The 71,646-nt window shown below is 51.2% G+C and overlaps 2 protein-coding genes across 2 annotated transcripts in view; one reads left to right on the top strand and one right to left on the bottom strand.

Annotated features, from left to right (window-relative positions):
- LOC144609613 (pyruvate carboxylase, mitochondrial-like) overlaps positions 1-14,884 on the bottom strand; it is a 328,348-nt gene extending 313,464 nt beyond the window's left edge. The window contains exon 1 of the mRNA XM_078428112.1: positions 14,755-14,884. The gene's annotated coding sequence lies outside the window, so the exon portion shown is untranslated. The remainder of the gene's footprint in view (positions 1-14,754) is intronic.
- Positions 14,885-49,538: 34,654 nt separating this feature from the next.
- tmed10 (transmembrane p24 trafficking protein 10) lies at positions 49,539-63,584 on the top strand. The gene is made up of 5 exons (XM_078427603.1): positions 49,539-49,831; positions 51,085-51,205; positions 56,326-56,399; positions 58,615-58,741; positions 60,803-63,584. Exons 1-5 carry the CDS (start codon positions 49,616-49,618, stop codon positions 60,922-60,924), a joined length of 660 nt encoding a protein of 219 aa, XP_078283729.1. The 5' UTR covers positions 49,539-49,615; the 3' UTR covers positions 60,925-63,584.
- The last annotated feature ends 8,062 nt before the right edge of the window (positions 63,585-71,646 follow it).

Raw genomic sequence — 71,646 nt, 5'->3', positions numbered from 1 at the left:
TCCATACTGATTCAACATCTCCTGATTCTATGTCACCCCTTGCAAGGGAATGAATATCATTCCTTACCATCAGAGCAACCCCACCCCCTCTGCCCACCTGTCTGTCTTTTCTATACGTTGTGTACCCCTGAATATTCAGTTCCCAGCCCTGGTCCTCTTGTAACCATGTCTCAGTGATCCCTACAACATCATACTTGCCCATGACTAACTGAGCCTCAAGCTCATCCACTTTATTTTTTATACTACGCGCATTTAAGTACAACACTTTAACTTCTGTATTTACCTCCTCTCTCACATCGTTCACAATTGGCCCTGCCCTTAATTTCTTTTCCGCTCTAGAACTTCTGTTCCCATTCTTCCGAGAGTCTTTTGCAATATCTCCTGTATTCCCTTTGACCTCATCTTCATATTCACAATTTGTTAACCCCTCCCCCCCACTACTTAGTTTAAAGCCACAGGTGTCACACTAGCAAACCTGCCTGCCAGAATGTTTGTCCCCCTGCTGTTAAGATGCAACCCGTCCCTTTTGTACAAGTCACCCCTAGCCCAGAAGAGATCCCAGTGGTCCAGAAATCTAAATCCCTGCTCTCTGCACCAGCCCCTCAGCCATAAATTCATACCCTCTATCTCTCTGTTCCTGGCCTCACCAGCACGAGGTACCGGTAGCAGTCCAGAGATAACCACCTTCGACGTCCTACTTCTCAGCGCTTTTCCCAACTCTCTAAACTCCCGCTGTAGCACCTCCTTCCTCTTCCGCCCAACGTCATTCGTGCCCACGTGCACAACGACTTCAGGTTGATCGCCTTCCCTCACTACAGACGGCGCCCGTAGTCGGGATGGAACCCGGGTCTCCGGCGCTGCATTCGCTGTACGGCACCAACTCTACCGCTGCGCCAACGTGCCGCGATTGGAGAGCATGCGAAACAAAACTTTTCACTGTACCTCGATACACCTGACAATAATAAACGTAAACCTCATCAGTAAAGCAAGTTCTCCTCCTCTTTTACATCACATCGATATACAAGGAACGGAGGGAAATGGATCACGCGCAGGCAGAGGAGATTTGTTTAACTTTGCATCAGGTTCGGCACGGACATTGTGGGCCGAAGGGTCTGTTCCCGTGCTGGACTCTTCTAAGCTACTCCACACTATCGTGACTCCTTCAGATCGTGATCTACAGGAGTCGCTGCCTCAAAAAGGCAGCCAGCATCTACGGAGACCCACACCACTCTGGCCACGCTCTCACTTCACCCCTGCCACCGGGAAGAAGGTACAGGAGCCTGAAAACTGTAATGTCCCGGTTCAAGAGCAGCTTCTTCCCTACAACCATCAGGCTACTAAACACTACAACTCCCAACTAAGCTCCGAACTACATGAGGGCATATTCTTGTCTGCTTACTTGCAGTAGCACAACAGATAATGTAAACCCAGTACTCTGTAAACAAGAATATTAAACAACAAAAAGGTTCAGTGTGTACATTGTATATATATATTGTTCTTTAGGCTTTAGGCTTTAGGGATGCAGTGTGGAAACAGGCCCTTTGGCCCACCGCATACGCACCGACCAGCGATCCCCGTACACTAGCACTATCCTGCACACGAGGGACAATTTACAATTTACAGAAGCCAATTAACCTACAAACCTGTACATCTTTGGAGCGTGGGTGAAAAGCGGAGCACCCGGTGAAAACCCATGTGGTCACAGGGAGAACGAACAAACTCCGTACAGACAACAGCTAATAAATGAAGAGCTTGTATTAAAACGATAGAATGATGAATAGTATAACACGGTGCTGAGGTACCAATTGTAATTTCTAGCGATATTAAAATAAAATTCATGCTAGCTTAACCTAAGTAATATTGACAATAACACTGTTGTGTAAGAGGGTCAGGTTTCTCAAGTATCACTTTATGAGGAACTAGTCACATCAATTTTTTAGTTGGTAATAATAATGTTATGGATTAGAATCTAACAAGCAAATTAATGCAAGAAAATTACTCATTACATTTTATTATCCCTTTTTAATAAAATTTGGAAATATGAAAAAAAAAAGAAGAAAAAAAAAAAAAAAAAGAGGTCAGGATGGAACCCGGGTCACTGGCGCTGTAAGGCAGCAAATCTACCGCTGTGCCACCGAGTCACCCCTGAAGTGTGAAACTCGGGGAAGGGATGTAGGTGGAGAAGGAGGCGAGAAATAGGTGTGAGTCAGGGGGATGGGGGGAGAGATTTGCCAGAAACTGGGAGTACAGGCTCCGGGTTTAGGATCGAACCCTGGACCCTGGAACAGTAAAGCAGCAACTCCACTGCCGTGTTCCTGGCCAGCCCCTGCTCCGGGACAGATGACTATAAAGCACTCTTCAACTTTGGCATAGGCAACCTCACACACTGAGCTGCCAGTTCTTTTTATGCTGTTAATATTGTCCTTCCGTTTACTGATCCAAGCTCAAAGCTCATGTGCCTAACCCGTTACACGCCTTATATTAAAATAAATATCTACTGTCATTAACCTGGTCTGACCTGTTCTTTCCATGAGAATGACTCGACTTAACCTTTGCCTTCCCCTTAATCATTCAACCTGCTAACCTACTGGTCTAGTTCCCTTCCTCCTGCCACACTAGTTTAAACCTTTGTCATAGTGTACACTCAATCTTGGAAAAAAGACTGAGAAACGTTCACTTTTTCCGAGCCGCTCATGATCTTGTACACTACAATAAGGTGAACACCTCGGCCTTCTGAGGTACTAGAGGAGTGCTGTATGTCGGAGATGTAATGTTTGCAGGTCTATGAGATGTAGTGTTTGCAGGTCTATGAGATGTAGTGTTTGCAGGTCTTTCGAATGCTAGATTTTGCCATCTCAGTGACCACAAATATCTTGCTGCAGTATTCGAATGTTCAAAAAGCATTTCCCCAGGTGTCCCAGTCGAAGATTATCCCTCAGTTTCCTCTCTCGCGAGTCTTTGTCCCGCCCCCCTGACATCAGTCTGAAGAAGGGTCTCGACCCAAAACGTCACCCATTCCTTCTCTCCTGAGATGCTGCCTGACCTGCTGAGTTACTCCAGCATTTTGTGAATAAATACCTTCGATTTGTACCAGCATCTGCAGTTATTTTCTTACACTACCTGTTGCTCCACTGCGATTTCTCCTCAAGGTGTGTCCACTTTGAAGAAGTTCTCCTCCTCTCTTTGACAAGAGTTCAGCAACATGCTCTCTCGCTGCTCCCCCTCTGTGATACTTCCTTTGTCCCGCCCCCCTGACATCAGTCTGAAGAAGGGTCTCGACCCGAAACTTCACCCATTCCTTCTCTCCTGAGATGCTGCCTGACCTGCTGAGTTACTCCAGCATTTTGTGAATAAATACTCTCACGAGGAGAGATCATTCATCCATTACCTCATTTGAGTGGGTAGAGCTGCTGCCTCACAGCGCCAGAGACCCAGTTCGATCCTGACCTCGGGTGGTATGTGCGTGTGTGTGCACATGTGCGCATGCGTATGTGTGTGTCGATGCACGTGTGCCTGTGCACGTGTGTTTGTGTGTATCTGTCTGTCTGGGTGCGTGTAGATAAAACACAAAATGCTGGAGCAACTCAGCGGGACAGGCAGTCTCTGGAGAGAAGGAATGGGTGACGTTTCGGGTCGAGACCCTTCTTCAGGGGAAAGGGTAACGAGAGATATAAATGGTGATGTGGACGTACACGCCACTGGAGTTAAATGGGGTTACTGTGGATAGGGTGAGCAGCTTTAAATACCTGGGAGTCCACATCACAGAGGATCTGACATGGACAACACACATTGCCGTACTGGTGAGTAAGGCAAGGCAGCGCCTTTACCACCTCAGACAGCTGAGGAAATTTAGAGCCTCTCTGAGGATCCTTCAATGCTTCTACTCTGGGGCTGTAGAAAGCATCTTGTCCGGGAACATCTCAATCTTGGGAACAGCTCTGCCCAGGACAGGAAGGTTCTGCAGAGAGTAGTGCATTCGGCTGAACACACCATGGGAACTACACTCGCCCCCCTGCAGGACCTATACATGAGGAGGTGCAGATCCAGAGCCAACAACATTATGGGGGACCCCTACCCCCCAGCAACGGACTGTTCCAGCTGCTACGGTCAGGCAAACGCCTCCGCTGTCACGCTGTGAAAACAGAGAGGATGAGATGGAGTTTCTTCCCACAGGCCATCAGGACTGTTAACTCTCATATCAACAGGGGCTAATTTAATTTACTGTATTAATTTATTTTTTGTGTTAAAAAAAAATTCTATTTTGTTTTTGTAGTTTAGCACAATCCGCAGGCATTGCCACTTTCATTTCACTGCACATCTTGTGTATGTATGTGACAAATAAACTTGACTTGACTTGAGAGATATGAATGAAAGATATGCAAAAAGGTAACGTTGATAAAGGAAACAGGCCATTGTTAGCTGTTTGCTGGGTGAAAACGAGAAGCTTGGGGGTGGGGAAGGATGCAGAGAAAGGGAATGCAGTGGTTACTTAAAGTTAGAGCAATCAATATTCATGCCACTGGGTGGGAAGCTGCCCAAGCAAAATATGAGATGTGTTGTTTGCACATTCTCCCTGGGACTGCATGGGTTTCTCCTACGTGCTCCAGTTTCCTCCCACGTCCTAAAGATGTGCCGGTCTGTAAGTTCATTGCCCCTCGGTAAAAAATGTCCCTAATGTGTAGGGAGTGGATGCAAAAGTGGGATAACGTAAAACTAGTGTGAACGAGTGGGTGATCAATGATCGGCCTGGACTCGGTGGGCCGAAGAGCCTGTTTCCGTGTCGAATCTCTAAACTAAAACTAATAGACTGGAGCGGGAGTTACTGGGTCTGGTTTCTTGCTGTGAGCAACTGGCTGCTGGATTTTCTTCAGTACAGCAGGGATTACAGTTCAGAAATACTTCACTGAGTGCAATCTGTGGTTTGTCTCCCCTTGTTCTACACTTGCAAAGCTTTTCACTGTACCTCGGTACAGGTGACAGTCATACACCTACACCTACAACAGGTTCACACTGACTGCACACTTCATTTTCTCTCTTCTTCAGTAATTGCCTTTGCACTTTGTAAGAACACCTTGTGACGCACACTGAGACTGCGACAGGTCGTTCTCGGAGCAATCAAGCATTGTACTGATCGAACATAGAGTCTGAAGAAGGTTCCTGAGCAGAAACGTCACCTATCCATGTTATAGTCATAGAGTCATCCAGCACGGAAACAGGCCCTTCGGCCCAACTTCCCACGGTGACCATGATGCCCCATCTACACTAGTCCCACCTGCCTGCATTTGGCCCACACCCCTTAAACCTTCCTATCCATGTATCTGTCTAATGGATATGGACCAAAGGTGGGCAGATGGGACAAGTGTAGCTGGGACATGTTGGCTGGTGTGGCAAGTTGGGCCGAAGGGCTTGTTTCCATGATGTATGATTGGCTTCACGGTTCACAACTCTTCAAAACTCTTGTCTCCTACCTTTGGTCTTTGGCCATCTGTTGATCAATATACCCCCACCCCACACCACCCCTTGCCTTTGTTCAATGATTACCTGCCTTGCCTCTCCTCTCGCTTTATTACCCCCACTCCCCACTGAGTTACTCCAGCACTTTCTGGTTTGTTTTAGTTTCCAAACCAGCATCTACAGTGCCTTGTTTCTTCTTCTTCCCTTTACAGATCAATGTGAGCTTGTGTACATGGATCGTTGGTCGGCACGGTCTCGGTGGGCCGAAGGGCCTGTTTTTGCGCTATATTTCTAAAAAACTATAAAGCGCTCATCTCAGTATTTCTTAAACATTGAGAGTTGTGAAGCTGTGGAACTCTCTGCCTCAGAAGGCAGTGGAGGCCAATTCTCTGGATGCTTTCAAGAGAGAGTTAGATAGAGTTCTTAATGATAGCAGAGTCAGGGGATATGGGGAGAAGGCAGGAACGGGGTACTGATTGTGGATGATCAGCCATGATCATGGTGAATGTCGGTGCTGGCTCGAAGGGCTGAATGGCCTCCTCCTGCACCTATTGTCTATGGTCTACTCCTGGAAGACATAGCTTTGAAGTGAGAGGTGCAAAGTTTATCGGGGCAAGTCTGAAGAAGGGTTCCGACCCGAAACGTCACCTATCCTCATTCTCCAGAGATTCTGCCTGACCCATTGAGTTACTCCGGTACTTTGTCTCTCTTTTTGTTTGCAAACCAGCATCTGCAGTTCCTTGTTTCTACGTCTTCCGTTTACGGATCGATAGAATGATGCAAGCCTAGGTGTCAGTGAATATCAGGTACACACAGCAGGTTAATCGATCCTCGGTAGTTCAGCACGCATCTCAGATTCAGACTACGGCTCTATGTCGTTCACTGCAGTCGTGCCACCCAGGGCAGAAACAGGCCCTTTGGCCCATCTTCACCAGGCCCACCATCAGGCTCCTATGCATACTGATTCCATTTCCCAGCACTTGGTTCACAACGTTCTCTGCCTTAGTGATTCAAGTGGGGGCGGCAGGGTGGCATGGCAGTAGAGTTGCTGCCTCACAGCGCCACAGTCCCGGGCTCGCTCCTGACTACAGGTGCTTGTCTGTACGGAGTCTGCATGTTTGTCTGGGTTTACTCCGGGTGCTCCGGGTTCCTCTCACGTTCCAAAGACGTACAGGTTTGAAAGTTGATTGGCTTCTGTAAATTGTCCCTTGTGTGTAGGATGGATCTAGTGTACACGCATCGCTGGTCAGCGCAGACTCGGTGGGCTGAAAGGCCTTTTTACGTGCTGTCTTTTCTTTAGTTTAGAAATACAGCACAGAACCAGGCCCTTTGGCCTAATGAGCCCATGCCAATCGGTGATCACTAGCACTATCCTACACACGAGGTTCAATTTACAGTCTTTACCGAAGCCAATGTTTACCGTACAAACCTGTACGTCTTTGGAGTTTGGGAGGAAACCAGAGCAACCGGAAAAAACCCACGCAGTCACAGGGAGAATATACAAAACTTAGTACAGACAGCACCCGTAGTCAGGATCAAACCCAGGTCTCTGCCGCTATTAGGCAGCAACTCTACCGCCTGGCCACCGTTGAGCTGTACCTTTAAAAAAACTAACAAAAAGTTCTTCCTCGAATTCTTTCTAAATTGCTTACTCCTAGACAACGTAGCTTTGAAGTGAGAGGGGCAAAGTCTATTGGGACAAGTGTGAAGAAGGGTCCCGACCCGAAACGTCACCCTATCCATGTTCTCCAGAGATGCTGCCTGTCCCGTTGAGTTACGTAAAGCTCCCAACCAGAAACGTTCCCCAGAGTTGCCTGACCCGCTGAGTTACTCCAGCACTTTGTGACCCATTTAAAGGGGCCAGTCATTTTTATACACAGACAGTGGTGGGTGCCTGGAACACGCTTCTACGGTGGTGGTGGAAACAGATTGGATCGTGCCATTTAAGAGACTTTTAGCTCAGCACGTGGATATGCAGGGACTGGAGGGATACTGATTACATGCATGCAGAGGAGATTAACTCGCCTGCATCTCTCATTCCCTTTTCCCCTGACCCGTCTGAAGAAGGGTCACGACCCGAAATGTCACCCATTCCTTCCCTCCAGAGATGCTGCCTGACCTGCTGAGTTACACCAGCATTTTGTGAATAAACTGAAAGAAAGCATGCAGGTACAGCAGGCAGTGAAGAAAGCCAATGGAATGTTGGCCTTCATAACAAGAGGAGTTGAGTATAGGAGCAAAGAGGTCCTTCTGCAGTTGTACAGGGCCCTAGTGAGACCGCACCTGGAGTACTGTGTGCAGTTTTGGTCTCCAAATTTGAGGAAGGATGTTCTTGCTATTGAGGGCGTGCAGCGTAGGTTTACTAGGTTAATTCCCGGAATGGCGGCACTGTCATATGTTGAAAGACTGGAGCGACTAGGCTTGTATACACTGGAATTTAGGATGAGAGGGGATCTTATCGAAACGTATACGATTATTAAGGGGTAGGACACGTTAGAGGCAGGAAACATGTTCCCAATGTTGGGGGAGTCCAGAACAAGGGGCCACAGTTTAAGAATAAGGGGTAGGCCATTTATAACAGAGATGAGGAAAAACTTTTTCAGTCAGAGAGTTGTGAATCTGTGCAATTCTCTGCCTCAGAAGGCAGTGGAGGCCAATTCTCTGAATGCATTCAAGAGAGAGCTGGATAGAGCTCTTAAGGATAGCGGAGTCAGGGGGTATGGGGAGAAGGCAGGAACGGGGTACTGATTGAGAATGATCAGCCATGATCACATTGAATGGTAGTGCTGGCTCGAAGGGCCGAATGGCCTCCTCCTGCACCTATTGTTTATTGTCTATTATCTTTGTGGTGGTACCAACAGGGGTCTCGGTCTTGGGGGGGGGGGGGGGGGGCGGCGGGGGGATACTGGCCTGCAAAGTTGGCCATGGGAACGAATCCACCAGCTCCAGCCGGGCCGATGTTCCAGAGCCCCAGCCACGGGGGGCAAATTCGACCCGCCAATCGGCGTGGAAGTCGCGATGAGGTCGAGATCAACCACCTCGACCAGCCCAGGCGACACATTTGAGGGGGACCTCCAATGGGGATTTCATAAGATCATAAGTGATGGGAGTTAAATTAGCCCATTCGGCCCATCCAGTCTACTCCGCCATTCTATCTCTCCCTCGTAACCTCATCTCTCCCTCGTAACCCCATTCTCCTGCCTTTTCCCCATAACCTCGGACACCCGAAGGTAGACACAAAATGCTGGAGTAACTCAGTGGGATAGGCAGCGTCTCTGGAGAGAAGGAATGGGTGACGTTTCGGTTTCAATGTGAAGGGTCTCGACCCGAAACATCACCCATTCCTCTCCAGAGATGCTGCCTGTCCCACAGTTACTCCAGCACTTTGTATCTCCCTTCGATTTAAACCAGCATCTGCAGTTCTTTCCTACATCTCTGATACCCGTACTAATCAGGAATCGATCTATCTATGCCTTAAAAATATCCATTGACTTGGCCGCCACAGCCTTCTGTGGCAATGAATTCCACAGATTCACCACCCCCTGACTAAAGAAATTTCTCCTCATCTCCTTCCTTAAAGAATGTCCTTTAATTCTGAGGCTATGACCTCTAGTCCTAGACTCTCCCATTTCAAGTACGCTCTCAGAATTTTATCCGGGGTGTGGGACCAACAGTTGCCGGAAAATCAGTGATGGACCTGTACTGCAACCAGTTCTGAGCACAGATCTAGATTTTTAGATTTAGATTTAGAGATACAGCGCGGAAACAGGCCCTTCGGCCCACCGAGTCCACGCCGCCCAGCGATCCCCGCACATTAACACTATCCTACACACACTAGGGACAATTTTTACATTTACCCAGTCAATTAACCTACATACCTGTACGTCTTTGGAGTGTGGCAGGAAACCAAAGATCTCGGAGAAAACCCACGCAGGTCACGGGGAGAACGTACAAACTCTGTTAATTCCCGGAATGGCGGGACTGTCATATGTTGAAAGACTGGAGCGACTAGATTTGTATACACTGGAATTTAGAAGGATGAGAGGGGATCTTATCGAAACGTATAAGATTATTAAGGGGTTGGACATGTTAGAGGCAGGAAACATGTTCCCAATGTTGGGGGAGTCCAGAACCAGGGACCACAGTTTAAGAATAAGGGGTAGGCCATTTAGAACAGAGATGAGGAAAAACTTTTTTAGTCAGAGAGTTGTGAATCTGTGGAATTCTCTGCTTCAGAGGGCAGTGGAGGCCAATTTTCTGAATACATTCAAGAGAGAGCTAGATAGAGCTCTTAAGGATAGCGGAGTCAGGGGGTATGGGGAGAAAGCAGGAACGGGGTACTGATTGAGAATGATCAGCCATGATCACATTGAATGGCGGTGCTGGCTCAAAGGGCCGAATGGCCTCCTCCTGCACCTATTGTCTATTGTCTATTGTCATGCTTTCCCTCTCAACTCCATTCTCTTGCCCTCTCCCGTAACCTTTACTAATCAAGAACCTATCAATCTCTGTTTTAAAAGACGGATGGCAGTGGAGGCCAAGACATAGGGTATTCTTAAAGCAGAGATTGATAGGTTTTTGATTATGAAGGGTGTCATACAGGGAGAAGGCAGGAGAATGGGGTTGAGAGGGAAAAAAATAGATCAGCCATGACTGATTGGCGGAGTAGACTCGATGAGCTGAATGGCCTAAATCTACTCCTATGACTTACGATCATGAAAAATACCCAAAGACTTGGCATCCCCAGCCGTCTGTGGCAATAAATTCCACAGATTCACCACACTCTGGCTCTAGAAATTCCTCTTTGTCTTATTTCTGAAGGTACGTCCTTTAATTTTTAGGCTGGGCCCTCTAGTCCTAGACTTTCCCTCTAGTGGAAACATCCTCTGCACAATCATTCTATTCAGGCCAATCAATTTAGTTAATCAAAACTATCTTATCTACCTATGCTGCCACCTTCAGGGATCTTTGGATTTGTACACAACGTCCTCAATACTTGGAAGGTCATGTTGTAGTTGAATAAGACGTTGGTAGGCCCCATTTAGAGTATTGTGTTCAGTTCTGGGCACCATGTTACAGGAAAAATGTTGCCAAGCTGGAAAGGATGCAGGGAAGATTTACGAGGATGTTGTGTATAAACATCCACTCCACATCCACTCTATCTGGGCCTTTCATTATCCAATATGGCTCAATGAGACCTCATTCTTCAAAACTAAACAGAGGACGGTGAGTGCACTGAAGGGGGTGGCGGTGGAGGCAAATATAATCATGGCATATTAGAGGCTTTGAGATTGGCACTTGGATGTGTAGGGAATGGAGGGATATGGTGTCACATGGATGCAGAGGAGATTAGCTTAACCTGACATCATGTGTGGTCCGAGCGTTGTGGGCTGAAGGGCCTGATCCTGTGCTGTACCCCTCTCAGCTGTACCTGGCCTGCTGAGTACTTGTAGTGCAATCTCCTTTACATAGGGTCATAGTCATACAGCCCATTTGCCCACACCGGCCAACATGCCCCAGCATAGTCCCACCTGCCTGCGTTTGGCCCATATCCGTCTAAACCTACTCTATCCTTGTACCTGTCTAAATGTTTCTTAAACATTGCAATAGTACCTGCCTCATCTACCTCCTGCAGCAGCTCAGTCCATACACCCACCACCCTTTGTGTAAAAAGGTTACCCCTCAGGTTCCTATTAAATCTTTCCCCCCTCACCTTAAATCTATGTCCTCTGGTTCTCGATTCCCCAACTCGCGGCAAGATCTTTTTATTCGATCTGTTCCTCACACAATTTTGTACCCCTCTATCAGATCACCTGCACTCCAAGGAATAGAGCCCTAGCCTGCTCGACCTCTCCCTATAGCTCAGGCCCTCGAGTCCTGGTAACATCCTCGTAAATCTTCTCTGCACCCTTTCCAGCTTGACAACATCTTCTCTGTAAAATAGTGCCCAAAACTGAACACAAACGTCTGAAATAACTGCAACAGACCCCCCCCCCCCCCCCCAATCCCCTCCACCCCCATCCCCCAACCCTGCTAACTTCTGTATTCGGATTAAACAGGAAAGCAGTCTCAGGCAGCAGACAGGGATCAATGTTGAAGCAAATGCAGTTGTGGCAGAGGCTTTGGTTACTCGGTGCTTGATGGGGTGGGGGTTTGAAGTTACAATCCGATCAGATCTAGCACAACCCAGAAGACAACGGGGAGAAAGGCGACACTTTCATGTAAAAGTTTCGCAACAACACTTTCCCAAATGATTCACTGAAGATTGATTTTTTTTTAAACAGCAGAATCAAGCCAGCCCACGTTGCAGAACCTAATCCAGGAATATAATTAAACCAATGTGTAATTATACGAGGCAGTTACTTAAACCAAACTAAAAACGAACTAAATAAGACCAGGGTTGACCGGAGTCTGCATAATGACATTTTATCATAAAAAAATAGGTGTAGGAGAAGGCCATTCGGCCCTTCGAGCCAGCACTGCCACATCATCGCCAGAACTGCAGCAAATTTCAAACCATTGCAGCAGCAGAACTAAAGATGAGATCAAAACTGCACTGGATTTGAATTAGGTCTGAGAAAGTGCCTGGACGAGTCCAGGTCGGTTCAGCACCAGACTGGTTGATCCAAACCTGGACTGCAGCCCAATCTGCACCGGGAGCAGATTATGGAGCAAGAGCACACCATGTGCCTGAAGGCAGCATAACCCGAGCCCGGGGAGGCGGATTCCAGCAGCAGTCCTGGACCGACCGCACAGAGACTGAGAGCCGGGGGGGACCAGCTCTGCACCGCACCGGGACCTGGATCAGGACCCAGGACCAGCTCACACCTGCACTGGGACCGGGAGCCAAGGAGCCAACTCCAGATGCACAGCCCGACTCCAGCACCACACAGAGGCCACAGACCGAGAGGCAGGAGGCAGTACCGGACCAGCCCCGCAATGGGACATGGACTGGGAGCCAAGACCACACCAGTCTTGCACAAGATTCCAGACCAGAGACCTGGAGCCGACTCCAACTGCACAGTCCCACTCCAGATGCACGGTCCAATTCCAGCGCCACACAGCCAGGGGCCACACACCTGGACCACCCCAGACGTGCACTGGGACCGGGACCCGGAGCCGACTCCAGATGCACAGTCCCACTCTAATTGCACAGTCCCATTCCAACTGCACAGTCCCACTCCAGATGCACAGTCCCACTCCAGATGCACAGTCCCACTCCAACTGCACAGTCCCACTCCAGATGCACAGTCCTACTCCAGATGCACAGTCCCAATCCAACTGCACAGTCCCACTCCAACTGCAGAGTCCCACCCCAGATGCACAGTCCTACTCCAGATGCACAGTCACAATCCAACTGCACAGTCCCACACCACAGTCACAATCCAACTGCACATTCCGATTCCAGCGCCACACAGCCAGGGGCCACACACCTGGACCACCCCAGACGTGCACTGGGACTGGGACCCGGAGTCGACTCCAGATGTGCAGTCCAACTCCAGATGCACTCCACTGTCCCACTGCAGATGCACAGTCCGATTCCAGTGCCACACAGCCAGGGGCCACACACCTGGACCACCCCAGACGTGCACTGGGACCGGGACCCGGAGCCGACTCCAGATGCACAGTCCCACTCCAGATGCTCAGTCGCACTCCAGATGCACAGTCCCACTCCAGATGCACAGTCCCACTCTAGATGCACAGTCCCACTCCAACTGCACAGTCCCACTCCAGATGCGCAGTCCCACTCCAGATGCACAGTCCACTTTCCCACTCCAGATGCACAGTCCGACTCCAGATGTACAGTCCCACTCTAATTGCACAGTCCCACTCCAGGCCCACAATCCCATTCAGATGCACTGTCCCACTCCAGGTGCACAGTCCCACTCCAGGTGCACAGTCCCACTCCAGGTGCACAGTCCCACTCCAGGTGCACAGTCCCACTCCAGGTGCACAGTCCCACTCCAGGTGCACAGTCCCACTCCAGGTGCACAGTCCCACTCCAGGTGCACAGTCCCACTCCAGGTGCACAGTCCCACTCCAGGTGCACAGTCCCACTCCAGGTGCACAGTCCCACTCCAGGTGCACAGTCCCACTTTAATTGCACAGTCCCACTCCAGGTGCACAGACCCACTCCAGATGCACAGTCCCACTCCAGATGCACAACCCCACTGCAGATGCACAGACCCACTCCAGATCCACAATCACATTCAGATGCACAGTCCCACACCAACTGCACAATTCCACACTAATTGCACAATCCAACTTCAGATGCACTGTCCCACTCCAGATGCATAGTCAGACTCCAAATGCACGATCCCATTCAGATGCACAGCCCCACTCCAGATGCACAGTCCACTGTCCCACTCCAGATGCACAGTCCACTGTCCCACTCCAGATGCACAGTCCACTGTCCCACTCCAGATGCACAGTCCGACTCCAGATGCACATTCCCACTCCAGATGCACAGTCCCACACCAACTGCACAATTCCACACTAATTGCACAATCCGACTCCAGATGCACTGTCCCACTCCAGATGCATAGTCAGACTCCAAATGCACAGTCCCACTCTAATTGCACAGTCCCATTCCAGATGCACAGTCCCACTCCAGATGCACAGTCCCACTCTAATTGCACAGTCCCACTCCAGATGCACAGTCCCCCTCCAGATGCACATTCCGATTCCAGCGCCACACACCAGGACCACCCCAACGTGCACTGGGACCGGGACCCGGAGCCGACTCCAGATGCTCAGTCCCACTCCAGGTCCACAATCCCATTCAGATGCACAGCCCCACTCCAGGTGCAGTCCCACTCCAGATGCTCAGTCCCACTCCAGGTCCACAATCCCATTCAGATGCACAGCCCCACTCCAGATGCACAGTCCCACTCCAGATGCACAGCCCCACTCCAGATGTACAGTCCCACTACAGGTCCACAATCCCATTCAGATGCACAGTCCCACTCCAGGTGCACAGTCCCACTCTAATTGCACAGTCCCACTGCAGATGCACAGTCCGATTCCATTCGCCACACAGCCAGCCAGGGGCCACACACCTGGACCACCCCAGACGTGCACTGGGACCGGGACCCGGAGCCCGGAGCCGACTCCAGATGCAGCACCTGAGTGACTGTGACCCCCCCACCACATCATCCCCAGCTGATGTCCTGTCCCCGGCCGTGCCGTGCCGTGCCGTGGGTTACGGAGTGCCGAGCCCTGTGTGTGTGTGCCGGCCGGAGCCGCCTGCCTGAGCCTGGGGTGACAGCCCGACGCCGGGCTGATGATGTCCGCACTTACCCTCAGCTCAACCTCGCCGCCGCCGCCGCCGCTCCCACCGTCCGCTCCGCGTGCAGCCTGGTCCCGCCCCGCCCCGCCCCATTGGTGCGTGCCGCCGTCAGTCAGCGCGGGGGCGGGGCGGCTCCAAGCGCACGTGACGCGAAGCCTTCAAACGGGCTGGCGGTTTAAAGAGCTCGCGCCCGCGTCCCCAGCGATCCCGCCCCCCCTTCCTCGTGCCCCTCTAGCTCCGCCCCCACCGCGCCACGCCGTCCCAGCTCACGCCCCCCATGCGACATCGGCCCCGCCCCAATAGCATCATGTAATCCCACCCCACCTCGTGCCTCTCTCGCACCCCGCCCCACCGCGCCACGCATCCCAGCCCACTGCGCCATCGGTCCCGCTCCCGCTGCGTCATATGATCCCGCCCCCTCCCCTCTCGAGCCCCCTGTAGCCCCCACCGAACACATGTCTTAGCCACGCCCCATTGCGCAATCGGTCCCGCTCTCTAGCGTCATGTGATCCCGCCCCCTCTCCGTGTGCCACTGTTCCCCGTCACACGCCATTGGTCCCGCCCACCTCCAGCGTCATATGATCCCGCCCCCTCTCCCCGTGTGCCACTGCTCCCCGTTAAACGTCACTGGTCCCGCCCACCTACAGCGTCATATGATCCCGCCCCCCCTCCCCGTGTGCCACTGTTTCCCCCGTCATACGTCACTGGTCCGGCCCCCCTGCGTCATTGATTTCAACCCCCCCCTCCAGCGTCATTGGCCCCGCTCCCACCTCATGCGTCACTGATCGCGCCCCTCCCCTCCCCGCGCACGCATCACTGGTCCAGCCCAAAGATACTAGAGGAGCAAGATGGACCACTCCGTCGAAATCGTCTCCACTGAAGTGCAGTACGCAAAGGAGCGGAACGGCCGCCATCTTAGTAGGCAAATCCCGCCGTTCGCTCTGTCTCTCGCAGTGTAATCAGTGTTGTGGGGGAACAGTATGTGTGATGATACTATAAAAATGCAGAATATATCTCATCTATCAACGCACAGATTTTTGTTATTTTTCTTTTTAAATGTTGCTGCAAGTTTCTGCCTACTAAAATGGCGCCGTGACGTACAACGGTTTTTATGGTCGAGTGGTCTATCTTGTTCCTCTAGTATCTTTGGTCCAGTCGACATCCCACCTCTAGTTCTGGTTCTGTTTGATTACTGCCCCAACAACTCATAAGTGGTTATCTTGCGCAGGTCTCGGAGTGGGTCGAGTCGTGATTACATTTTGAAGTGGGCCTTTTTGACCAAGTTGAGGAGATCTAGTTGCTCAATCCCCTTTTGAAATGATTTAACATCGGGAGCAGCACGTGTGTTGGGTGGTAACATATTCCATTATCGTCTTTGGGTAAGGGGAATATTGCCAGTAAGTTTATTGAAATTTAGCGAGTTGATGATGTATTTTGCCTTGTTTCATGGCAGTTGGTGCTCTGGGATGACGCAAGATTTGATGGCATGATTTTGTGAATAGACAATAGGTGCAGGAGGAGGCCATTCGGCCCCTCGAGCCAGCACCACCATTCAATGTGATCATGGCTGATCATTCTCAATCAGTACCCCGTTCCTGCCTTCTCCCCATATCCCCTGACTCCGCTATCCTTAATAATAATAATAATAAAAATGCATTACATATGTATAGCGCTTTTCTAAAAACTCAAAGACGCTTTACAGGGTTTACTAAAACATATAAAATAAATAAATAAGTAAACGAACAGAAAAGGAAAAATAAGGTGAGGTGACAGTCAGTGGTTGAAGGCAGTGTTGAACGTGGTGAGTGAGGAGGAGTCTGATGGTTTGAGGTAGAGAGTTCCAGAGGGTGGGAGCAGCGATGGAGAAAGCCCTGTCCCCCCAGGATCTGAGTTTGGTCCGGATGGGGGGGGGGGGGGGGGGGACGACAGGAGGTTAGCAGCAGCAGAGCAGAGGGTACGGGTGGGAGTGTGTCTGTGGAGGAGGTCATGAGGAGGATTTTGTACTGGATTCTCTGGGGGATGGGGAGCCAGTGGAGCTTGTAAAGGACAGGGGTGATATGGTCACAGGTCGGGGAGTGGGTGGGTAGACGGGCAGCGGAGTTCTGGATGTATTGGAGTTTATTGATGATTTTTGAGGGTGAACCATAGAGGAGACTGTTAAGAGCTCTATCTAGCTCTCTCTTGAATGTATTCAGAGAATTGGCCTCCACTGCCTTCTGAGGCAGAGAATTCCACAGATTCACAACTCTGACTGAAAAAGTTTTTCCTCCTCTCCGTTCAAAATGGCCTACCTCTTATTCTTAAACTGTGGCCCCTCGTTCTGGACTCCCCCAACATTGGGAACATGTTTCTTGCCTCTAACGTGTCCAACCCCTTAATAATCTTATATGTTACGATAAGATCCCCTCTCATCCTTCAAAATTCCAGTGTATACAAGCCTAGTCGCTCCAGTCTTTCAACATATGACAGTCCCGCCATTCCGGGAATTAACCTAGTAATCCTACGCTGCACGCCCTTGTAAATTGCAATAAGTCTTAGCCTGATTCTGCAGAGCTCAAGGATATCCCATCCGAGAGAAGTCAGCACATTATTCACACTCGATTTGCACTTGTAGTCTTTACATACAAAGCGAGTTGCTCGGTGTTGTACTTTCTCCAGGGTGATCTTGTTGTTGTTGTGGAAAGGATCCCACCCGGCTCCACAATACTCCAATTTGCGCCCGACCAAGGACTTGTAGGCGTTCTCTTTAACGGATGTACTACATGCGTGAACATTTCTTTTAAGAAGGCCGAGAGTTCTATTTGCTTTGTTTGACACTTGACTAATATGCGTCGCCGAACTTAAATCTTTGCTTAATTCGACTCCTAAATATGGGTGATGGTCGACAGCAAGCAATGTATGGCTGCCCATGTTGTATTCCAATAAAAGTGGTTTAGTCTTGTGTGAGCCATGCATGGCATGACATATAGTTGTACTGAATGACATCTGCCAGGATTGCACCCGCTCCGTGCTTCGCATCACTGGTCCAGCGTACATCCCACTTCTGACACCATGTAAGAAGCATTATAAGAAAATAACTGCAGATGCTGGTACAAATCGAAGATATTTATTCACAAAATGCTGGAGTAACTCAGCAAGTCATCATAAAAAGCACTTTATTATAATAGATACAGAGACCATGGCATAAACCTCTGCAAGGTTTTGCATCGTAGCCCCAAATAAAATCTAATCAGCAGCACACCGCCGATGGCATAGTGGAAGACCCGACATGGATCAGGGATCGGGTCGTCAAGAGGAAAACCAGATATCGATCAGATCAGCAATAGCCATTGATCCACACAGCCGCCTCGTCCCACGCGTCACTGACCCCGCCCAACACTTCACGCGTCATAGCCCCGCCCCCGGCTGCACGGACCCCGCCCCCTACTTTACGCATCATAGCCCCGTCCCCACATAACGCATATAAGCCCCGACCACCGGCTACTCTGAGCCCACCCCACAATCCACGCGTCATTGAACCCGCCCTCTGCTACTCTGACCCCGCCCCCAAATCCATGCGTCACTGACCACGCCCCTATGAAACCCATGACATCTTAGTCACACCCCCAAACGTCCCTAACGCCTACTATTACGTCACAACCCCCACCCTTAGTGCCACGCCCACCCATAACACCCACCAGGGCACACCCTCCCCCCCCACACGCCCCCCAACAACACCCTCCCCCCCACAACCCCCCCCCCACACCCTCCCCCCCACAACACCCTCCCCCCACATCACCCTCCCCCCCCACAACACCCTCCCCCCCAACGCTCCCCCCCACACAACACCCTCCCCCCCACGCTCCCCCCGCACAACACCCTCCCCCCCACACCCTCCCCCCCCACAACACCCTCCCTCCCCACACAACACCCTCCCCCCACACCCTCCCCCCCCCACAACACCCTCCCCCCACACGCTTCCCCCCACACGCTCCCCCACACACAACACCCTCCCCCCCCATACCCTCCCCCACACAACACCCTCCCCCCCACACGCTCCCCCCCCGCACAACACCCCCACGCACAACACCCTCCCCCCCACACCCTCCCCCCACAACACCCTCCCCCCACACAACACCCTCCCCCACACACTCCCCCCCACAACACCCTCCCTCCCCACGCGCTCCCCCCACACCTCCCCCCCCCACACAGTCCCCCCCACAACACCCTCCCCCCCACAACACCCTCCCCCCCACAACACCGTCCACCCCAACACCCTCCCCCACAACACCCTCCCCCACAACAACCTCTCCCCCACAACCTCCCCCCCACACGCTCCCCCACCACACCCTCTCCCCCCACAACATCCTCCCCCCACAACACCCTCTCCCCCCACAACATCCTCCCCCCCACAACACCCTCCCCCACACTCACCCCCACACCCTCCCCCCCACACAACACCCCCCCCACAACACCCTCCCCCCCACAACACCCTCCCACACCCTCCCCCCCCACACCCTCCCCCCCACATGCTCCCCCCCACACGCTCCCCCAAACACGCGCCCCCCCACACACTCCCCCCCCACCCCCCTCCAGCCCACAATACCCTCCCCCCCCACACACCCCCTCCCTCCCCACACGCTCCCCCCCCCACACCCTCCCACCCCCCACACCCTCCCCCCCACAACACCCTCCCTCCCCACAACACCCCCTCCCCGCACGCTTCCTCCCACAGCACCCTCCCCCCCACAACACCCTCCCCCCCACAACACCCTCCCCCACAACACCCTCCCCCCACACGCTCCCCCCGCACAACACTCTCCCCCCCACACCCTCCCCCCCCACAACACCCTCCCTCCCCACACAACACCCTCCCCCCCATACCCTCCCCCCACACAACATCCTCCCCCCACACTTCGGAGGCTGCGGGAGCGGCTGCGACGCGCCTTGGGCTTGGCCCGCTGTGGACCGTCCGGTGCGGCCTGCAACCACAACAACCTGACTGCGGGCGAGGACAGCGGGAGAAGGGAAAGACATTGTGGCCTTCCATCACAGTGAGGAGAGAGAGGACTGGAGGAGACTCACTGTGATGGATGTTTCTTTGATGGATGTTTCTTTTTTGTGTGTTTTTGGGGTTGGGTGGTTTGAGTGTCTGTTTGATGCTTTTATTGTTGGACTGTGGTTTTGGGGGTTTTGGGGTGTGTGATTTGAATGCCTATTTAATGCTTCTATTGTTGGACTGTGTTTTGGGGGGTTTTTGGGGTTGGGTAATTTGGGTGCCTGTTTAGTGCTTTTATTGTTGGACTGTGGGTGATCATTGTTGGACTGTGGGTGATTGAATTAACATTTTGTTCAAGATGGCCGCGCCGTTGTGTTTGGCTGCCTGCCACTGTATGTTTCTTTTTTTCCTAGTCAGATGTGCAGCACTTTGGTCAACGTGGGTTGTTTTTAAATGTGCTATACAAATAAATTGACTTGACTTGACTTGACACGCTCCCCCCCCCGCACAACACCCTCCCCCCCACACCCTCCCCCCCACAACACCCTCCCCCCCACAACAACCCCCCCCCCCCACAACACCCTCCCCCCCACAACACCCTCCCCCCCCACAATACCCACACTCCAAGATCTTCGGTTTCCTCCCACACTCCAAAGATATATAGGTTTGTAGGTTAATTGGCTTGGTATATGTATAAATTGTCATTAGTGTGTGGTGGATAGTGTTAATGTGCACTGGTCGGTGCGGACTCAGTGGGCCGAAGGGCCTGTTTCCACGCTGTATCTCTAACTCAACTAAGCGAATTGCTGAAGGCAAGCAAAGCAAATTAGTTTTTCGTTGCCCCATCCTTCTTGGAACTATTGATTTGGACCCTTAGATCCATCTTGACATCTACGCTTTAAAGAGCCATGTCCATTGCCCTGTATGACCCACCAGAATTTAGTTTCAGTTTTTAGTTTAGAGATACAGCGCGGAAACAGGCCCTTCGCCCCACAAGTCTGCACCGACCAGCGATCCCCGCACATTAACACTAACCTACACACACTAATGACAATTTATACATATTACAATTTACCTACATATCTGCATGTCTTTGGAGTGTGGGAGCAAACCGAAGATCTCTGAGAAAACACACGCAGGTCACGGGGAGAGTTCAAACTCTGTACAGACAGCGCTTGCAGGCGGGCTCGAACCCAGGTCTCTGGCGCTGGAAGCGCTGTAAGGCAGCAACTCTACCACTGCACCACTATGCTGCGTTCATAGGAATGAAGGGGGACCTCATTTAAATGTACAGAACAATAAAGGCATGGATAGAGCGGATGTGGAGAGGATGTATCCATGAGTGGAAGAGTCTCCGAATAGAGGTCATAGCCTCAGAATTAAAGGACGTTCCTTTAGGAAGGAGATGAGGAGGAATTTCTTTAGTCAGAGGGTGGTGAATCTGTGGAATTCATTGCCACGGGAGGCCAAGTCAATGGATATTTTTAAGGCAGAGGTGGATAGATTCTTGATTAGTGCGGGTGTCAGGGGTTATGGGGAGAAGGCAGGAGACTGGGGTTAGGAGGGAGAGATAGATCAGCCACGATTGAATGGCGGAGTAGACTTGATGGGCCGAATGGCCTAATTCTACTCCTATCACTTATGACCTTATGATCTCATAAAGGAGAAGTGAGGGGCGAGTTTTTTACAGAGGGTGGTGGGTGCCTGGAACGCACTGCCAGGGGTGGTGGTGGAGGCAGGCCCGGACGCGGTAGGTCAGCACAGTGCAGGCCCGGACGCTGTAGGTCAGCACAGTGTAGGCCCGGATTCTGTAGGTCAGCACATTGTAGGTCTGGACAGTGTTGGCCCAGACACTGTAGGTCAGCACAGTGTAGGCCCAGATGCTGTAGGTCCGTACAGCGTAGGTCCGGGCAGTGTAGCTCCGGACAATGTAGGCCCAGAGGCCCGAGCGCTGCCTAACAGAGGTTGCCTAGCAACCCACCTCCCGGCCCGAGCGGCCGCCATTGGTGGAGAGGGAGCATGTGGCCGCTGGCTGGGTGAGGTCACAAGGGGCTCGGGGCGGTGATGTCACCTTGTCCCTTATTTGGGAGTGAGATAGTTGGCAAACCTAGGCATGGATTACATGCAGGCAGAGGAGATTAGGTTAACGGTGTCATGTTCGGCATGGACATTGTGGGCTGAATGGCCTGTTCCTGTGCTGTGCTGTGCTCTATGCATGCATATGTGTCACTGAAGATCAGATGTGGTGCTGGGCGTTGGGGCGAGAACGCCTTTCCTTGCCTCATGATCAAACGCCATGATCGTATCTGACTCCACCCCCACCCCCACCCCTCATCGTGTTCTAGGCCCCCACCACCCTCTGTGCGAAAACCCCACATCTCCTTTATAAAGCTACAAGTGATCGGAGCAGAATTAGGCCATTCGGCTCATCAGGCCTACTCCTGGGGAGAAAAGGTTCTGACTGTCTACCCCATCTACGCACTCTCGTCGTTTTATTTACTACGACATGGAAAATAGGTGCAGGAGTGGGCCATTCGGCCCTTTGAGCCAGCACCGCCATTCAATATGATTATGGCTGATCATCCAAAATCAGTACCCCGTTCCTGCCTACACCCCACATCCCTTGATTCCATTAGCCCTAAGAGCTAAATCTAACTCTCTTGAAAACATCCAGTGAATTGGCCTCCACTGCCCTCTGTGGCAGAGAATTCCACAGATTCACAATTCTCTGGGTGAAAAAGTTATTTCCTCATCTCAGTCCTAACTGGTCTCCCCCTTATTCTCAAGCCGTGGCCCCTGGTTCTGGACTCCTACTAACATGGGGAACATTTTTCCTGCATCTAATCCTGTCCAATCCTTTAAGAATTTTATATGTTTCTATAACGTCCCCTCCCATCCTTCTAAACTCCAGTTAACACAAGCCCAGTCTATTCCAATCTTTCCTCATATGACAGTCCTGCCATCCCGGCGATTAACCTGGTGAACCTACACTGCACTGCCTCAATAGCAAGGATGTCCTTCCTCAAAGTAGGAGACCAAAACTGCGCACAATACTCCAGGTGCGGTCTCACCAGGGCGCTGTACAACTGCAGAAGGACCTCTTTGCACCGATACTCAAATCCTCTCGCTATGAAGGCCAACATGCCATTAGCTTTCTTCACTGCCTGCTGTACTTGCACGCCTACTTTCAGTGACTGGTGTACAAGCACACCCAGGTCTCGCTGCACCTCCCCTTTTTGCTAATCTGTTGTTTTATGTACCGTGACCAGGTTCACCCTCGGCCTCTGACGCTCTGGAGAAAACAATCGCAAGTCAGTCCGAGCTCTTGTGAACCTTACGTCACCTGGGCTGACGTGGTCCAGGTACAATTGAACCTTGGACCTGCCCGTGATGATAAAATATCCCAGGCAAGAGCTCAGTGATCAGAGTGGCAGAGGGTCGGCTCGTGGTGGGAGTTGTCAGGCCGGCTGGGGCAAAGGGTCGGGACGCGGGCATCCCTCTCGGCCGACCCTCCACCCACCCCCCCCCCCGGGCCAAACCCATGGACCTCCGAGCCCGATGGCGAGGAGAAGGGGAAGCCGCCGAGCTCCTCGGAGACGGCGGAGAGGGCGGGAAGAGGTCCACCAGGCACGGCTGGAGGAGGAGCCTCGGGCTCGGGAGGTCCAAGCGCAGTCTGCGTGGGCACGGCGGAGGTGGAGCGCCGGTGGGAGGAACGGCGGGCAGCGCCGGGGGCTCTCCGCGCCGGTCCGGCCGCACGGAAGGTCCCCGGGAGAAGGCGCCGTCCGGAGAAGAAGCCCGTCCTGATCAGCCCACCAGCGAGGGCAGTCAACTGCTGCCGAGCGGGTGGGCGGGGAGGAAGGAGAAGGACATGGGTGCCAGGAGGAGCAAGAACCGTTTCCCGAAATCGAGGGAGGTAGGAAGCCGGCAAAAGTTTGCTGAGGGGGTCGATACCAGGAACCGCAGATGCTGGTTTATAGAAAAGCGTCGGAGCAACTGGGTGGCAGACTGCAGCAGGAATACAAACAAACAAGGAACAGTAATGTTGAGGGTCTCTCAACAAGGCGCTGGTCAGGCCGCGTTTAGTGCATGACCAGCAGTTTCGGGCCCCGTATCTGAGGAAGGACGTGCTGGTCCTGGAGAGGGTCCAGAGGAGGTTTACGAGAACGATCCCAGGAACGCGTGGGTTAACGTACGATGAGCTTTTGGCGGCACTGGGCCTGTACTCGCTGGAGTTTAGAAGGACGAGGGCAGGGATTGAAATGTACCGAAGAGTGAAAGGCCTGGATAGAATGGGTGTGGAGAGGATGTTTCCACTAGTGGGAGAGTCTAGAACCAGAGGACACAGCCTCAGAATTAAAGGGCGTTCCTTTAGGAAGGAGATGAGGAGAAATTTCTTTGGTCAGAGGGTGGTGAATCTGTGGAATTCTTTGCCACAGACGGCTGTGGAGGCCAAGTCATAGAAACATAGAAACATAGAAAATAGGTGCAGCAGTAGGCCATTCGGCCCTTCGAGTCTGCACCGCCATTCAATATGATCATGGCTGATCATCCAGCTCAGTAGCCTGTACCTGCCTTCTCTCCATACCCCCTGATCCCTTTAGCAAAAAGGGCCACATCTAACTCCCTCTTAAATATAGCCAATGAACTGCCCTCAACTACCTTCTGTGGCAGAGAATTCCACAGACTCACCACTCTCTGTGTGAAGAAATGTTTTCTCATCTCGATCGCAAAAGACTTCCCCCTTATCCTTAAGCTGTGACCCCTGGTTCTGGACTCCCCCAACATCGGGAACAATCTTCCCGCATCTAGCCTCTCCAACCCCTTAAGAATTTTATATGTTTCTATAAGATCCCCCCTCAGTCTTCTAAATTCCAGCGAGTACAAGCCCAGTCTATCCAGTCTTTCCTCATATGAAAGTCCCGCCATCCCAGGGATCAAACTAGTGAACCTTCTCTGTACTCCCTCTAAGGCAAGAACGTCTTTCCTCAGGTTAGGAGACCAAAACTGCACACAATACTCCAGGTGCGGTCTCACCTGCTCCTAAACTCAAATCCTGTTGCTATGAATGCCAACATACCATTCGCTTTCTTCACTGCCTGCTGCACCTGCACGCTTGCTTTCAATGACTGGTGCACCATGACACCCAGGTCACGTTGCATCTCCCCTTCTCCCAATCGGTCACCATTCAGGTAATACTCTGCTTTCCTGTTCTTGCCGCCAAAGTGGATAACCTCACATTTATCCACATTATATTGCATCTGCCATGCATTTGCCTACTCGCCTAATCTATCCAAGTCACTCTGCAGCCTCCTAGCATCCTCCTGCCACCCAGCTTCGTGTCATCCGCAAACTTAGAGATGTTGCATTCAATTCCCTCGTCCAAATCATTAATATACACTGTAAATAACTGGGGTCCCAGCACTGAGCCTTGCGGTACCCCACTAGTCACTGCCTGCCATTCCGAAAAGGACCCGTTTATTCCTACTCTTTGCTTCCTGTCCACCAACCAATTTTCTATCCACCTCAACACTGAACCCTCAATACCGTGTGCTTTAAGTTTGTACACCAATCTCCTATGTGGGACCTTGTCGAAGGCCTTCTGAAAGTCCAGATATAACACATCGACTGGTTCTCCCTTATCCACTCTACTAGTTACATCCTCGAAAAATTCTATAAGATTCGTCAGACATGATTTGCCTTTGGTAAATCCATGCTGACTTTGTCCGATGATTTCACCACTTTCCAAATGTGATGCTATCACATCTTTAATAACTGACTCTACCATTTTCCCCACTACCGATGTTAGGCTAACTGGTCTATAATTCCCCGTTTTCTCTCTCCCTCCCTTTTTAAAAAGTGGGGTTACATTAGCGACCCTCCAGTCCTCAGGAACTACTCCAGAATCTAAAGAGTTTTGAAAAATTATCACTAATGCATCCACTATTTCTGAGGCTACTTCCTTAAGCACTCTGGGATGCAGCCTATCTGGCCCTGGGGATTTATCTGCCTTTAATCCATTTAATTTACCTAACACCACTTCCCGACTAACCTGGATTTCCCTCAGTTCCTCCATCTCATTAGACCCCCGGTCCCCCGCTATTTCCGGCAGACGGTTTATGTCTTCCTTAGTGAAGACAGAACCAAAGTATTTGTTCAATTGGTCTGCCATCTCCTTGTTCCCTATGATCAATTCACCTGTCTCTAACCAGTAACGCTACCCCACCTCCTTTTCCTTTCTGTCTATCCCGCCTGAATATAGAATATCCCTGGATGTTGAGCTCCCAGCCTTGGTCACCCTGGAGCCATGTCTCCGTAATCCCAACTATATCATAATCATTAATAACTATCTCCACATTTAATTCATCCACCTTATTACGTATACTCCTTGCATTGAGACACAAAGCCTTCATATCATCATATCATATCATATATCTACAGCCGGAAACAGGCCTTTTCGGCCCTCCAAGTCCGTGCCGCCCAGTGATCCCCGTACATTAACACTATCCTACACCCACTAGGGACAATTTTTACATTTACCCAGCCAATTAACCTACATACCTGTACGTCTTTGGAGTGTGGGAGGAAACCGAAGATCTCGGAGAAAACCCACGCAGGTCAGGCTTGTTTTTACAACTCTCTTACCCCTTATACAATTATGTTGAAAAGTGGCCCTTTTTGATTTTTGCCCTGGATTTGTCTGCCTGCCACTTTTACTTTTCACCTTGCTACCTGTTGCTTCTACCCTCATTTTACACCCCTCTGTCTCTCTGCTCATGCTCCCATCCCCCTGCCACATTAGTTTAAATCCTCCCCGACAGCACTAGCAAACACTCCCCCTAGGATCCCCAAGTCAGTGGATATATTTAAGGCAGAGGTAGATAGATTCTTGATCAGTGCGGGTGTCAGAGGTTATGGGGAGAAGGCAGGCGAATGGGGTTTGGAGGGAGAGATAGATCAGCCATGATTGAATGGCGTTGTAGACTTGATGGGCCGAATGGCCTAATTCTGCTCCTATTACCTATGACATGACAAAAAGCTGGAGTAACTCAGTGGGTCAGGCAGCACCTCTCGAGAAAAGGAATAGGTGACGTTTCGGGTCGAGACCCTTCTTCAGACTCTGAAGGGTCTAACAAGGCTCTCGACTCAAAACGTCACACATTCCTTTTCTCTCCAGAGATGCTGCCTGACCCGCTGAGTTACTCCAGCTATTTGTGTCTGCCTTTGATTCAAAACCAGCCTCTGCAGTTCCTCCCTGCACCGTAACTCAGTGCGTCAAGCAGCATCTCTGGAGAACATGGAGAGGTGACATTTTGCGTCTTAGAGTCATAGAGTTCGGAAGGAAACAGGCCCTTCGGCCCAACTTGCCCACGCCGAGCAACATGTCCCATCTACACCTGCCTGCGTTTGGCCAATATCCCTCTAAACCTATCCTATCCATGTACCTGTCTAAATGTTTCTTAAACGTTGCGATAATCCCTGCCTCAACTAGTAACTCCGGCAGCCTGTTCCATAGACCCACCACCCTTTGCTTGACAAAGTAACCCTTCAGGTTCCTATTAAATCTTTCCCCCCCTCCTATCACCTTAAACCTATGTCCTCTGGTTCTCCATTCCCCTACTCGGGACTCTTCTTCAGACTGAAGGTTCTGAGCCAAACATGGGCAGGTGGGACTATTGTAGATGGGGCATCTTGATCGACATTGGCAAGATGGGCTGAAGGGCCTGTCATCGTGTTATGAGTTCCTCAAAGAGAATGATTAAGGACAGGGACAGGCCCTTTGGCCCACAAAGTCGGTGCTGAATAGGGTTGCCAACTTTCTCACTCCCAAAATAAGGGACAAAGGGTGATGTCACCGCCCCGCGCCCCACGTGACCTCACCCAGCCAGCGGCCACGTGCTCCCGCTCCACCAATGGCGGCCGCCCTGGCCGGAAGGCGGGTTGCTATGCAACCTCCGTTAGGCGGCGCCCGGGCCTCTGGGCCTACAGTGTCCGAGCCTAGAGTGTCCGGACCTACAGCGGCCCCTGGGCCTACAGTGTCCGGGCCTACTGTATCGTACACTGTAGGCCCAGCCACTGTAGGCCTGGGCACTGTAGGCCCGGATACTGTAGGCCCGGACACTGTAGGCCCGGGGGGGCGCTGCAGGCCCAGACAATGTAGGCCCGGGTGCTGTTGTAGGCCTGGGGGCCGCCTAACGGAAGTTGCGTAGCAACCCGCCTCCCGGCCCGGGCGGCCACCATTGGTGGAGCGGGAGCACGTGGCCGCTGGCTGGGTGGGGCGCGGGGCGGTGATGTCACCTTTTGTCCCTTATTTGGGAGTGAGAAAGTTGGAAACCCTACTGTACACTGTGGACGGCTCGATTGTAATCATGTGTTGTCTTGTTTTTCAGTCAGAGAGTGGTAAATCTGTGGAAATCTCTGCCTCAGAAGGCAGTGGAGGCCAATTCTCTGAATGCATTCAAGAGAGAGCTAGATAGAGCTCTTAAAGATAGCGGAGTCAGGGGGTATGGGGAGAAGGCAGGAACGGGGTACTGATTGAGAATGATCAGCAATGATCACATTGAATGGTGGTGCTGGCTCGAAGGGCCGAATGGCCTACTCCTGCACCTATTGTCTATTGTCTATTGTCTTTCCGCCGACTGGTTAGCGCACAACAAAGGCTTTTCACTGTACCTCGGTACACGTGACAATAAACTAAACTCAACTCATTCTGATAAAATGCAGGAACAAGGAACTGCAGATGCTGGTTTAGAAAATAAAAGTTGCAAAGTCTGGTAAACTTCCTCCGCACCCTTTCCAAAGGCTGTCCTCTCCAAAGCCTGTCATGGGGTGACCAGAACTGCACGCAATACTCCAAATGCAGTCTAACAAAAGTCCTATAGTGCTGCATCATGATTACCTGTCTCTTATACTTGATTACTGGACTTCCAAAAGGTTCTACCTCATCCTAGTTCTCCGGCTAGTTTAAATGTCCTCCTGATGAAATGTTACTGATTGTATGCCTCGTTGTCATCTTCCGCTCAGCTAGCAATGATCTATTCCACATTTTCTTCGAACTGCACCCCTTTTGATGTCTCGTTCTCACACCTTACACTTCCTCATCTCTGTATCTTCCCCTCCCCTGACTCTCAGTCTGAAGAAGGGTCTCAACCCGAAACGTCACCCATTCCTTCTCTCCAGAGATGCTGCCTGTCCCGCTGAGTTACTCCAGCATTTTGTGTCCATCTTAATAATTTCATTCTTGACTCCTTTCCTAAACTAAGGAACAACATTTCCAATGCCCCCAATCTTCTAAAGGGTTATCGTTTATCAGGGTTAATCTGCTAGTTTCTGTTGGATGGCAGGCACAAAAAGCTGAGTCACTCAGCGGGACAGGCAGCATCTCTGGAGAGAGAAGGAATGGGTGATGTTTCTGGTCGAGACCCTTCAGGGGAAAGGGAAATGGGAGAGATGTAGACGATGATCTAGAGAGATAAGGAACAATGAATGAAAGTATGCAAAAAAGTTAGGATGATAAAGGAAACAGGGCATTGTTGGCTGTTTGTTGGGTGAGAACGAGAAGCTGGTGCGACTTGGGTGTGGGAGGGATGGAGAGAGAGGAAATGCCGGGGTTACTTGAAATTGGAGAAATCAATATTCAAACCACTGGATTGTAAGGTGCCCAGGCGAAATATGAGATGCTGTTCCTCCAATTTGCGTGGCATTGGAGGAGACCCAGGACAGAAAGGTCAGTGTGGGAATGCAAAAGAGAATTAGACAACCAGGAGATCAGGTTGGTTCAGGCGGACTCAGCGAAACGATCGCACAGTCTGCGTTTGGTCTCGCTGAAGTATAAGAGTCCACATCTTGAACAACCTATACAGTAGATGAGGTTGGAGGAGGTGCAAGTGAACCCCTGCCTAACCTGAAAGGACTGTCGGGGTCCCTGGACAGAGTCGAGGGAGGAGGTACAGCGACAGGTGTTGCATCTTCTGCGGTTGCAGGGGGAAGGTACCTGGGGAAGGGGGTGGTTTGGGTGGGAAGGGATGAGTTTTCCAGGGAGTTGCGGAGGGAACGGTCCCTGCGGAAGGCGGAAAGGGGTGGAGATGGGAAGATGTGGCCGGTGGTAGGATCCCGTTGGAGGTAGTGGAAATTTCAGAGGATTATGTGTTGTGTGCGATGGCTGATGGGATGGAAGGTAAGGACTAGGGGGACTCTGTCTCTGTTGTGACTTGGGGAGGGGGAGCAAGGGCGGAGCTGCGGGGTACTGAGGAGACACGAGTGAGGGCCTCATCTATGATGGGAGAGGGGAACCCCCGTTCCCTCATGAATGAGGACATCTCAGATGCCCTGGTATAGAACACCTCACCTTGGGTCAGATGCGGCGTAGACGGAGGAATTGGGAACAGGGGGTAGATTCTTTGTAGGAAGCAAGGTGGGAAGAAGTGTAGTTGAGATAGTTGTGGGACTCAGTGGGTTTGTAATAGACGTTTGTAATAGAGAATTAAAGGGTTTAGCAACCGGGAGATCAGGTAGGCCCTGATTCCTGGTCTGGTCTGTACCTACGCAGTTCCGAGTTGCACTGGGTTTGTGGTGCACCTTGCTTACGTTGAAAATGTTATGTAACGTTAGTTGTATAAGACAGTGGTATAAACAGGTGTGGGTTTCCTCCGGGTGCTCCGGTTTCCTCCCGCATTCCCAAAGACCTGCGGATTTCTATGTCAATTTGAGTATGGGAGTAAAGAGGTCCCACTGCAGTCGTACAGGGCCCTGGTGAGACCACATCTGGACTATTGTGTGCAGTTTTAGTCTCCTAATTTGAGGAAGGACGTCCTTGCTATTGAGGCAGTGCAGCGTAGGTTCACCATGTTAACAGGTATGTAGGTTAATTGGCTGGGCAAATGTAAAAATTGTCCCTAGTGGGTGTAGGATAGTGTTAGTGTGCGGGGATCGCTGGGCAGCACGGACCCGGTGGGCCGAAGGGCCTGTTTCTGCGCTGTATCTGCGGGACTGTCATATGAGGAAAGATTGTAAAGACTGGGCTTGCATTCGCTGGAATTTAGAAGGACGAGAGGGGATCTTATAGACACATATAAAATTATAAAAGGACTGGACAAACTAGATGCAGGAAAAATGTTCCCAATGTTGGGTGAGTCCAGAACCAGGGGCCACACTGTCTAAGAATAAAGGGGAGGCCATTTAAAACTGAGGTGAGAAAAAACTTTTTCACCCAGAGAGTTGTGAATTTGTGGAATTCTCTGCCACAGAGGGCAGTGGAGGCCAATTCACTGGATGGATTTAAGAGAGAGTTAGATAGAGCTCTAGGAGCTAGTGGATTCAAGGGATATGGGGAGAAGGCAGGCACGGGTTACTGATTGTGGACGATCAGCCATGATCACAATGAATGGCTGTGCTGGCTCGAAGGGCAGAATGGCCTCCTCCTACACCTATTTTCCATGTTTCTACTGGGTGTTTCAATTGGCCTTCTGCGTACCGCCCCTAGTGTGTAGCGAGTGGAAGCAAAAGTGGGAACAAATGGAACTGGGGCGAAAGGGCGATCGCTGGTCGACTCATGGATCTTATTCTTTGCAGGATATCGAGAAATTGGTTCGGCGCGCTTGGAATGTCTTCGTGTCGCATGTACGCCGGCCAACAGACTGAGAGATCGGGATCAGCGCTGGTAATCCGGGAACGTTGGGCAGATCACCTGCCAGCCCCCCATCCCCACCTGATGGACCACGTGCCCTGCCGTAACTTGTAGGAAGCAACTGCAGATGCTGGCTTAGACAATAGACAATAGACGCAGGAGGAGGCCATTCGGCCCTTCGAGCCAGCACCGTCATTCCATTGTGATCATGGCTGATCATCCACAATCAGTACCCCATTCCCGCCCTCTCCCCATACCCCCTGACTCCGCTATCCTTAAGAGCTCTATCTAGCTCTCTCTTGAAAGCATCCAGAGAATTGGCCTCCACTGCCTTCTGAGACAGAGAATTCCACAGATTTACAACTCTGAGTGAAAAAGGTTTTTCCTCATCTCCGTTCTAAACGGCCTACCCCTTATTCTTAAGCTGTGGCCCCTTGTTCTGGAACCCCCAACATTGGGAACATGCTTGCTGCCTTTAACGTGTCCATTCCCTTAATAATCATATGTTTCAATAAGATCCCCTCTCATCCTTCTAAATTCCAGCGTATACAAGCCCAGTCGATCCAGTCTTTCAACATACGACAGTCCCGCCATTCCGGGAATTAACCTAGTGAACCTACGTTGCACGCCCTCAATAGCAAGAATATCCTTCCTCAAATTTGGAGACCAAAACTGCACACAGTACTCCAGGTGCGGTCTCACCCTGTACAATTGGCTGATCGTGGCTGATCTATCTCTCCCTCCTAACCCCATTCTCCTGCCTTCTCCCCATAACCCCTGACACCCCCACTAATCAAGAGCCCATCTATCTCTACCTTAAAAATACTCATAGACTTGGCCTCCACTGCTGTCAGTGGCAATGAATACCACAAATTCACCACCCTCTGACTGAAGAAATTCCTCTCAATCTCCTTTCTAAAGGTACGCCCTTTTCTTCTAACGGTCAGAGCAGCGGGGAAAAACAATTTAGGCCTGGAGATGCTGGTTTAAACTGAAGATGGACACAAAAAGCTGGAGTAACTCAGCGGGTCAGGCAGCATCTCTGGAGAGAAGGAATGGGTGACGTTTCGGGTTGAGACCCTTCTTCGGCCTAGTTAGGGATAAAGGGAAACAAGAGATATAGACGATGATGTAGAGAGATAAAGAACAATGAATGCCAAGAAGTAACAATGATAAAGGAAACAGGCCATTGTTAGCTGTTCTCTGACTACAGTCAATCTCTGTCCTGTCCCGATTCTGGCCTCTCTCCACTGGCTCCCAGTACGGTACAGAATCAACTTCAAGCTCCTCCTATTCACATACAAAGCCCTAAACGAGCTTGCCCCCCCCCCCCCCCCCCCCCCACTATATCAAAAATCTTCTAACCCACCACTCCATCTCCAGGTCCCTCAGGTCGGCCGACTTGGGGCTACTGACTATCCCGCGGTCTAGGCTTAAACTCAGGGGTGACCGCGCTTTTGCGGTTGCAGCTCCTAGACTGTGGAACAGCATCCCTCTCCCCAACAGAACTGCCCCCTCCATCGACTCCTTTAAGTCCAGGCTCAAACCCTTTTTCTACTCCCTAGCGTTTGAGGCCCTCTGAGGGGGCGCTGTGAACTGTTTATGTATGTGCTGTTATGCTTGTGTGCCATTGTATGTTTGTTTCTTAGTACCTGAACTGATGTACAGCACATTGATCAACGTGGGTTGTTTTTAAATGTGCTATACAAATAAAATTGACTTGACTTGACTTGCCCACTCCCCTGACATCTGTCCGAAGAAGGGTCTTGACCTGAAACGACACCCATTCCTTCTCTCCAGAGATGCTGCCTGTTCCGCTGAGCTACTCCAGCTTTTTGTGTCCATCTTCAGTTTAAACCAGCATCTCCAGGTCTTAATTGTTTTTCCCCGCTGCTCAGACCGATTGGCACGGGTGTCAGAAGAAAAAGGCTTACCTTTAGAAAGGAGATTGCGAGGAATTTCTTCAGTCAGTGGGTGGTGAATCTGTGGAATTCATTTCCACAGACGGCGGTGGAGGCCAAGTCTTTGAGTATTTTTAAGGTAGAGATGGATTCTTGATTAGTGCGGGTGTCAGGGGTTATGGGGAGAAGGCAGGAGAATGGGGTGAGGAGCGAGAGATAGGTCAGCCATGATGGAATGGCAGAGTAGGCTCGATGGGCCGAATGGCCTAATTCCAGTCTTATGACCTTGTGAACTCTCCCCGGCGAGGCAGTTCTGCCCCACCCCCGTGCAGCGTGGATGCAGGAACCTGATCGGAAAGGTTAGTGCGTGGAAGATGCTGGAGTCAATTATAAAAGACGAAATTGCGGAGTTTGGATCGCAGTAACAGGATCGTTCCGAGTCAGCATGGATTTACGAAGGGGAAATCGTGCTTGACTAATTTACTGGAATTTTTTGAGGATGTAACTAGGAAAATTGACAGGGGAGAGCCGGTGGATGTGGTGTACCTCGACTTTCAGAAAGCCTTCGACAAGGTCCCACATAGGAGATTGGTGGGCAAAATTAGAGCACATGGTATTGGAGGTAGGGTACTGACATGGACAGAAAGTTGGTTGACAGACAGAAAGCAAAGAGTGGGGATAAATGGGTCCCTTTCAGAATGGCAGGCAGTGACTAGTGGGGTACCGCAAGGCTCGGTGTTGGGACCGCAGCTATTTACAATATACATCAATGACTTGGATGAAGGGATTAAAAGTACCATTAGCAAATTTGCAGATGATACAAAGCTAGGTGGCAGTGTGAATTGTGAGGAAGATGCTATGAGGTTGCAGGGTGACTTGGACAGGTTGTGTGAGTGGGCGGATGCATGGCAGATGCAGTTTAATGTAGATAAGTGTGAGGTTATCCACTTTGGTGGTAAGAATAGGAAGGCAGATTATTATCTGAATGGTGTAGGGACATACGGATTAGCGGGGGGGTCTCGAACCCTCGGTTGGGCTAACGAGGCACGAGATGCGGGAGCACGGGATATAGTTGTGTCTGGCGACCAGCTGGAAAGATGAGATTAGATTATTATACCTAGTTAAGTAGTGTGTGTCCAAAAGCTGCAGTCTTTTTGCAAATACCTTCGAATAAAGACTTTGAACAAAGACACTCGTTGTGGACTCACTACATTGGTGACCCCAAACGTGAAGAAAACACGCAGCATGTCGTAGGTGGGAGCGAGCGCGGGCGAGGTGCACCTACCGCCGTTCTGGGCCCATCAGCCGCACCTGTGGTTCGTACAGGCGGAATCACAGTTCCACATTAAAAAGGTGGATAGCGAACTGGAGAAGTTCCACCACCTGGTGAGCTGTCTGCAGGCGGAGGTGGCGGCGAGGGTCAGTCAGTATCTGACCAGTCCACCCCAAACGGAGCAGTATGTGGGGCTCAAGAGGCTCCTACTGAAGAAATTCGGCTGGAGCCAGAACCAGCGGGCTCTGAGGTTGCTCCATCTACCACCGCTGGGGCAGCGGCTGCCGTCCGAGTTGATGACGGAAATGCTGACCTTGGTGGGCGACCATCAGCCGTGCATGATATTCGAGGCGGCATTTCGAGAGAAGCTACCCCAGGACGTCAGGCTGGTGTTGGCCGACGTCTCGTTCGACGACCCGGAGACGTTCGCCGAGAAAGCCGACGTGCTCGTCAGGGAGCGGCACAACCGGGACGACTCGGTCAATCGTGTCTCGAGGCCCAGCGGCAGTCGGGGGAGCGGCCGGGAGAGCGACGGCTCGACCGCTATTTCGCAGTCTGCCAGGCAAGAGGGGGCTGCAGAACATGTTTATTGGTCGCGGGCACAACCAGCACGGCAGAATAAAAGCGGCTGGTGTTTCTTCCATCGGCGGTGGGGCAGTGATGCCCGAAGTTGCAGAGCCCCGTGTACGTTTCCGGGAAATGCCTGGGCCGATCGAACGTAGAGGCAGTTTCGATTGGCCGTAAGTGCCGCCTCTACGTGACGGACCAAGAGACCGGGATCGTGTTTCTGGTGGATACGGGAGCGGTTGTGAGTATTGTGCCTCCCTACGGCTGTGAAGTCCAAGCGGGGGGGAAGGGGCCGCCCCTTATTGCGGTGAACGGTAGCGCCATCCGCACTTACGGTAAGAGGACTATGTCCCTGTCCTTTGGGTCTAGGACCTACCGTTGGAATTTCATCGTGGCGGATGTGGGCCAGGCCATTTCGGGTGCAGACTTCCTATGGGCGTTTTCGTTGGCCTGCAGCCCTCGGCCGACGTACGGCCCCGAGGTACGGGGCCTGCGGCCCCTCCAAGCGCCGCCCCACCCAGTTCAGCGATCCAGGCCATCACCACGGCCCCCGGTCAGTTCGATGCGGTCCTAGCGGAGTTCCCGCAGCTCCTCGTTCAGCGGTTCGATGCACCTTCTGAGAAGCATGGGGTGGTGCATTTCATCCCGACCGAGGGCCCGCCGGTTTTTGCCCGGGCACGGCGCCTCCCTACCGAAAAGCTGGCCATGGCTCGAGAGGAGTTCTTGAACAGGAGAGGCTGGGAATTGTGCGGCCTTCAAGTAGTCCGTGGGCCTCACCCTTGCACATGGTTTCCAAAGCATCTGTGGGGTGGAGACCATGTGGGGATTTCCGACGACTTAACGCGGCAACACGGCCGGACCGCTACCCGATTCCGCACATACAGGACTTCTCAGCTAGCCTGGAGGGGGCTACAATTTTTTCAAAGATCGATCTGGTGCGGGGGTATCATCAGATCCCGGTCCATCCGCCGGACATCCCAAAGACGGCTACCATTACTCCGTTCGGATTGTTTGAGTGGTTGCGCATGCCTTTCGCCCTTAAAAACGCAGCTCAGGCATTTCAGCGTCTCATGGACCGTGTGGGTCGAGGGTTGCCGTTCGTGTTTATTTATCTCGATGACATTTTGATTGCCAGCCGTTCGGTCCAGGAGCACTTAGTCCACCTCCGCACTATATTCCAGAGGCTGCAGGACCACGGCCTGATTCTGCACCCGGACAAATGCCAATTCGGCCTGTCGGTGGTAGATTTTTTGGGTCACCGGGTTACATCGGCCGGAGCCACCCCTTTGCCAGCTAAGGTGGAGGCGGTCCGCTCTTTTCCACGTCCTACTACCATCAGGGGATTGCAGGAATTCGTAGGCATGGTGAACTTTTATCACCGGTTCGTGCCTGCAGCAGCTCGGGTCATGCGCCCCCTTTTTCTATGCCTCGCGGGTAACCCCGCAGAGTTGGTATGGTCCGCATCTGCAGAGACGGCTTTTGTCGCGGTCAAACAGGCCCTCGCCAACGCCACCATGCTGGTGCACCCGCGCTCCTCCGCCCCCACGGCGCTGACGGTGGACGCCTCAGACGTGGCGGTGGGTGGGGTTTTGGAGCAGCAGGACGAAGGTCAATGGCAGCCCCTGGCGTTTTTCAGCCGGCAGCTATCGCGAGCCGAGCTCAAATATAGTGCGTTTGATAGGGAGCTCCTGGCCCTCTATTTAGCAGTCCGCCACTTCCGCTATTTTTTGGAAGGCCGTTCTTTTGTGGCCTACACGGATCACAAACCTCTGACATTCGCTTTTGCTAAGGTTTCTGATCCGTGGTCAGCTCGCCAGCAGCGGCACCTCACCCTAATTTCGGAGTTTACCACCGATGTCCGTCATATTGCGGGTAGGCTTAATACTGTTGCTGATGCCCTGTCCCGGCCGGCCATTCCCTCCGTTGCCATGGTAGGCGGACAGGTGGATTTCCAGGAGCTAGCGGAGGCTCAGCGCCTGGAAAAAACGGCCGAGGTGTACGGCTCCACAGCCTCGGGACTGCGTTTGGAGCAGGTGGCATATGGCCCCACAGGTACCAAGTTGTGGTGTGACGTTTCCCTTTCACGCCCTCGCCCGGTGGTGCCTGCCGCCCTGCGGCGTAATGTTTTTGAGGCCATTCACGGCCTGGCACATCCGTCTATCAGGGCGACTTCGGCCATGGTGGCCGCCCGGTTTGTCTGGCACGGCCTGCGGAAGCAGGTGGCAGCCTGGGCACGGGCCTGTATTCCGTGCCAAACCTCCAAAGTTCATCGCCATGTCCAGCCCCCATACCAGAGTTTCGAGGTTCCCCCAGTCCGTTTTTTCCACATCCACGTGGATTTGGTGGGTCCATTGCCTTATTCCCGGGGTTATACTCATCTGCTGACGGTGGTGGATCGGTTTACACGTTGGCCGGAGGCGCTCCTATTGTCGGACACCTCGGCGGCCTCCTGTGCACGGGCCCTGGCGTTGCATTGGGTGGCCCGTTTCGGCGTACCGGCTATCATCACCACAGATCGGGGAGCCCAGTTCACCTCCTCCCTCTGGGCCGCGCTGGCACAGTTGTATGGGTCTCGCTTACAGCAGACCACCGCCTACCATCCCCAATCCAACGGGATGGTAGAGCGCTTCCATCGGCAGCTTAAGGCGTCCCTCTGTGCCCGGCTGATTGGGCTGACCAGCTGCCTTGGGTCCTCCTCGGCATTCGTACGGCCCCGAAGGCCGAGCTAGGCACATCCTCGGCCGAACTCGTCTACGGTTCGCCCCTGCGGGTACCAGGTGACATCCTCCCTTCCGCCCCCGCTTTGCCACCACCCGTTACGTCGGTGTTGGGTTCCCTCCGGGCACGGGTAGGTTCTCTGGCTCCAATCCCGACCTCCCGGCACGGAAGCACGGCGATCCACGTCCCGTCGGACTTGCGGGACTGTGATTTCGTGTTCCTGCGGAAAGATTCCCTCTTCAGCCGGTTTATCAGGGCCCGTTTCTGGTACTTAAGAGAGGGGCTGTCACTTTTACCTTACAGGTGGGTAATCGCCAGGAACTCGTTTCCGTATCCCGGCTCAAGCCGGCCCATTTGGACCAGGACCTCCCTGTGTCGGTGGCCCAGCCTATGGCCGCCCCCCTGGTGCCGCCAGCGGCGCCTTGGTTGCCACCCCTCAGCCCCCCGCCGCCTATGGTTGGGCCCGGGCCCCCATTCCCGATCAAGCGCTCTCCGTCGCCTACGCCCTCCACATCCATGGCCCCTCCATCGCCTCCGGCGGCGGCGGCCTTCCCGCCTCCCGTCACATTGGCGGTATCGGGTTCCCCCCTCCGTACGCGTTCCGGGAGGGAGGTCCGGGCACCCGTGAGGTACGGTTTCGAGGGTTCTGGGGGGGGTCATGTAGGGACATACGGATTAGCGGGGGGGTCTCGAACCCTCGGTTGGGCTAACGAGGCACGAGATGCGGGAGCACGGGATATAGTTGTGTCTGGCGACCAGCTGGAAAGATGAGATTAGATTATTATACCTAGTTAAGTAGTGTGTGTCTAAAAGCTGCAGTCTTTTTGCAAATACCTTCGAATAAAGACTTTGAACAAAGACGCTCGTTGTGGACTCACTACAATGGTGTCAAGTTAGGAAAAGGGGACGTACAACGTGATCTGGGTGTCTTAGACAATAGACAATAGACAATAGACAATAGGTGCAGGAGTAGGCCATTCGGCCCTTCGAGCCAGCACCGCCATTCAATGTGATCATGGCTGATCATTCTCAATCAGTACCCCGTTCCTGCTTTCTCCCCATACCCCCTGACTCCGCTATCCTTAAGAGCTCTATCTAGCTCTCTCTTGAATGTATTCAGAGAATTGGCCTCCACTGCCCTCTGATGCAGAGAATTCCACAGATTTACAACTCTCTGACTGAAAAAGGTTTTTCCTCATCTCTGTTCTAAATGGCCTACCCCTTATTCTTAAACTGTGGCCCCTGGTTCTGGACTCCCCCAACATTGGGAACATGTTTCCTGCCTCTAATGTGTCCAACCCCTTAATAATCTTATACGTTTCGATAAGATCCCCTCTCATCCTTCTAAATTCCAGTGTATACAAGAATTAGTGTATCAGTCACTGAAAGGAAGCATGCAGGTACAGCAGGCAGTGAAGAAAGCCAATGGAATGTTGGCCTTCATAACAAGAGGAGTTGAGTATAGGAGCAAAGAGGTCCTTCTGCAGTTGTACAGGGCCCCAGTGAGACCACACCTGGAGTACTGTGTGCAGTTTTGGTCTCCAAATTTGAGGAAGGATATTCTTGCTATTGAGGGCGTGCAGCGTAAGTTTACTAGGTTAATTCCCGGAATGGCGGGACTGTCATATGTTGAAAGACTGGAGCGACTAGGTTTGTATACACTGGAATTTAGAAGGATGAGAGGGAATCTTATCGAAACGTATAAGATTATTAAGGAGTTGGACACGTTAGAGGCAGGAAACATGTTCCCAATGTTGGGGGAGTCCAGAACCAGGGGCCACAGTTTAAGAATAAGAGGTAGGCCATTTAGGCACGGTAGCGCAGCGGTAGAGTTGCTGCTTTACAGCGAATGCAGCGCCAGAGACTCAGGTTCGATCCTGACTACGGGTGCTGCACTGTAAGGAGTTTGTACGTTCTCCCCGTGACCTGCGTGGGTTTTCTCCGAGATCTTCGGTTTCCTCCCACACTCCAAAGACGTACAGGTATGTAGGTTAATTGGCTGGGTAAATGTAAAAATTGTCCCTAGTGGGTGTAGGATAGTGTTAATGTACGGGGATCGCTGGGCGGCATGGACTTGGAGGGCCGAAAAGGCCTGTTTCCGGCTGTATATATATGATATGATGATATGACCTGCGTGGGTTTTCTCCGAGATCTTCGGTTTCCTCCCACACTCCAAAGACGTACAGGTATGTAGGTGAATTGGCTGGGTAAAAATGTTTTTTTAAAAATTGTCCCTAGTGGGTGTAGGATAGTGTTAATGTACGGGGATCGCTGGGCGGCACGGACTTGGTGGGCCGAAAAGGCCTGTTTCCGGCTGTATATATATGATATGATGATATGATATGATATGATATGAGGAAAAACTTTTTTAGTCAGAGAGTTGTGAATCTCTGGAATTCTCTGCCTCAGAGGCCAGTGGAGGCCAATTCTCTGAATACATTCAAGAGAGAGCTAGATAGAGCTCTTAAGGATAGCGGAGTCAGAGGGTATGGGGAGAAAGCAGCAACGGGGTACTGAATGAGAATGATCAGCCATGATCACATATTCTTTGGAGCGTAGAAGGTTGAGGGGGGACTTGATAGAGGTTTTTAAAATTTTGAGAGGGACGGACAGAGTTGACGTGGGTAGGCTTTTCCCTTTGAGAGTGGGGAAGATTCCAACAAGGGGACATAGCTTCAGAATTGAGGGACAAAGGTTTAGGGGTAACATGAGGGGGAACTTCTTTACTCAGAGGGTTGTGGCTGTATGGAATGGGCTTCCGGTGGAAGTGGTGGAGGCTGGCTCGATTTTATTATTTAAGAGTAAATTGGATAGGTATATGGATAGGAGGGGATTGGAGGGTTATGGTCTGAGTGCAGGTAGATGAGACTAGGTCAGGGAGAATGGTCGGCGTGGACTGGTAGGGCCGGACAGGCCTGTTTCCATGCTGTAGTTGTTATATGTTATATATGTTATATGAATGGCGGTGCTGGCTCGAAGGGCCGAATGGCCTACTCCTGCACCTATTGTCTATTGTCTATTGTCTATTGGACGGATATGAGACCTTTACCCTTACAAAGAAGATAGTGATCGACTTTAAGAAGCAAAGTGGTACACATACCCCGGTTTGCATTGACGATGCGGAAGTAGAGAGAGTTGGAGCCAATATCACCAACAACTTCTCCTGGACTACCCATCTTGAAGCAACGACCAAGAAAGCACACCAACGCCTATTCTTCTTTAGAAGGCTGAGGAGGTTCGGCATGTCCACAACAACTCTCACCAACTTCTACAGATGCTCCGTAGAAAGCATTTTACCAGGATGCATCACAGCACGGTTTGGGAACAGCTCCATCCAAGACCAGCCCAGACCATCGCACAAACCAACCTCCCTTCCATCGACTCCATCTACACCTCACGCTGCCTCGGCAAGGCCAGCAGCACAATCAAAGACCAGCCTCACCCCCGGCCACTCCCACTTCTCCCCTCTCCCATCAGGCAAAAGGTACAGAAGTGTGAAAACGCACACCTCCAGATTCAGGGACTGTTTCTTCCCGGCTGTTATCAGGCAACTGAATCATCCTGCCACAACCAGAGAGCAGTGCTGAACTACCATCTACCTCTTTGGTGACCCTCGGACTATCCTTGATTGGACTTTGCTGGCTTTACCTTGCACTAAACGTTATTCCCTTATCCTGTATGTACACACTGTGAATGGATCGATTGTAATCACGTATTGTCTTTCCGCTGATTGTTTAGCTCGCAACAAAAGCTCTTCACTGTACTTTGGTACACGTGACAATAAACTAGACTGAACTTACCATAAAGTCAGCAACATGGATACCTTCATCTGAAAGGAGAATTTTTAATGTTCATATACCTGGTATGGGAGAAATAAATATACTGTTGTTTACATGAAAATTAAAAAGTTGAAAAATATAGCGTAATGCTGACATGTTTGTTCATGTGTGTGTGTTAGTGTGTGTGTGTTAGTGTGCTGTGTGTGTTCATGTGTGTGTGTGTGTGTGTTTATGTGTGTGTTTATGTGTGTGTGTGTGAGTGAGCGTATCTGTATGTGTGTGTGCGTGTGCATGTCTGTGTGTGTGTGAGTGTGCATATTTGTATCTGTGTGTGTATGTCTGTGTGTGTGAGTGTGTGTGTGCATCTGTGTGTGCGTCTGTGTATCTGTGTGAATGTGTGAGTGTATCTGTGTGTGTGTATGTCTGTGTGTGTGTATGAGTGCGTGTATCTGTGTGTGCGAGTGTATGTATCTGTGTATGTTTATGTGTGTGTGTGTGTATATCTGTGTGTGTGTGTATGTGTGTGAGTGTGTGTATCTGTGTGTGTGGGAGTGTGTGTATCTGTGTGTTTATGTGTGTGAGTGAGCGATTCTGTGTGTGTGTGTGTATCTGTGTGTGTATCTGTGTGAATGTGTGTTCTGTGTATGTTTATGTGTGTGTGTATATCTGTGTGTGTGTGTGTGTGTATGTATGTGTGTGTGTGAGTGTGTGTATCAGTGTGTGTATCTGTGAGTGTGTTCTGTGTATGCTTATGTGTGTGTGTATATATCTGTCTGTGTGTATCTGTGTCAGTGTGTGTGTATGTGTGTGTGTAAGTGTGTGTATCTGTGTGAGTGAGTGTGTGTATCTGTGTGAATGTGTGTATCTGTGTATGTTTATGTGTGTGTGTGAGTGAGCGTATCTGTCTGTGTGTGAGTGTGTGTATCTAATAATAATAATAATAATCCATTTATTTTATATAGCGCCTTATCACATGCTCAAAGCGCTTTACAAAAACAATTAACATAGAAACAAACAGACAAACTATCCTGACGGAAAAGCGGCGAATACTCAACGCCAGCGTCCTCTCACGTCAGGGTCCGGCAGTAGACATTAAAAAGCACAAGACACACAGATATAATTTTTTACACAAAACAGCCATCACAGTGATTGCTCTAGGCACACCCTCACTGTGATGGAAGGCAAAGTCTTATCTCCTCCTCATTCTTCTCCCGTGGTGCCACGAGGTGATCGAGGCTCCCAACTTTTTGAAGCCCCCACCGGGCGATGGAAAGTCCCAGGGCCGAGCCGAGCCGAGCAGGCCGATGAAAGTCCTGAGCCCCCACCGGGCGATGGAAAGTGCTGCGGCCGAGCCACGCAGGGCGATGAAAGTCCTGAGCCCCCACTGGGCGATGGAAAGTCCCAGGGCCGAGCCGAGCAGGCCGATGAAAGTCCTGAGCCCCCACCGGGCGATGTAAAGTGCTGCGGCCGAGCCACGCAGGGCGATGAAGGGCCTGCGGGCGGGTTGATCGAACCTCGCGCTTCGGGGCGGTCGAAGCTGCTACGGCTGGAGCTCCCAAAAGCCGGTCGCCAGCCAGGGACCTGCGAGCTCCCGATGTTGCGGTCTGCAGGGCCCACGGCCGAAGCCTCCGAGATGGTATCTGTGTGTGTGTGTATGTGTATCTGTGTGTGTGTGTGTATGTTTATGTGTGTATGTGTGAGTGTGGGTATCTGTGAGTGGCAGAGGAGCTGATGTCCCGCCCTCCATGAGCGGCGATAGGGCGGCGTTCATGTCAGTCAGAATGTTTATAGGTGGGTTCAGCCGTCAGTCAGGCCGTGCCCCGCCCTCTCTTGTCGGTGATTGGTCTCTCGCCGCTTGTCCCGGTGCCTATTGGTTGGTGTCCAACACCTGCACGGTGATAGGGCGCCTCGACCGTCAATCGCTCGCTGGATGTCCCGCCCCCTTCATGTCCTTGCATTTTAATCGACAATAGACAATAGGTGCAGGAGGAGGCCATTCGGCCCTTCGAGCCAGCACCGCCATTCAATGTGATCATGGCTGATCATTCTCAATCAATACCCCGTTCCTGCCTTCTCCCCATACCCCCTGACTCCGCTATCCTTAAGAGCTCTATCTAGCTTTCTCTTGAATGCATTCAGAGAATTGGCCTCCACTGCCTTCTGAGGCAGTGAATTCCACAGATTCACAACTCTCTGACTGAAAAAGTTTTTCCTCATCTCCGTTCTAAATGGCCTACCCCTTATTCTTAAGCTGTGGCCCCTGGTTCTGGACTCCCCCAACATTGGGAACATGTTTCCTGCCTCTAACGTGTCCAACCCCTTAATAATCTTATATGTTTCGATAAGATCCCCTCTCATCCTTCTCAATTCCAGTGTATACAAGCCCAGTCGCTCCAGTGTTTCAACATACCACAGTCCCACCATTCCGGGAATTAACCTAGTAAACCTACGCTGCACGCCCTCAATAGCAAGAATATCCTTCCTCAAATTTGGAGACCAAAACTGCACACAGTACTCCAGGTGCGGTCTCACTAGGGCCCTGTACAACTGCGGAAGGACCTCTTTGCTCCTAACTCAATGCAGAGAAAAGTTTGCAGATGACACAAAAGTGGGTGGTATTGCAGATTGAATTGAATTAAATTGAATTGAATAAATTTTATTGGCCAAGGAATCTGCCTTGGTGCTCCGCTCGCAAGTAACAACACGACATACAGTGAACAATTGAGAATAAAACATAAAACATTAAAACATGAAGAATAAAACATCATAGTTTAAACATATGAAGAATGAATGAAATACCAGAGCAAATGGAGGCTACAGGCTTTTGGTTGTGGTGAAGTGAAGATAGTGAAGATGGTTGTGAAAAATTGTGCAGCGGGATCTTGATCAATTGGGCAAGTGGGCTGAGGAATGGTTGATGGGATTTAATGCAGAGTAATCTGTGAGGTGTTACATTCAAGGAAGTCGAACATGGGCAGGACTCCAGGGAGTGTTGTAGAGCAGAGGGATCGAGAAGTGCAGGTGCACAGCTCCTTGAAGGTGGAGTCACAGGCAGATCGGGGGCTCAAATAGCCGTTTCGAACATTGCCCTTTAAGAGCCAGGGTATTGAGTGTTGATCTCACAGTCTCCATCACAGGAAATAGACTATTGACTGGTATCTATTACAACCCAAAGATAGATGCAAAAAGCTGAGTTAACTCAGCGGGACAGGCAGCATCTCTGGAGAGAAGGAATGGGTGACGTTTCGGGCTGAGACTCTTCGACTCCCACAACTATCTTGACTACACTTTTTCCCACCCTGCTTCCTGCAAAGACTCTATCCCCTACTCCCAATTCCTCCGTCTACGCGCATCTGCGCCCAAGATGAGGTGTTCCATACCAGGACAGCCAAGATGTCTTCATTCTTTAGCGAATGGGGGTTCTCCTCTCCCATCATAGATGAGGCCCTCACTCGTGTCTCCTCGGTACCCCACAGCTCCGCCCTTGCTCCCCATCCCCCTAGTCGCAACAGAGCAGAGTCCCCCTAGTCCTTACCTCATCACCCCATCAGCCGTCGCATACCACACATAATCCTCTGAAATTTCCACCTCCTCCAAAGGGATCCCACCACTAGTCACATTTTCCCATCTCCACCCCTTTCCGCCTTCCGCAGGGACCGTTCCCTCCGCGACTCCCTGGTTAATTCCTTCCTTCCCACTCACACCACCCTCTCCCCAGGTACCTTCACCTGCTACCGCAGAAGATGCTACACCGGTCCCTATACCTCCTCCCTTGACTCTGTCCAGGGACGCCGACAGTCCTTTCAGGTAAGGCAGAGATTCACTTGCACCTCCTCCAACCTCATCGACTGCATCCGTTGTTCAAGATGTGGACTCTTATACATTGGCGAAACCCATCACCGATGGGCGATCGTTTCACGGAACACCTTCGCTCAGCCCACCTGAACTTACCTGATCTCCCAATTGCCGGATTCTTTAATTCTCCTTCCCATTCCTACACAGAACTTTCTGTCCTCGGTCTCCTCCATTGTCAGAGTGAGGCTAAAAGCAAATTGGAGGAACTGTATCTCATATTTCGCTTGGGTAGCTTGCAGCCCAGAGACATGAATATTGATTTCTCTCACTTCAGATAGCCCCGACATTGCCTCTCTCTCTATTCCCCCCCACCCAACTCGCACTAGTTTCTCGTTTTCACCGTACAACAGCCTGTTTCCATTATCATCGTTAGTTTTTCGCATATCTTTCATTCATTGTTCTTTATCTCTCCAAATCATGGTCAAAATCTCTCGTTTCCCTTATCCCTGACCAGTCTGAAGGATCTCGACCCGAAACGTCACCCATTCCTTTTTTCCAGAGATGCTGCCTGCCTGTCCCGCTGAGTTACTCCAGCTTTTTGTGTCTATCTTCGTTTTAAGCAAGCATCTGCAGTTCCTTCTTACACATATTGAGTATAGAAGTTGAGAGGGGATGTTGCAGTTGTATGAGACGTTGGTGAGAACACATTTATAGTATTAGACAATAGGTGCAGGAGTAGGCCATTCGGCCCTTCGTGCCAGCACCACATTGTAGGAAATTATAGTATTGCGTTCAGTTCTGGGCACCGTGATATAGGAAAGATGCTGTCAAGCTGGAAAGGGTTCAGAGAAGATTTACGAGGATATTGCCAGGACTAGAGGGTGTGAGCTATGGGGAGAGGTTGAGCAGGCTGGGTCTCTATTCCTGGGAGGGCAGGAGGATGAGGGGTGATCTTAAAGAGGTGTGTAAAATCATGAGAGGAATAGATCGGGTAGATGCAGAGCCTCTTGCCCAGAGTAGGGGAATCGAGGACCAGAGGACATAAGTTCAAGGTGAAGGGGAAAAGATTTAATAAGGAATCTGAGGGGTAACTTTTTCATACAAAGTTGTGGTGGGTGTATGGAACGAGCTGCCAGAGGAAATGTGTAGGAAATGCAGATGCTGGTTTAAACCGAAGACAGACACAAAATGCTGGAGTAACTCAGCGGGACAGACAGCATTAATTTATCTTTGTCCATGTGCTTGTGAGATAAATGAGCGACTGTGCATGCTCTGCACCAGGGCGGGAGAACACCTTTTCTGCTTTTTTAGATTTTTTTAGATTTAGATATACAGCGCAGAAACAGGCTCACCGAGTCCGTGCCGCCCAGCGATCCCCGCACATTAACACTATCCTACAAACACTAGGGACAATTAAAAAAAAACATTTACCCAGTTAATTAACCTACATACCTGTACGTCTTTGGAGTGTGGGAGGAAACCGAAGATCTCGGAGTAAACCCACGCAGGTCACGGGGAGAACGTACAAACTCCGTACAGACGGCGCCCGTAGTCAGGATCGAACCTGAGTCTCTGGCGCTGCATTCGCTGTAAGGCAGCAGCTCTACCGCTGCGCCACCGTGCCGCCTTTTCTGCTTTCTACTGCACAACCGCCAACAACTGGGCTATCTCGTGCAGGTTTTGATCGCGTGGGTACTGGTTGCAAAAGGGTTATTTAGATTTTTATGTGGGCAAGTTTGGTGAGATGATCCAAGTCCAAGTTGTCTGGCTGTGACTTGAAGAGTGACAAGGTTCGTGCACATCTGGTGGTGTCGGGAAGGATGTTCCACCCTGGGATAGTCAATGGATAAAGTGACTGCAGGTGGCTATTTTTTGTTTGCTCTTATTCAAGTATAAATGAAGTGACCTGAGGACTGTCTTGTAAATTTCCGGGTATTGGATTAATTGAAGTGAGATATGGAACTGGGGATGATGCCATGATGATAGTACATCAGCGGGCTTTGCCTTTGGTGCATCTTGACAGAGAGTTGTGAATCTGTGGAATTCACTGCCTCAGAAGGCAGTTGAGGCCAAGTCTCTGAATGCATTCAAGAGAGAGCTAGATAGAGCTCTTTAGGATAGCGGAGTCAGGAGGTATGGGGAGAAGGCAGGAACGGTACTGATTGAGAATGATCAGCCATGATCACATTGAATGGTGGTGCTGGCTCGATTCTATGTCACCCTTGCAAGGGAGTGAATATCATTCCTCACCAACAGAGCGACCCCACCCCCTCTGCCCACCTGTCTGTCTTTCCTATACGTTGTGTACCCCTGAATATTCAGTTCCCAGCCCTGGTCCTCTTGTAGCCATGTCTCAGTGATTCCCACAACATCATACTTGCCAATGTCTAACTGAGCCTCAAGCTCATCCACTTCATTTTTTATACTTTGCGCATTTAAATTACAACACTTTAATTTCGGTATTCACCTCCCCTCTCACTCCGGTCACAATTGGCCCTGACCTTACTCTCTTATCCCTTCTAGAACTTCCCTTCCCATTTATTTGAGTCTTTTGCATTTTCTCCTGTATTCGCTTCCCCTTTAACTCCATCTTCATATTACCAATTTGTCAACCCCTCCCTCCCACTACTTAGTTTAAAGCCACACATGTAGCACTAGCAAACCTGCCTGCCAGAATGTTGGTCCCCCTGCTGTTAAGGTGCAACCTGTCCCTTTTGTACAGGTCACCCCGACTCCAGAAGAGATCCCAGTGGTTTAGAAATCTAAATCCCTGCTCCCTGCACCAGCCCCTCAGCCATACATTCATATCCCCGATCTCTCTGTTCCTGCCCTCACCAGCACGAGGTACAGGTAGCAGTCCAGAGACAACCACCTTCGACGTCCTACTCCTCAGTCTTCTTCCTAACTCTCTAAACTCACGTTGCAGTATCTCCCTCCTCTTCCTCCCGACGTCGTTCATGCCCACGTGCACAACTATTTCCAGTTGATCGCCTTCCCTCGCTAGGATGTTCTGAAGCTGGTCCGTGATGTCTTGAACCCTGGCCCCAGGGAGGCAACAGAGCATCCTCGAGTCCCGCCTGCTGTCCGTTCCTCGGACAATGGAGTCACCCACTACTATGGCTCTTCCCGACTTCGGCCTTCCCGGCCGAGTGTCCTCCTAGATACTAGAGGAGCAAGATGGACCACTCTGTTGAAATCGCCTGTCCTGAAGTGCAGTACGCAAAGGAGCGGAACGTCCGCCATTTTAGTGGGCAAAATCCCGCCGTTCGCAATGCCTCTTGCAGTGTAATCAGTGTTGTGGGGGAACAGCATGTGTGATGATACCATAAAAATGCAGAATATATCTCATCTATCAGCTCACAGATTTTGGTTATTTGTTATTTTGCTGTCTTAAAACTGTTACAATTTGTTTCGTTGGGTTGTTGTTGTTTAAATTAATTAAATTATTGCATCGTATGGGAGGCACATTCCCAATCTCGTTGTACCCCTGTACAATGACAATAAAGATATATTGTATTGTATGGTATTGAAATGTTTCTGCAAGTTTCTGCCTACTAAAATGGCGCCGTGACGTACAACGGTTGTTAGGGTCGAGTGTTCTATCTTGCTCTGCTCCGTCATCTTTGCTGCGCCCCTGCTCCAGTCCAACAGGGAGGGAGGCACTGCGCATGGTTCAGTCTGGCGTGGAGGGAGGCACAGCGCATGCTCCGGTCCGGCGTGGAGGGAGGCACTGCGCATGCCCCAGCCTGGCGTGGAGGGAGGCACTACGCATGCCCCAGCCTGGCGTGTAGGGAGGCACTGCGCATACTCCGCTCCAGAATTTGGAGAAGACGCCACAGCGCATGCCCCGGCTTTGAGCTGACGACTACGTTTGGAGTAGACGCCACTGCGCATGCTCCGGTCCAGCGTGGATGGAGCCACTGCGCATGCTCCGCTCCAGTGTGGGTGGGGCCACTATGCATGCTCCGCTCCTGCGTGGATGGAGCCACTGCGCATGCTCTGCTCCAGCGAAGATGGGGCCGCTGCGCAAGCTCCGCTTCAGAGTTTCGGGAGGACGCCACTGCGCATGCCCCGGCTTTCTGAGCAGGCACCGCTCCAGCGGGGATGAAGCCACCGCGCATGCCCCGCCGGGGCGGAAGTGACGTCGGAGCCGCCAACCAGCTGGCGCCACGCGCGCGCCGCCGCCGGAAGTGAGGCAGTGAGGGAGGCCGCCCGCCCGCTCGGCCCGTTGCTCCGCGATGTCCCCGCTGTCCCCGACCTCGACCCCGCGGCTGCTGCTGCTGCCCCTCGCCGTCGCCATCGCCGCCCTGCGCCTCGCCGCCCCCGCCGCCGCCGTCTCCTTCCACCTCCCCGCCAACGCCAGGAAGTGTCTGCGCGAGGAGATCCACAAGGACGTCCTGGTGACCGGAGAGTACGAGCTGAGCGAACAGCCCGGCGGCCGCACCGACCTCAAGGTGGGGGGCGGGGGGGGGGGTGGGGTGGGGATGGGGGAGATGGGGAGGGGAGGGAGGATGAGGGAGAGGGGGAGGGGTTGAGGGGGATGGTGGGGGGAGGAGAGAGAGAGGATAAGGAGGGGGAGGGGGAGAGGGGATGGGGGAGAGGGTAGGGGTGGAGAGCGAGGTTGGGGAGAGGAAGGGAATGGGAGGGAGAGGTGGGGGAGAGGGAGGGGTGGAGAGAGGGATGAGGATGGGGACGAGGATGGGGACGGAGAGGTGGGGTGAGGGAGGGGAGAGGGGAGGGAATGGGAGGGAGAGGTGGGGGAGGGGGGAGGAGGGAGGGGGAGAGGGTCTGGAGAGAGGGATCGGGGAATGGTGGAGGGGGATGAGGATGGGAGAGGGGGAATTGAAGGGGGGGGGGGGGTAGGGAGGGAAAATCGTCCCTCGTGGGTACAGGATACTTCCAGTATAGTCCCCGGTGGACTCTTTGCAAGTGATGACTACAAGACAAGATACAAGAGGGGGTGGGGGGTGCGGAATGAGGGGGAGAGAGTAGTGAGGGTATGGGGGAAGAAAGGAGGAGGGACTGATGGGGGAAGAAGAGGGAGGGCGAAATGGGGGGAGGGAGGGGAGAATGGGGGGAGAGAGTAGGTAGAGGTAGGCTCGGAGGGAATGGGAAGATGAGGGAGTGTGGGGGGGTGTGCAGATGGGGGAGGGAAGAGGTGAGTGGGGGGAGGGGGAAAAGGGATGGAAGGTGAGGGGGGGAGGGAGGAAGTGGGGGAGGATGAGGGACAGGAAAAGAGAAGGGGATGGGGTAGAGGGAGGCAGGATATGGTGCAGGAGTGGGGTGAAATGGGGAGGGAGTGGGAGGGGAGGTGTGGGTGAGGAAGGAAGGGGATATCAAGACACCCAAGATATCTGGGTGTAGACTGCTGGCTCCGTCCTGGGGGTGGAGTTGGATTCATGGGAGGTGGTCTTGGAGGGCAGGGTGCTCCTTAAACTGCGGAGCATCTTGGACAAACCAGCTCCCTCCCTCCATGACACACTGGTTCCACCAAGATGCAGCACAGTACGCCACTGGAGATCCTTCCCTTTCTGTTGTTGGGTAGACTGACCCCCCCCTTCCCAGTCTTTGCACATCCCCAATCCTTTCCATTTGTCAATAATTTCATGTATCCTGTTGTGTTTTATGACTGTTGGCACATCAATTTCCGTCCTGGGATAAGTAAGTCATCATCGTATCGTATGTGCTCACAAGTGCTCTCTCCCAGGTGACGGACTCCTCTGGCCACATTCTCTACTCCAAAGAGGAGGCCAGCAAAGGCAAGTTTGCCTTCACCACTGACGACTATGACATGTTTGAGATCTGCTTCGAGAACCGGCTGCCCTCAGGTGAGTCCAAGCTGGGGCCAGGGCGTTTAGTTTTGGTTTTGTTTATTAGTGTCACGTGCACCAAGATACAGGCATGTGAATTTTCCGTGGATTTTCATGTTTTTAAAATCCATTTCCCGCCCTTTTTGCACGATTTCTGCGTTTTTCACGTTGCTAAATAAACGGAGAAATCGGATCGCAAAAAAGAAAGAAAAAAACAAAAACGATGTATAAACTTGTAATGAACATTAGGGTTCCGCGAGAAATCCACCCCCCTGGCAGTCTCCCCGAAAATGTGGCACCTAGGCTGGGCAAGGCAGCCAATCTCAACCTCATCGGGACTTCCACGACTGATCGGTGGGTTGAATTTTTAACCTGCGGCTGGGGCTCTGGAACTCCAGCCCAGCTGGAGCCAGCACGTTTAACCCCATAGCCGACTTCCTTGGCCGGCTGGATAAACCAGCAAAGCTCTGGAACCAAGAGTGCCAGACAATCAGTGGTGGAACTGTAATGTGTAAATATTAAATTTAAATGCATGATTGTACAACTGACTTAATTAAGACGGGTTAAAATTTAATACACAGCAGAAAAGCCAATTGCCACTTTTTTGGGCTGATTATCAATTAATGTGCGAATTTACTTCAAACTGTTATTAGTGTACAGTGACATATTCACATTATTTTGCAATGTCTGTTTTTACTTTGAAATGCACTAAAAGAGGCTTGAAACTGGTAATTTTGTGTGTAAATTTTCCAATTTTTGACCCCCGTTGTACGAGCGCTCAGCTCTTTTCCTCTTTTTTTTTTACCTCATTCGTGTGAGCTAAGGCATGAGGTGAGAGCCAATTGAGTCAAGAGTTGATTATAACAGTCTGAAGAAGGGTCTCGACCCAAAATGTCACCCATTCCAACACTCCAGAGATGCTGCCTGTCCCGCTGAGTTGCTCCAGTATTTTGTGTCTATGGTTGATTACAATCATGTAGTCAAGAGTCAAAATGTCGCAGATAGAATAGTGAAATTCTCACTTGCAGCAGCACAACAGAATATGTAAACATAGTACAATGTAAGCAATATAATAAACGAGAAAAACGTTCTGTGTATGTGTGTGCGTATATATAGTGTAAGAAAATAATTGTAGATGCCGGTACAAATCGAAGGTATTTATTCACAAAATGCTGGAGTAACTCAGCAGGTCATATAAATAAATGAGTATGTGTATATATATAAATATGTTTATGTATATAAAAAATGTATATATGCACTCATATACATACATGCATATATATATATATATAAAACACGCACACATGCTGCTGCACACAAACGTACACAAAACAAACAACCAATAATCGTGCATTAATTCTTGTAGGTACAGTGAAAAGCATTTTTGTTACTCCCTATCCTGTTAGCAGAAAGACTCCAATGTTTACAATGAACCCGTCCATTGTGTACCGACACAGGATAAAGAGGTATAACGTTTCGTGCAAGGTAAAGTCTGATTCAATATGGTCCGAAGGTCTCCAGTGAGGTTGTTACGAGGTCAGGGCTGTTCTTCAGTTGTTGATCGGATCGTTCAGTTGCCTGATAACGGTTGGGAAGGAACTGTCCCTGAAACTGGAGGTGTGCGTTCTCACACTTCTGAGTTTAGTTCAGTTTGGTTTTGTTTAATATCACGTGTACTGTGGTCTAGTGAAAAGCTTTTGTCGTGTGCTAACCAGCCAGGGGGAAGACAATCCATGATTACAATTGAGCCATCCACAATGTACAGATACATGTTAACGTGAATAATGTTCAGTGCAAGATAACGTCCAGTAAAGTCCCATCAAAGATAGTCCCTGGGTCTCCAAATAGGTAGATGGTAGCTCAGGACCCCTCTGGTTGTTGGTAGGATGGTTTAGTTACCTGATAACAGCTGTGAGGAAACTGCCCGTGAATCTGAATATGGAAACATAGTTGATGTGTGTTTTCACACTTCTGTACATCGTGTCCAATGGGAAAAGGAATGGCCAGGGTGAGACTGGTCCTCGATTATGCTGCTGGCCTTGCCGAGGCCGCGTGAGGTATAAATGGAGTCAATGGAAGGGAGGTTGGCTTGTGCGATGGTCTGGGCTGTGTCCACAATTCGCTGCAATTTCTTGCGTTCTAGGATGGAGCTGTTTGAAAACCTTGCCGTGGTGGATCCCGAGAAAATTCTTTCTGTGGCGCGTCTTCTCCAGATGGGCGGTAGATCGCATGTTATTGTGATGCATTGCAGCTTAGTTTGGGAACAGCTCCATCCAAGACCCGAAAAAATTGCAGTGAATTGTGGATGCAGCCGAGACCATCGCACAAGCCAACCATTAAATACTAAAACTCCAGCATTTTGTGTCCATCTTCGATTTAAACCAACATCTGCAGTTCCTTCCTACACGCCTTGTGCTTATGTAACTGGACAAGCCATCCAGAAATGCAGACTGGTAATTAAGAGACAGAAGTTCAAACATACAGTGGTTGGGAGATGCAAATTTAGTTGGTTACATCTATATAATAAAACTCTCCAAATTCAGGGACAGTTCCTTCCCGGCTGTTATCAGGCAACTGAACCGTCCAACCACAACCAGAGAGCAGTGCTGAACTACTATCTACCTCTTTGCAGATCCGCAGACTATCTTTGATCAGACTTTACTGGCTTTACCTTGCACTAAACTGTTGGGGACATGCCGAACTTGCTCAGCTTCATTAGGAAGTAGAGGCATTGATGTGCGGCTGGAACTTGGGCAGCAGAGAGCAAAGTACAGATCTGAAGTCTTGATATTGGACGTGTCGGGTCAGTTGATGGGAATTCACAAGCGATGTGCAGCTGATGCCAAGGCAAAAAAAAAAACCAGAATGCTAGGACTTGCAACGTAATTTTCTTACCAGCTTTAGGTATCACAAAGGTGTTTGAAGAAGGGTCTCGACCCGAGACGTCACCCATTCCTTCCCTCCTGAGATGGTGCCTGACCCGCTGAGTTACTCCAGCGTTTTGTGATACCTTCAATTTGTACCAGCATCTGCAGTTATTTTCCTACACTTCTTACCAGCTTTTATCAATAACTGGGGACGATATCTACCTCCCACGGCTGTTCTTCCTCCATTTTTTTCCTTTTTACTCACATCCCTCCAACTACTGCTCCCCAAAGCATCTCCCCCCCCCCCCACACACACACACACACACACACACAACTCTGTGCAGGACTCTCCCCTCATCCAAGCTCTCTGCTGTAGAGCAGAGGTGTCTTGCACAGCACAGCGATCGAGGAGTGCCGCTACATAGTTCATTGAAAGTGGCGTCGCAGGTGAACAGGACAGCCGATAAGGCACATTGGTCTTGTAAGAAAATAACTGCAGATGCTGGTACAAATTGAAGGTATTTATTCACAAAATGCTGGAGTAACTCAGCAGGTCAGGCAGCATCTCAGGAGAGACGGAATGGGTCAGGATACTGAGTAGAGAAGGTGGGAGATTTTATTACAGTTGTACAAGATATTGGTGAGGTCGTGGTTTGAGTTTTGTGTTCAGTTTTGGTCACCCTGCTTTTGGAAGGGTGTTGTTCAGCTGGAAAGGGTGCAGAGAAAATGAATGAGGATGTTGCCAGGACTCGAGAATAGGCAGGATCGGCCTCTATTCCTTGGCGCGCAAGAGGATGAGAGGATCCTATGGAGGTGTGTAAAATCATGAGAGGAATAGATTGGGTAGGCGCATAGAATCTCTTGCCCAGAGTAGGGGAATTGAGAACCGGAGGACGTAGGTTTAAGGTGATGGGGGGGGGGGACGATTTAATAGGAACCTGAGGGGTCGGGTAACTTTTTTTCCCACAAAGGGTGGTGGGTGTATGGGACGAGTTGCTGTCACAACATTTAAATAAAATTTGGACAGGTGCATGGATAGGACCGGGATCGAGGGATATGGGCCAAACGCAGGCAGGACGGGGCCAGTGTAGACGGGGCATGTTCGTGGGTGTGGGCAAGTTGGACGGAAGGGTCAGTTTCCACACTGTGTGACCCCCTCCTCCAACCTCCTCAGCAACCTCTAATCCCAACACTTCCTGCCATCCTCGATGACACTGTGCAAACTCCCCCTCTGAATTTTATCTCTCTTCCCCCACTCTGTCTATCCTCAGTCTCTGTATCTATGCAGCTGTGGCACCAGACTCTTTGTGTCCAGCTTGCTCTGGCTGCCGCCCCTCGCATCGGTCATCAGGGGCGGCACGGTGGCGCAGCGGTTGAGTTGCCGCCTTGCAGCGCCAGCGACCCGGGTTCCATCCCGACCGCGGCTGCCGTCTGCACGGAGTGTGGACGTTTTCCCGGTGACCCGTGTGGGTTTTCTCCGAGATCTTCGGTTTCCTCCCACGCTCCAAAGACCGAGAGGTTTGTGGATTAATCGGCTTGGTGTAAATGTAAGTTGTCCCCAGTGTGTGTAGGATAGTTTCAACGTGCGGAGTTCGCTGGTCGGCGCGTACTCTGGGCCGAAGAGCCTGTTTCTGCACTGTTTCTCTGAAGTCTAAAGTAAAGCCAATTAACCTTCAAATCCTTTTTCACGTCTTTGGGATGTGGGAGGAAACCAGAGCACCCGAAGGGGAAGTTTGGAGGTGACTAAGCGAGGGGGATTCAGGAGAGCGGGAGCAAGGAGGGCTAGGTGATTAGTTGCAGAGATATTGCGTGGAAACGGGCCCCTTGGCTTATCGAGTCCACGCCAACCATTAATCACCCGTACACTAGTTTTGTGCAATCTCATCCTACACAATTAGCCTACAAACCTGCTCATATGTGGGAGGAAACCGGAGCACCTGGAGAAAATCCACAGGGAGAATGTACAAAGACAGCACCCGTGGTCAGGCCCTTCGGCCCACCGAGTCTGTGCTAACACTAGCATCATCCTACACACATTTACCAAAGCCAAATTAACCTGCAAACCTGTGCGTCTTTGGAGTGTGGGAGAAAACGGGGGGCATTCGGAGAAAATCCACGCAAGTCACAGGGAAAACGTGCAAACTCCGTTCAGACAACACGAGTTGTCAGGAACGAACCCGGGCCTCTGGCGCCGTGAGGCGGCAACTCTACAGTGATCGCCAGCTCCTCACTGTTAAACGATGTGACTGATTGTGTTTTCCTGGTTCCCAGGGCATTTCCGCGTCCCGGACCAGCTGATCGTTCTCAACACCAAACACGGGGTGGAGGCCAAGAACTATGAAGACGTAAGTCGCCGCGCCTCCATTTTCCACGTGCGCGATGGGCGTTCCTAAGGGAGGGGGGGCGTGTGCCCGCTGGGTGGGGGGGGTGTTTGGGGGTGCACAGGAATATGTGCTTGTGTGGGCCGCTGTCTGGGGAGGTTGCAATGCCCGTTCACCAGGAGACACGTGATCGGGGGGGGGGGGTGGTGTCAACGTTTTGATAGCTATGGGAGAGGGGCGTGAGCTCGCTGGGTTGGAAGAGGGGAGGCATGTTTGTGGGTGTACAAGAGTGAACACAGTGTGTGGACCGCTGTCTAGTGGGGGGGGGGTAGGGGGGTGCAAGTGTCCGTTCACCAGGAGAGCCGTGATCACGGGGGGACGGGGGACTATTGCATGCTCGATAGCTTTGGGGGGGTGGGCACGGTCCCGTTTGTGGGGACAGGTGGTAGAACCACACCTTGCAGTGACCCGGGTTCAATCCTGACCCTGGGCACTGCCTACCTGTGTGTAGTTTGCACATTCTCCCTGTGACTGAGTGGGTTTCCGCGCGCTCCCCAGGTGTGCGGCTCTGTGGGTCAGTGTTTGGTTTTAGGGATGCACCGTGGAAACAGGCTCCGGCTCCCAGAGTCCAGGCCGACCATCCATCACCCGTTCGCACTAGTTCTGCGCTATCCCACCTTCTCATCCACTCTGTGCACGCACGGGGGAATTTACCAATTAGCCTACAAACCCGCGCGTCTTGGGAACGTGAGAGGGAGCCCACGCAGTGGCAGTAGGAGGAAACGGCGTTTACGCGGGCTCCACAGGACTGGACAACCTAGATGCAAGAAAACTGTTCCCAATGTTGTAACCCACCACTCTATCTCCAGGTCCCTCAGGTCGGCCGACTTGGGGCTACTCACTATCCCGCGGTCTAGGCTTAAGCTCAGGGGTGACCGCGCTTTTGCGGTTGCAGCTCCTAGACTGTGGAACAGCATCCCTCTCCCCATCAGAACTGCCCCCTCCATCGACTCCTTTAAGTCCAGGCTCAAAACCTATTTCTACTCCCTAGTGTTTGAGGCCCTCTGAGGGGGCACTGTGAACTGTTTATGTATGTGCTGTTATGTTTGTGTGCCATTGTATGTTCGTTTCTTAGTACCTGAACTGATGTACAGCACTTTGGTCAACGTGGGTTGTTTTTAAATGTGCTATACAAATAAAATTGACTTGACTTGACTTGAATGTTGGGCGAGTCCAGAACCAGGGGCCACAGTCTAAGAATAAAGGGGAGGCCATTTAAAACTCTGGTGAAAAAAAACCTTTTCACCCAGCGAGGAGTGAATCTGTGGAATTCTCTGCCACAGAGGGCAGTGGAGGCCAATTCACTGGATGGATTTCAAAGAGAGTTAGACAGAGCTCTAGGGGCTAGTGGAATCAAGGGATATGGGGAGAAGGCAGGCACGGGTTACTGATTGTGCCATGAGCACAATGAATGGTGGTGCTGGCTTGAAGGGCCAAACGGCCTCCTCCTGCACCTATTTTCTATGTTTCACACAGTCAGCACCCGAGGTCAGAATGGAAGCAGGGTCTCTGGTGTAGTTTGGCGGTGGCTCTACCAGCTGCGCTACTGTACCACAGTGGTAAATGGCCACGTTAGTGTGTAGGGAGCGTGGGAGAGTGGGATAACGTAGAACTGGTGTGAGCGGGTGATGGATGGTCGGCGTGCACTCGGTGGGTCAAAGGGCCTGGCTCCAAGCTGTATCCAGCGCAGCGCAGTGGCGCGGCGGTAGAGTCGCTGACTCACAGCGCCAGAGACCCAGGTTCGATTCTGACCACGGGCACCGTCCGTGCAGAGTTTGTACGTTCTCCCCGTGACCTGCGTGGGTTTTCTCCCACATTCCAAAGACGTACAAGTTTGCTTTGGTAAAGCTTGCAAGTTGTCCCTGGTGTGTGGGATCATGCTGGTGTGCGGGGTCAGGTGTGTTGTCCCTGGTATGTGGGATCATGTTGGTGTGCGGGGATCGCCGGTCAGCGTGGACACGGTGGGCCGAATGGTCTGTTTTCGTGCTGTAATTCCAAACTAAGAAGACTACTCTGGAGGCCTGGGGTGTGGGCATGTGGACGGGCAGTGTGCGTGTGTGTGTCAGTGGGGGGGATTGCAGTGGAGGTGGGCGGTTGTCCTGGGGATCCGTGCACGGTGAGGCGAGCAGCGTCTATGGGGCGGTCCGTGAGAGCATTGTTCTCTCTCTCTCCCCGCCAGGTGGCGAAGGCGGAGAAGCTGAAACCTCTGGAGGTGGAGCTGCGGCGGCTGGAGGACCTGTCGGAGGCGATCGTCAACGACTTTGCCTACATGAAGCAGCGGGAGGAAGAGATGAGGGATACCAACGGTGAGAGCGGCCCTGCGCTGGGCGGCCCGCTGTGCCATCCCTGACCCCCCGCTGTGCCATCCCTGACCCCCCCCCCCCGTGCTGCGCCTTCTCAGTCAGGCGGCCGAGATGCTGCCTCACAGCGCCAGAGCCATGGAGTGATACAGCGTGGAAACGGGCCCAACATGCCCATACAGCCCAACAATGTCCCAGCTACCCTAGTCCCACCTGCCTACGTTTGGTCCAGATCCCTTCAAAACCTGTCCTATCCATGTTCCTGTCTGACTGTTTCTTAAATGTAGCTCATAGCTCAGACCCTCCAGACCTGACAACATCCGTGTCAATCTTCTCTGCGTCTTTGTTGTTATAGAGTCACAGTGATATGTAGGACTGTCATATGTTGAAAGACTGGAGCGACTAGGCTTGTATACATTGGAATTTAGAAGGATGAGAGCGGATCTTATCGAAACGTATAAGATTATTAAGGGGTTGGACACATTAGAGGCAGGAAACATGTTCCCAATGTTGGGGGAGTCCAGAACAAGGGGCCACAGTTTAAGAATATGGGGTAGGCCATTTAGAACAGAGATGAGGAAAAACTTTTTCAGTCAGAGTTGTGAATCTGTGGAATTCTCTGCCTCAGAAGGCAGTGGAGGCCAATTCTCTGAATGCATTCAAGAGAGAGCTAGATAGAGCTCTTAAGGATAGCAGAGTCAGGGGGTATGGGGAGAAAGCGGGAACGGGGTACTGATTGAGAATGATCAGCCACGATCACATTGAATGGCGGTGCTGGCTCGAAGGGCCGAATGGCCTACTCCTGCACCTATTGTCTATTGATACAGTGTGGAAACAGGCCCTTCGTCCCAACGTGCCCACACTGGCCAACAATGTCCCAGCGAAACTCATCCCACCTGCCTGCGTTTGGTCCATATCCCTCCAAACCTGTCCTATACATGTACCTGTTTTAACTGTTTCTTAAATGTTGGGACAGTCCCAGCCTCAACTACCTCCTCCGGCAGCTCGTTCCATACACCCACCACCCTTTGTGTGAAAAGGTCACCCCTCAGATTCCTATTAAATCTTTCCCCCTTCACCTTAAACCTATGTCCTTTGGTCCTCGTGCATCAGTCTCCTCTCATCCTTCTAAATTCCAGTGTATACAAGCCTAGTTGCTCCAGTCTTTCAACATATGACAGTCCTGCCATTCCGGGAATTAACCTAGTGAACCTACGCTGCACGCCCTCAATAGCAAGAATATCCTTCCTCAAATTTGGAGACCAAAACTGCACACAGTACTCCAGGTGCGGTCTCACTGGGGCCCTGTATAACTGCAGAAGGACCTCTTTGTTCCTATACTCAACTCCTCTTGTTATGAAGGCCAACATTCCATTGGCTTTCTTCACTGCCTGCTGTACCTGCATGCTTCCTTTCAGTGACTGTTGCACGAGGACACCCAGAACTCATTATATGCCACTGCATGGGTTTTCTCCGGGTGCTCTGGTTTCCTCCCAAGTTCCAAAGATGTGCAGGTTTGTTGGTTAATTGGCTTCTGTAAAATTGATCCCGTGTGCAGGATAGGACTAGTGTGCATGTGTTCATTAGTGGGTGTGGACTTGGTGGGCCAAAGGGCCTGCTTCCACGCTGAATAGACTTCAGAGACACAGCACGGAAACAGGCCCTTCGGCACACCGAGCCTGCGCCGACCAGCGATCCCCGCACACCAGCACTCTCCTACACACCAGGGACTGTTTACAATTTTAATCGAAGACAATTAACCTTCCAACCTGTACGTCTTTGGGGTGAGGGAGGAAACCGGAGATCCCGGAGAAAACCCACGCAGGTCACGGGGAGAACGCACAAACAACCGTACATACAAGCTCCCATCGTGGGGGTGGAACCCGCTGACTCTGGCGCCGTAAGGCAGTAACGTTACCGCTGCGCCACGCTGATCTTGCAGTTTGGACGCGGCTGTTGTCGGCCGAGGCGCCGTTGAGGGCCGAAGGGGCCGTTTCCGCGCCGCGTGTCACCGTGACTTGACAACCATTGACGAGCTTCTCTCTCTCTCTCTCTCTCCCCCTGCAGAGTCGACAAGCGCCCGTGTCCTGTACTTCAGCATCTTCTCCATGTGCTGTCTGGTCGGCCTGGCCACTTGGCAAGTCTTCTATCTCCGTCGCTTCTTTAAAGCCAAGAAGCTGATTGAATAACGGCGATCGGAACAGTGTGCGTGCGTGCGTGTGTGTTGGGCAGTGTGCGTCTGACTTTGGGGCCAGAGGTGAATGACAACGTACCATTGTTTCTTTGTATTAAATGCAGTGCGTTAAGTATTTGATCCAGGGGTTGTATTTTTAATCTGCAGCACTGCAGTCGATAATTGACCTGTGGTCATGGCTAGAAGCGCCTCTAAATCTTTTGGGCCAGTCACATAAACTTCCCTCTATCAGGACGAAATGCTTTAGCTTGAGGAGGGGGCTCAAGAGTGCTGGAGTAGCACGTCGGGTCGGCCAGCATCACAGGAGAGGGCATCTGAAGAAGGATTCCGACATGGTGGCCCAGCGGCCAGGTTTAGTTAGAGACACAGCACGGAAACAGGCACTTTCAGCCCGCCGGGGCCGCGTCGACCAGCGATCCCCGCACATTAACACTATCCTACACCCACTAGGGACAATTTTTACATTTACCAAGCCAATTAACCTGCAAACCTGCACGTCTTTGGAGTGTGGGAGGAAACCGATGATCTCGGAGGAAACCCACGCAGGTCACGGGGAGAACGTACAAACTCCGTACAGACAAGCAGCCGCAGTCGGGATCGAACCTGAGTCTCCGGCACTGCATTCGCTGTAAGGCAGCAACTCCACTTAACAACGCCAGAGACCCGGGTTCAGTCCCAATCTCTGGTGTGGAGTTTGCTCGTTCTCCGTGTGACCACGTGGGTTTTCTCCGGGTGTTCCGGTTTCCTCCCACACTCCAAAGACGTGCATCTCTGTAGGTTAATTGGGTTTGGTAAGAATTGTAAATTGTTCCTAGTGTGCAGGATAGTACTAGTGTACGGGGTGATTGCTGGTTGGCGCGGACTGGATGGGCCTGTTTCTGCTCTATCTCTAAATTAGACCCGAAACGTCAGTCTGAAGACAGGTCCTGACCCAAAATGTCACCTGTCCATGTTCTCCAGAGATGCTAACCCGCTGAGTTACTCCAGCACTTTGTGTCTTTTGTGAACCAGCACCTGCAGTTCCTTCTTTCTGCACTTCTGCTTGTCTTGGTTCACTCTTTCCGGGGGGGGGGGGGGGGGAAGTTGAGCAATCGCTAAGATTTGTAGAAATTATTTTCCACAGGGTGACTCAGTCAAAAACCGACCATGACGGGAACATTCGTCAGTCGGCATTTACAGAAATGAAACCAGTCAGCGTGGCAGGCAGAACCGCTGTCAGACAGCGTCGGATCCCGATCTCTGGTGTGTGGAGTCTGCACATTCTCCCTGTGACCGCGTGGGTTTCCTCTGGGCGCTCCGGTTTCCTCCCATATCCCACAGAAAACAGAGGTTTGTGCGTTAATTGGCCCATTGTAAATTGCCCCTTAGTGTGTTGTAAGTGGGTGAGAAAGTGGGATAACGTAGAATTAGTGTGAACGGGCGATCGATGGTTGGCGTGGACTCGGTGGGCCGAAGGGCTTGTTTCCACGCTCAATCAATCAATCAATCAATCAATACCCTGCAGAAAGGGGTTTTCCCTGTATATTTAGTTTTGTTTCAAGATCTCCAGCCCTTCCCCAGTTTTCATCTTCTAGACCTGTGAATAGCGTACAAGATCGCTGCTATCATTTGACAGCGGCCAAGAAAGAAATCTGCAGAAGACTTTCAAAATAGGGCGGCATGGTTGCTGCCTTACCAGAGACCCAATTACGGGCGCTGTCTGCACGGAGTTTGTACGTTCTCCCCGTGACCGCGTGGGTTTTCTCCGAGATCTTCAGTTTCCTCCCACGCTCTGAAGACGCACAGATTTGTAGGTTAATTTGCTTGGTATAAGTGGAAAATTGTCCCTAGTGTGTGTAGGATAATGTTAATATGCGGGGATCGCTGGTGGTGGGTGGAAGGGAAGGGCCTGTTTCCGACCGTATCTCTTAAACTAAACAGGAACGTAATCCTTCGAAAGACGGATTTTTTTTTTAGCTTCTCACTTGAGTCACGGCTCCTTTCCCTCGCTGTGAAAAACACTGCGCTTTCCTCTGGAGTTAAAGATTTTGACCTCCCTGGTCTCCAGACCCACTGAGAATGACGTGATTCGCCCAGCTTGCATCCAGAGGGGGATCCTGAAGGTTGTTTCTTTGGCCGGGACCTTATCGTTGCCGTAGAGCTTAGAAACAGGTCCAGGCTGACCATCGAGCACCCGTTTGCCCTAATCCTGTTATCGCTGATTGCTGAGTGCATGAATTTTAATGGGGGGCCCCCCCCGAGAAACAGTTCCAGATTCGGGCTCGCGACCGACTTTCTTGAGTCGGATCTGTCCGCACGTCGCTTCCCGCGATCCCAGGTCGTGAGCTAAAACAAAATAAGGGAGGGGGGGCAGATCTTATTTCTTAACAAAATGTGCACGTTCCTAAAGTCTGGCTGCCCCCTTCAATCCATCGCTTGGAGGAGTTGGTTTTTCGGTAATTGGATGCCGGGGGTTTGAGTTGGTGGAAGAGGGAGGGGGAAGCAAGCGGCGGGGGCTTTTACGGGCGATCCTAGTTCGGCCGTTCAACTGGGACCCCCGAGACTGAGGGAGTGGGGTGGGGGGGCCGGTCTGTGGTCTTTCACTGTAAAAACGTTTCGTTCTTCGGGGATCGTTCTGTGCGGAAATTGTAAGAATAAAATTCTCTTTGAATTGGACGTTGTGTTGGTGTCTATTTTGTTACCTGGCAAGCAGAGCAGTACAGCACAGGAGATAGACACACAAAAAAATCTGGAGCCAGTTCCCGTGTTGGAAGGAACTGCAGATGCTGGTTTAAACCGAAGATAGACACTTAAAGCTGGAGTAACTCGGGGACAGGCAGCATCTCTGGAGTGAAGGAGTGGGTGACGTTTCGAGTCGAGACTGAAGGGTCTCGACCCGAGACGTCACCCATTCCTTCTCCGGAGATGCTGCCTGTCCCCCTGAGTTACTGCAGATTTTTGTGTCTACGGTTTAAACCAGCATCTGCAGTTCCTTCCTACAAAATCCTTATCTCCGTGTCTCCCTCTCTCTCTCGACTCTCAGCCTGAAGAAGGGTCTCGACCCGACACGACACCCATTCCTTCTCTCCAGAGATGCTGCCTGACCCGCTGAGTTACTCCAGCTTTTTGTGTCTATCTTCGGTTTAAACCAGCATCTGCAGTTCCTTCCAACACGGGAACTGGCCTTAGGCCCCACATTGTCCAGGCCACTCATCATTAAACTAATCTCTTCCTTCATGTCCCTGTGCCTACCATAAAACTTCGTAAACACCATAACATCATACAACATGGAAACAGACCATGCTGACCAAGATATCCCATCTACGCTGGTCCCACCTGCCCGTGTTTGGCCCATATCCCTCTAAAACTTTCCTATCCATGTACCTGTCCAAATGACTTAGATGTTGGTGTTCCTCGATTACATCCTCTGGCTGATTGGTTCCATATCCCCACAATCCTCTGTGGGGAAAGGTCGTCCCTCAGGTTCCTATTAAATCTCATCCCTCTCACTGCAAGATTCACCGCAAATATCTCCACGATCAACTCCTGTGTGCAGCCACCCACTACTCTCTTGTGTAAAACAAAAGACTCGCCCAGCAATATCACCGGCAAGGTGGTGCAGCAGTAGACTTGCATCCTCACAGTGTCATGCCCGGGTTCCCTCCTGACCATGGGTGCTGTCTGTGTGGAGTTTGTACGTTCTATGACCGGGTAGGTTTCATCCGGAGTGGAGTGTGTTTCCTCCCACACTCCAAAGACCTGCAGGTTTGTTGGTTATATTAATTGTTAAGCGTTGTAAATTGCCCCTAGTGTGCAGGATACGAGCATGTGAATTTTCCGCAGATTTCCGCGTTTTTAAAATCCATCTTCCGTGCTTTTTGCATGTTTTCGGCGTTTTTCACTTTGCCAAATAAACAGAGAAATCGGATTAAAAATAAACGATGTATAGACTTGTAATGAACAGTGCGGTTCCGCTAGAGGTCGCTTGGGTTTCCGCGAGAAATCCCCCCCCACCTGGAAGGCTCCACGAAAATGTGGCACCCAGGCTGGGCAAGGCAGCCAATCTCGACCTCATCGGGACTTCCACGGCCGATCGGTGGGTTGAAGTTGCAACCTGTGGCCGGGGCTCTGGAACTCCAGCCCAGCTGGAGCCGGCACGTCTATCATCATCACCCAGCGACTTCATTGGCCTGCTGGATAAACCAGCAAAGCTCTGGAACCAAGAGTGCCAGAAAATCAGTGGTGGAACTGTAATGAGTAAATATTAAATTTAAGTGCAAGATTATATAACTCAGTTAATTAAGACAGGGTTAAAATATAAAACACAGCAGAAAAGCTAATTACCACCTTTTTGGGCTGATTATCAATGTGCAAATTTACTTAAATGTTATTAGTGTACAGTGACATATTCACATTATTTTGTATTGTCTGTTTTTACTTTGAAATGCACTAAAAGAGGCTTGAAACTGGTAATTTTGTGCGTAAATTTTCGACTCCCGTTGTATGCCTCGCGCAAGCGCTCTGATCGTTTCCTCGTTTTTTACCTCACTCACATATGCGTCAGGATAGTGCCCGTGTCACAGAGGGGTCGCTGGTCGGCGCGGACTCGGTGGGCCGATGGGCTTGTTTCCATACTGTATCTCTATACTAAAGTAGTGTAAATGAGTAAGAAAATAACTGCAGATGCTGGTACAAATCGAAGGTGTCACAAAATGCTGGAGAAACTCAGCAGGTCAGGCAGCATCCAGGGGAGAAGGAATGGGTGACATTTTGGGTCAAGACCCTTCTTCAGACTGAAGAAGACTGAAGACTCCAAAAGGCAATGAGTTCCACAAATTAACTACCCTCTGACTAAAGAAGTTCCTCCTCACCTCTCTAAAGGAGCGCCCTTTAATTCTCAGAGAGAGTCACAGAGTGATGCAGTGTGGAAACAGGCCCTTCGGCCCAACTCGCCAGCAATGTCCCAGCTACACTAGTTCCACTGCCTGTGTTTGGTCCATATCCCTCCAAACCTGTCCTATCCATGTACCCGTCCAACTGTTTCTTGTACAATTGGATAGTCCCAGCTTCAACTACCTCCTCTAGCAGCTTGTTCCATGCACCCACCACCCTCTGTGTGAAAAGGTTATCCCTCAGAGTCCTATTAAATCTTTCCCCCTTCACCTTAAACCTATGTCCTCTGGTCCTCGATTCCCCTACTCTGGATAAAAGATTCTGTGCATCCACCTGATCTATTCCTCTCATGATTTTGTGCACCTCTATAAGATCACCCCTCATCCTCCTGCGCTCCAAGGAATAGAGACCCAGCCTTCTCAACCTCTCCCTGTAGCTCAGGCCCTCTGGTCCTGGCAACATCCTCGTAAATCCTTTCTGAACTCTTTCCTGCTTGGCAACATCTTTCCTGCAACGCGGTGCCCTGAACTGAACACAATAACCTAAATGCGGCTTCACCAACGTCTTATACAACTGCAACATGACTTCCCAACTTCCATACTCAATACTCTGGCTGGTGGAAGGGCAATGTGCCAAAAGCCTTTTTGACCACCTGATCTACCTGCGACTCCACATCCACCAGGCACCTGCACCCCTCTGCAACACTACCCAGAGCCCTACCATTCACTGTCAATGTTTCAAGCTTGGCAAAATCTTTCCTATTACATGGTGCCCAGAACTGAACACAATACTCTAAATGCAGTCTCACCAACGTCTTTTAGAGCCTTAAGGGCCTGTCCCACTTAGGCGACTTTAAGGCGACTGCCGGTGACTAGGCTGTCGCCGACAGTTCGCCGGGGTGTCGCGGGCATGATCGTGAGGAGTCTTCCGAGAATCGTAGTGGATCTCGGCGCGTCGCTGAGAAATCAACCGGTATGAAATTTCTCGGCAACAGCTTGCTTGTCGTCAGGCATCGTTGCTTATTGCGGGCGCTGTCGCACGCTGTTCCCAGGTTTGCTAAGTTCTCTTAGATGCATTTAGAAGCACGTAATATTAAATTAAGTAAGTGTGCTGCTATTGAAGAAGCGTCTCGACCCGAAACGTCACCCATTTCTTCTCTCCCGAGATGCTGCCTGACCTGCTGAGTTACTCCAGCATTTTGTGAATAAATTAAATTAAGTAAAGTCATTTGAAGATACCATAAAATACTTGTGTTTAACCAATTTATTTACCGTCAGGACATTTGACAGGTAGATTGGAGGCGACAGTTTGATGGGCAGGTAAGCGTGGGAATTTTCGCGATGTTTATGGCCATCAGCGATTAGATTTAAAGTGGGCTCCCAACCCAGATACGCAACCCAGCAACCAGATATGCATCTCCCGTACATTTTCAAAGAATGCCCACACTCCGCACAAAAATCCATTTATCCACTTTTAAAATTAAATTTCTTAATACTTCTATTAGTAAACTGGAAGTCAATCCAGTTTATGCCTTGTTACCGTGAAGCTTGGTTTTCAAGTAACCCGGGCAAGACGTTATATTTCAAAACTATCAAGTAATTACCGACTTGTCAGTGATTTCAGCGAAAATTAGGACGCCGGAGAAGCATTGATAAGCGTAGGAATTTCGCGATGTTTCCAAAGACTGCGTGATCTCGACCTGACTCGGCATTGTCGTAGGGCAAAAGGAAATTTTGGCGATCTGCTACGACTTTGACAGTCGCCGGCAGTCGCCTAAAAAATCGCCTAAGTGGGACAGGCCCTTTAGAGAGCCTCAGGATTACATTCCTGTTTTGAGATTATTGTCCTCTTGAATTATACACAGCACAGAACCTTTGAAGCATTAAAGGTTCCCTACTAAATCTTCTAGGGCAGCATAATGGCGCAGCTGGTAGAGCTGCTGCCTTACAACGTCCGAGACCTGGGTCCGATCCTGACCTCGGCTACTGCCTGTGTGGATTTTACATGTTCTCCCCGTAACTGCGGTGGTTTCCTCCAGGTGTTCTGGTTTCCTTCCACATTACAATCACATTTCCGTGTTTCGGTTCGCACGGAGGGGCAGTCGTGGTTTTAGTTTAGTTGAGAGATACAGCGTGGAAACAGGCCCTTTCGGCCCACCGGGTCCACGCCGACCAGCGATCCCCGCACACTAACACTATCCTATACATGCTAGGGACAATTTTTACATTTATACCAAGCCAATTAACCTACCGACCTGTACGTCTTTGGAGTGTGGGAGGAAACCGAAGATCTCGGACAAAACCAACGCCGTCACAGGCAGAACGTACAAACTCCGTACAGACAGCACCCGTAGTCAGGATGGAACCTGGGTCTCCGGCGCTGCATTCGCTGTAAGGCAGCAACTCTACCGCTACGCCACCGTGCCGTAGAGTTGCCGCTTTACAGCACCAGAGACCCAGGTTCGATCTTGACTACGGCTGCTGTCTGCATGGAGTTTGTACGTTTTCTCTGTGACGGCGTGGGTTTTCTCCAGGTGACCAGGATTCCTCCCACGCTCTAACAATGTGCAGGTTTGTAGGTTAATTGGCTTTGGTAATTTGTAAAGTTATCCCGAGGGTTAAGGGTAGTTAGTGTGCGTGGTGATCACTGGTCGGCGCGGACTCGGTGGGCTGAAGGGCCTGTTTCTGCGCTGCACCTCAAAAGTCTGAAAAATCCCAAAGACCTGCGGGTTTATAGATTAATTGGTCTCAGTGTGTAGGGAGTGGATGAGACAGCGGTAGAGTTGCTGCGTCACAGCGCCGGAGACCTGGGTTCAATCCCGACTACGGGTGCCGTCTGTACGGAGTTTGTACGTTCTCCCCGTGACCTGCGTGGGTTTTGTCTGAGATCTTCGGTTTCCCCCACACTCCAAAGACATGCAGGTATGTAGGTTGGTAAATGTAAAAATTGTCCCCAGTGTGTGTAGGATAGTGTTAATAAGCGGGGATCGCTGGTCGGCGCGGACCCGGCTGGGCCGAAGGGCCTGTTTCCGCGCTGTATTTCTTATCTAAACTAAACTAGTGTGAAGCAGTGATCGATGGTCTGGGTGGACTCGGTGGGCCAAAAAGCCCATTTCCATCTCAAAACTAAACTAAAATCTCCACGTATTGCCCGCAGTGGCCCCTTTCATTGGCACAACTTTGGTCCTCATGTTGATAAACAGCAATAAAAGTTTCCAAAGGTGATGGAAAGACTGGAGGAAAGACGAGGTGCTGAGAGCTCTCTTATACCTGCATTAAGGAGGCAATTAAACACACCTGAGCAATTACAAACGCCTGTGAAGCCATATGTCCCAAACATTATGGTGCCCTGACATGGCAAGGACATAGATGCAAGGTGAAGGGGAAAAGATTTAATAGGAATCTGAGGGGTAACTCTTTCACACAGATGGTGGTGGGTGTATGGAACAAGCTGGCGGAGGAGGTAGCTGTGGCTGGGCTATCTCATCGTTTATGAAACAGTTGGACGGGTACATGGATAGGACAGGTTTGGAGGGTTGTGGACCAAGCGCAGGCAAGTGGGACTCGGGTTTCCACACTGTATCACTCTATGACTATCTAAAGTATTCATTCTTTCAATCATAAGCAATCTCCACCATCATCGCTGGCATGGATTGGGGCGGCAGTCAAAACCTTTTTCACCAGAATGTCAAAGACTAGAGAGCATTGCGTCACAGATCAGATACAATGAACTGCAGGTGCTGGTTTACACCGAAGGTAGACACAAAATGCTGGAGTAACTCAGCGGGACAGGCGGCATCTCTGGGGAGAAGGAATGGGCGACGTTTCGGGTCTGAAGAAGGATCTTGACCGAAAGGTCCCCCATTCCTTCTCTCCAGAGATGCTGCCTGCCCCACTGAGTTACTCCAGCATTTTGTGTCTATCACAGGTAGATAGGGTGGTTAAAAAAGCTTTTGGCACATTGGCCTTCATCAGTCAGAGTATTGAGTATAGGATCTCGACCGAAACGTTACCCATTCCTTCTCTCCCGAGATGCTGCCTGACCTGCTGAGTTACTCCAGCATTTTGTGAATATATTGAGTATAGGAGTTGGGATGTCATGTTGCAGTTATAAAAGACATTGGTGAGGCCGCATTTGGAGTTCAGTCGGGGCACGATGTTATAGGAAAGATGTTGTCAAGCTGGAAAGGGTACAGAGAAGATTTACCAGGATGTTGCCAGGACTAGAGGGTGTGAGCTACAGGGAGAGGTTGAGCAGGCTGGGTCTCTATTCCTTGGAGCGCAGGAGGATGAGGGGAGGTCTTATAGAGGTGCACAAAATCATGAGAGGAATAGATCGGGTAGATGCTCTTGCTCAAAGTAGGGGAATCGAGAACCAGAGGACATAGGGGAGATCCAGGTTTGATCCCAACTTCGGGTGCTGCCTGAATGAGGTTTGACCTTCTCTCCGTGACTGTGTGGGTTTGCTCCAGGCATTTAGAGAAGGGGAAAAGATTTAATAGGAATCTGAGGGGTACATTTTTCATACAAAGGGTGGTGGGTGTTTGGTACGAACTGCCAGAGGAAGTAGTTGAGTCAGGTGAGGCCACATTTGGAGTTCAGTCTATTTAAAACAATTAGTTTTAAAAACAAATGGTTTGAAACAATGAGGTGGCTTTTCTTTAAACAGATGCGAATGTTGTTTTCCGAGACTGTAGAACATGCAGGGTTTAGTTTAGAGATACAGCGCGTAAACTGGCCCTTCGGCCCACCAAGTCTGCACCGACCAGCGATCCCCGCACGCTAACACTATCCTACACACACTGGGGACAATTTACAATTTTACCACAGACAATCACCCTAAAAACCTGCACGCCTTTGGCGAATGGTGGGGACCCGACCAGACTGAGTGTCACCAATGGGTGTCGTCCCGATACGTCACCCATTGCTTCTCTCCAGAGATGCTCCTGTCCCGCTGAGTTACCCCAGCGTTTTGTGAAGATCTTTAGGTGTTTACTTTCTCAGGTGTCTCAGAAGATTTGGCATGTCCACAGTGACTTGAACGTCTACAGATGCACTGTGGAGTAAGTCCACGAGATGCATCTCCTGCCTTGTGTGGCAAGTTACATGCCTTTGACAGCCTGAACCTACAGAGAGTGGTGAACACAGCCCAGTCGCACAAAGGCTGGTCGGGTCCTTCCATTCTATCCATCTTCACGGTCCAGGGCTGGTGTCAAGAACTGCATAGAGGTGGAGCTGGTCGAGCCGCTGCCTCACAACACCAGAGACCCAGGTTCGACCCTGACTTTGGGTGGTGTCTTTATAGGGTTGCCAACTGTCTCTTGTTAGCCAGGACATCCCGTATATTGGGCTAAATTGATTTGTCCCGTACGGGACCGCCCTTGTCCCATATTGGCTGTAGGCCTGGATACTGTAGGTCTGGACAGTGTAGGCCTGAGGGCAGCTGCAGGCCCGGTCAGTGTAGGTTCGCGGGGGCGCTGTAGGCCCGGACACTAGGTCCGGACAGTAGAGGCCCCGATTCTGTAGGCCCGGACAGTGTAGGCCTGGAGGCCCGGGCGCCGCCTAACGGAGGTTGCATAGCAACCCGTATCCCGGCCTGGGCGGCCACCATCGGTGGAACGGGAGCACGTGCCCGCTGGCTGGTGAGGTCACGGGGGGTCATCTTGTCCCTTATTTGGGAGTGAGATAGTTGGCACCCCTATGTCTGAGTGGAGTTTAAACATTCTCCTTGTGATCGCATGTGTTTCCTCCGGGCGTTTTGGTTTACTCCCACATCCCAAAGACTTGTGGGGTTATAGGTTAATTGGCCCTCTGTAAAATTGTCCGCAGGGTGTAGGATAGAACTA

Source organism: Rhinoraja longicauda, chromosome 34 (assembly GCF_053455715.1).
Source record: "Rhinoraja longicauda isolate Sanriku21f chromosome 34, sRhiLon1.1, whole genome shotgun sequence".
Classification (NCBI taxonomy): domain Eukaryota; kingdom Metazoa; phylum Chordata; class Chondrichthyes; order Rajiformes; family Arhynchobatidae; genus Rhinoraja; species Rhinoraja longicauda.
This window is presented reverse-complemented; position numbering and strand designations above follow the sequence as displayed.

What these genes read in the sequence shown, in the direction of transcription:
- tmed10 (XM_078427603.1), top strand. Translation starts at nt 49,616, where the DNA reads ATGTCCCCGCTGTCCCCGACCTCGACCCCGCGGCTGCTGCTGCTGCCC. An exon ending in CGAGAACCGGCTGCCCTCAG is followed by an intron (nt 51,206 to 56,325) that starts GTGAGTCCAAGC and finishes CCTGGTTCCCAG; the next exon opens with GGCATTTCCGCGTCCCGGAC. An exon ending in AGAGATGAGGGATACCAACG is followed by an intron (nt 58,742 to 60,802) that starts GTGAGAGCGGCC and finishes CTCCCCCTGCAG; the next exon opens with AGTCGACAAGCGCCCGTGTC.